Source organism: Beta vulgaris, chromosome 3 (assembly GCF_026745355.1).
Source record: "Beta vulgaris subsp. vulgaris cultivar EL10 chromosome 3, EL10.2, whole genome shotgun sequence".
Taxonomy (NCBI): domain Eukaryota; kingdom Viridiplantae; phylum Streptophyta; class Magnoliopsida; order Caryophyllales; family Amaranthaceae; genus Beta; species Beta vulgaris.
In genome coordinates, this window is record NC_079204.1 from 13,570,706 (window position 1) to 13,642,794 (window position 72,089).

General features: G+C 34.8%; 4 protein-coding genes and 1 non-coding gene across 9 annotated transcripts; 3 read left to right on the forward strand and 2 right to left on the reverse strand.

The window, feature by feature from the left end:
- The first annotated feature begins 13,702 nt into the window (after positions 1–13,702).
- On the forward strand, positions 13,703–17,411 carry LOC104888798 (FRIGIDA-like protein 5). Its single transcript, XM_010673880.4, has 3 exons — positions 13,703–14,739; positions 15,692–16,282; positions 16,503–17,411. Exons 1-3 carry the CDS (start codon positions 13,863–13,865, stop codon positions 17,279–17,281), a joined length of 2,247 nt encoding a protein of 748 aa, XP_010672182.2. The 5' UTR covers positions 13,703–13,862; the 3' UTR covers positions 17,282–17,411.
- A 4,007-nt stretch (positions 17,412–21,418) lies between these two features.
- On the forward strand, positions 21,419–21,490 carry TRNAT-UGU (transfer RNA threonine (anticodon UGU)). The gene has a single exon. It is a non-coding gene; the product is annotated as a tRNA-Thr (tRNA).
- Positions 21,491–25,680: 4,190 nt separating this feature from the next.
- LOC104888799 (uncharacterized) lies at positions 25,681–27,576 on the forward strand. The gene is made up of 2 exons (XM_010673881.4): positions 25,681–25,912; positions 26,004–27,576. The coding sequence occupies exon 2, from the start codon at positions 26,054–26,056 to the stop codon at positions 26,819–26,821; it is 768 nt and encodes a 255-aa protein (XP_010672183.2). The 5' UTR covers positions 25,681–25,912; positions 26,004–26,053; the 3' UTR covers positions 26,822–27,576.
- A 5,164-nt stretch (positions 27,577–32,740) lies between these two features.
- LOC104888800 (serine/threonine-protein kinase-like protein ACR4) lies at positions 32,741–36,408 on the reverse strand. The gene has a single exon (XM_010673883.4). It carries the CDS (start codon positions 35,503–35,505, stop codon positions 32,743–32,745), a length of 2,763 nt encoding a protein of 920 aa, XP_010672185.2. The 5' UTR covers positions 35,506–36,408; the 3' UTR covers positions 32,741–32,742.
- A 12,561-nt stretch (positions 36,409–48,969) lies between these two features.
- Positions 48,970–64,427, reverse strand: LOC104888801 (hypothetical protein). 5 transcript variants are annotated; one of them, XM_048641109.2, is made up of 10 exons: positions 64,066–64,424; positions 62,121–62,186; positions 61,906–62,028; positions 56,299–56,416; positions 55,829–55,941; positions 53,297–54,359; positions 52,997–53,208; positions 51,836–51,873; positions 51,554–51,761; positions 48,970–49,200 (listed from the first exon to the last, which is right to left on the reverse strand). In XM_048641109.2, exons 3-10 carry the CDS (start codon positions 61,933–61,935, stop codon positions 49,117–49,119), a joined length of 1,866 nt encoding a protein of 621 aa, XP_048497066.1. In that variant the 5' UTR covers positions 61,936–62,028; positions 62,121–62,186; positions 64,066–64,424; the 3' UTR covers positions 48,970–49,116. The 5 variants fall into 5 exon arrangements, with proteins under 5 accessions (XP_048497066.1, XP_010672188.3, XP_048497067.1 ...); XM_010673886.4 differs by adding an exon at positions 49,889–49,953 and having other exon boundaries at positions 61,906–62,186; positions 64,066–64,420; XM_048641110.2 differs by lacking the exon at positions 61,906–62,028 and having other exon boundaries at positions 64,066–64,427.
- Positions 64,428–72,089: the final 7,662 nt, after the last annotated feature.

Consider the following 72,089-nt stretch of genomic DNA (forward strand, 5'->3'; position numbering starts at 1 on the left):
GGCTTCTAAATGTATCATCCCTTAGCCATCTATCCATCTAACGTTTATAGAGTTGTTATTTTCAATTTTTTAGAACATACTCTCTTTATAACAACCTTATCCTTTCTTAACACTTTACGAATAAGGGAATCTTATATTTTAAGGAAGTTAACTAGTTCACCTCTTCTATTTACATATATATATATTTATAGAAATTTAGTCGCCCAATTTATATTATTATCAAGTTCTCAACATATCCTAATTTAGGTGATTATAACTGATTTAATTATTTTTCAGGTACTTAGACCTCCCATGTTTATGGGCTTGCAGATCTTCTTTCAAGACACCCAAATTTATCTTCTTCTGCCCCCTTCTCCCTCGTCTCCCCACCCCCCAAAAAAAAAATCCAGAAATTGAGTCAAGTTTGAAGGAAATTCCAAGTACAAAAAGGAGTCAAGATTATATATTGTCAAAATAGAGGATCAAAAATGGGTGTCATTGATCATTGGTTTTTATGCAAGCATGTCTATTAGGCAAACTGTATCAAATTAACTATGTTCATGCTCATCTTCAATAAGTGGAGAAGTCATAAGCACATAAAAATGATTTCCCCATTTATTTGTTAGTCACTTTGTCTTTCATGCTCATCATGCTTTTTTACCGTCTTTTTTGGCTTCGCTAAACATTTTGTTTTTACACACAAATTACAAAATTAACCAGAAATAAGAAGTAAAGATAATAAAACACAACTTAAAGTCATGAATAAGAAACACGCTCTTTTAAACATAATTTACCCCTTTTAAGTTGCACATATGGTTGATGAACCACATTTAGTTAACAATCAAGCCCTACATCAGATCATCTATAACAATATTTTGATCCTTGATATGTCTAGTATAATAGCCTTTATAGTGTCTATGATTACGCTGTAGACACTAAAAATTTATTAGTGTTTTACATGAAAATAAATTAATTATCATTGAGCTAAAATAAATATGATTAGCCCAATTTAATTAATTTAGCCCACTCAAATTACATATCCAAATTGATTAAACAAATACAATTTGGGTTATAAAGTATTGGGCTAGCCCAGATTATTAGTCCAAATAAGGTGGTCAAGTGGCAAAGGTAAAAAGACTTCCAAGTCATAAACGGGCCCAAACCCATAAATTACCAAGTCCATGAAGGGATCTCCATTCCCTATAAATAGACCTCACATCTCTCAGTTGAGGGGACGGAAAAATCATTATTCTCAAGAGCTCATAAAATTCTCTTAGAATTCTCTCTGCAATAGTCAACAAGCACATCAAAATTGTGCCGACTATTCAGATACACTCAAACATATTCGACTGAGATTCAAGCTTTGTCAGCCCTCATTCGAATATACCCAAACAAAACTCAAACTCAGGTTGACGTCGACAAAACGTCATCCCACACTCAAACTCAGGTTGACGTTGACAACAGGTCAGTCTACATTCAACTCCACGTCGACACCAACACGTGTCACTCTCAAGCTACGAAACAGAATCAGAGGACTTAGTTTATTTTTCATTATAAACTGTTTACAGAGATTGTACTCAATACATTTATTGAAATATAATTTCTTTGTTACTTTGTTTCTAGTCTTATTTATTTCGACTCGAAATTTTGTGTATACAGATTTTGGCACGCTCGGTGGGACCATCTCTGCCTCTCATCTCTGTTTCGTCATCAACAACAAATCTGAGAAATGGCCTCAAGCAAGAACATCTCTCAATCTTCTGAAAACTCTGCTGACACCCCACGAAAATCTGTAACGTTGGGTGATTATATGGATGATATGACTCTTGGTTTTCGTACCAGAGGAATGAAGAAGGCTGCTATTGCTGCCGCCGCTGCAAAGCTCCGAACTGCGAACGTTCCTACCAGGCCAAGAAAGCTCTCTAAGCCTATTGCTACTGAATCATCTGTCGTGCATGGCTCATACAAGGAGCGTGAAACCCCTGTGTTTGGCTCAATCGCTTTGGCTGAACGTGAGCCATCATTGATTGCTTCTCAAATATGGAAGCAACTCTCATCTGATAAGTCAGACAGACTGACTGTCCACACTAGCCCTCTCTTTGACCCACTCAATGTGGGGAGTGACGATGAGACAAGTGATGACATTGTTGACTCATCGCCTCTAAAGATTATCAACTTAGAGGAACCCTTACTCTCTCAGTCGAACACTGCTGCTGTTATGGTGACTTCGGCTAAGACAGTTGAGGAACAACTTGCTGAAATGAATAGCCTACTCCAAAAATTAATGAAAGATGGAGAAGAAAAAGATGCTCAAATCCGACTCCAAAATGAGCAAATCGCTGCCCTCAACAAGAAACTTGAGGGAGACGACGCAGCATCAAGACTGGATGGGGGTGAAAGCGAAGGCGATAGTGGTGAAGACGATCGCCGCCCACCCACAGCTCGACAACTTGAGTTATTAGTAGCTCACGCTATCAAAAATCAACTCGGGGAAAGTTCTCAAGGCAGTCATCGGTATGTAAAGCCTTATACCAAAAGAATTGACAAGCTGCAGATGCCACTTGGCTATCAGCCCCCAAGTTCCAGCATTTCGATGGGAAAGGAAATCCTAAGCAACACATTGCTCACTTTGTGGAAACATGCAATAATGCTGGTACCACAGATGATTTCCTGGTCAAACAATTCGTTCGTTCTCTTAAAGGCATGGCCTTTGACTGGTACACTGATTTACCCTCACAATCCATCGACAGTTGGGATCAAATGGAGGAGGAATTCCTGAACAGGTTCTATAGCACTCGACGTATTGTCAGTATGACTGAACTAACTAAGACTCACCAGTGGAAGGATGAGCCAGTCATCGATTACATCAATCGTTGGCGCGCATTGAGTCTAGAGTGTAAAGATCGCCTGACTGAAGTCTCTGCTGTTGAGATGTGCATTCAAGGGATGGATTGGGACTTGCTTTATATTTTGCAAGGTATAAAGCCTAGGACTTTTCAGGAGTTGGCTACGCGAGCTCATGACATGGAGCTTACCATTGCCAACAATAGAGGCAAAAGCAACACTTCTTCAGAGTACAAGAAAGAGAAGAAGGATTTTAAGAAAACTGACAAGACTGCCAAAAGTTCGACTAAGGAGTCAATGTCGATCACGACTACCTCCTCGCCTGTCAAGATCTCTAGCAAGGCTGGTACTGAAAACAATAAGGGTTCACCTTCCAAAGAACCTAGGAAAAATAGGCCAACCTTGAAAGAACTCCAAGCAAAGAAATATCCATTTCCAGACTCTGATTTATCAGGGATGTTAGATGATTTGCTTGAAAACAAAGTCATTGAATTGCCCGAAGCTAAGCGTCCTGCGGAGGTCGGTAGGACTTCTGATCCTAACTACTGTCGGTACCACAGGCTGATTAGTCATCCTATAGAAAAGTGTATAACACTCAAGGAGAGAATCATGCAACTTGCAAAGGATGGGAAGATTGTATTGGATTTTGATGAAGTTGTCGAAGCTAATCATGCCTCTGCAATGTTAGATTCTTATTGGGAGCTCAAACTTTGCAGTTTGGGAGTCTGGAGCCAGTAATTGTACATGTGTTGCGACCAGTTCTTCAAGTTGATGAGGTGCCATTTATTGAGCACAGATGCCCAACTAGCAACCAACAAGAAGAGGATGACGAAGGGTGGACGTTAGTCACTAGAAGGAGGCCTAACGACAGTCGAAGCCTCAACCAAAGGTTGCTTGTCGTAAGAAGAAGCACCAAAAAAGGAAAAGCTCAAGACGCTCGAAAGAAAAGAAAAAGTCAAAAAAGCATACTAAACAACAAGTATTGCCAATTGACTTACTTGAACAAGACCCACTTACTCCTGTAATCTTGGAAGAATTCTTTCCTGAAGATTACTTTACTACGGTTACTGTTAATGCTACCTCATTCGTTGAGAATAATGAAGAAAAAGAAGAAGAGGGAGATCAAGAGAAGGTTAAAGAAAATGAAGTCTCTGTTAAAGTGACTGTTCAACATTCAGGGTCAGAGATAGATCCAAAGATATTATCTATCTTAGAAGCTCTTCCTACACGCATGGGATGGAGGCAGATCTTTCATTTGCCTCGAGAAATGTGTCGACAGGTGGCTCTTGCACTTCAGCATCCAGAACTATACCTTGACAAAGTGAAAGATGCTGGAGAGCCAATAGAAAGTTCGGCTAAATGCACGTCATGTAATTTTGCCTTAGCCTTCACTGATGAAGACTTATTGTTGGGTTCAAAACCTCACAACCGACCCTTGTTTGTTGCTGGTTATATTTTTGGCCAGAGAGTGAATCGTATCTTAGTGGATGGAGGTTCAGCTGTCAACATCATGCCAAAGTCCACCATGATTGATTTGGGGATCACTATGGAAGATCTTTCTGATAGTCGTCTAATGATCCAGGGGTTCAATTTGAACAGTCAGCGTGCCATAGGCATAATACGTCTTAACCTTGTGATGGGAGAGTTAACATCATCTACTCTCTTCCATGTCATAGATACAAAGACGTCATATAAAATGTTGCTTGGACGACCATGGTTACACGAAAATGGGGTGGTCGCATCAACCCTTCATCAATGTCTGAAATTTTATCGAGGAGGAGAGAAGAAAATAAATGGAGATGTAAAACCCTTTAGCATGACAGATTCGTACTTTGCCATGCTAAGTTTTTTGAAGATGAAGAACCCTCGAGTGAAATGTTGCCATCTAAAATTCCTTCAACGGGGAAAAGGGGTACAAACAAAAATGGTGACATTCCATCGTCATCAAGCTCTAGGGAGTCAACCACCACTGAGATGCAACAACAAAAATACAGGGAGAAGGTAAAAGAAGAAGTTGTTGCTCAACCCCTTAAAGCAATGAAGAATTCAGTAACTACTCCAGTTTTGCGATATATTCCTAAATCACGTCGTAAGGAAGGGGAATCACCTTTTGCAGGGCATCAGGTCATGAAAGTAGATCCAAAGGAAGAAAAAGGAGTAGATGAGACTACTCTCCAATGTTTAAAGCAAGAAGTGGTTGTTCCTTTGCCTAGAGCCAACCACAATCAAATTGCTAAGCCTCCGACATCGGAATCTGTTGATCAATCTAGGAGAAAATGGCTTAACAAGGGTAAATTTGACCCAAACGCTTATAAGCTCTTGGCGAACTCTGGTTATGACTTCGAAAATCCAGCGTCCATGGGAAATGTTATTGAGGTTAAGCCTCATGGAATCAATGACACACAAAGAGATTACAAGAATATGGCGTTGAGGTACGTCCGACTAAAGTTGGTTTGGGATTTGAAGCTCCAACACCCATCAAAATTTCCGCACGGCGTAGAGGGACAACCTCTTCTTCACAATATATTACTGCGGAGGAAGTCGAAGAAAATGAGGGTGAAGAAGGTGCGACCCAGCAAAAAATATCGGTCTTTGATCGAATACAGTCGCCTGTCATAAAGAACCATACATCGGTTTTTGACAGACTTGGTGGACATGAGCTAAATGAAGGTGTGAAACCAAAAACACGAACACCCTTACAAGATTCTCGATTCTCTAAGAAGAAGCATCTGTCTTTAAACGTCTTGGCGCATCGACCTCAATTGATAAACAACCAAGACGGTCGGTACTAAGTCGCATCACAAGAAGCAAAGATGAAGTCAAAGGCGAGGACGCACCTCAAAGTGTTATTCCATCTCGCATGAGGCGTACACAGGTGGTAGACATCATTGAACATACACCTTTGAAAGCCAAAGGTCGTGTCATAGTGTTAACAAATCAAAGGAGTTCGCCTAGTCAAGAAAAAGAAAAGGATGTTGAATTTGTTTCTTCAAACCATATCACAGGGCATGAGGCTCCTGAAAGTGACGAGGAGATGGAAACAGATGAGGCTCCTAAAACTCTTGAAGATGGGGGGCAAGCCACCGTTGATGAGTTAAAAGAGTTAAACCTTGGAACTCAAGAAGAGCCACGCCCTGTCTACGTAACGCTTCTCTTACCCAACATGAAGAACAAAAATATTCCATGTTACTCTCTGATTATAAAGACGTATTTGCATGGAGCTATAAGGAGATGCCAGGACTCGACCCGAAAGTCGCTGTCCATCGTTTAGCCATCAAAAAGGGTGTCAGTCCAAAGAAGCAATCTCAAAGACGTTTCAGGCCAGAACTAATTCCTGAAATTGAGGCAGAAGTAAACAAGCTCATTGATGCAGGATTTATTCGTGAAGTCAAGTACCCTACTTGGATAGCAAACATTGTGCCAGTACGAAAGAAAAATGGACAGTTACGAGTTTGTGTGGACTTCCGCGATTTGAATGAGGCGTGTCCAAAGGATGATTTCCCACTCCCCGTAACGGAAATCATGATTGATGCTACCACTGGTCATGAGGCTTTGTCATTTATGGATTGTACAGCTGGATACAATCAAATCCACATGGCTCCTGAAGATCAAGAAGCAACTGCATTTCGAACCCCTAAAGGGATATTCTGTTACAAAGTTATGCCTTTCGGCTTGAAAAATGCCGGAGCTACGTATCAGCGTGCAATGCAGAAAATTTTCGAAGATATGATGCATCAAATTGTGGAATGCTACGTAGACGACTTGGTGGTAAAGTCTAAGAAAAGGAGAATCATTTACATGACCTTCGTCAAGTCTTCGAAAGATTGCGAAAATGGAAATTAAAGATGAACCCTCTCAAGTGCGCTTTCGGCGTCACCTCAGGAAAGTTTCTAGGCTTCATTGTCAGGCACAGGGGCATTGAAATTGATCAAGCAAAGATTAAGGCCATCCAAGAGATGCCTGAACCTAAGAACCTCAAGGAGTTGCGTGGCCTCCAAGGGCGTCTCGCTTACATTCGAAGGTTTATTTCCAATTTGGCAGGCAGATGTCATCCTTTTAGTCATCTCATGAAAAAGGATGCCCCATTCAAATGGGATGACTCATGTAAAAAGGCCTTCGAAAGTATCAAGAAGTATTTGTCTTCTCCCCCCGTCTTGGGGCACCAATAAAAGGGAAACCACTCATCCTTTATATCGCGGCGCAGGAGCGATCCCTGGGGGCAATGTGTGCTCAAGAGCAAGAAGATCGTAAGGAGACAGCTCTTTATTATTTAAGCCGAACTTTGGTGGGTGCTGAATTGAATTACTCCCCCATTGAAAAAATTTGCCTTGCTTTGATTTTTGCAATCCAAAAATTAAGACATTACATGCAAGCACATACAGTTCATGTCATCTCAAGGTCTGACCCAATAAAATACATTCTCTCAAGGCCCGTGTTGTCTGGCAGACTTGCAAAGTGGGCTATGCTTTGAAACAATATGACATTGTGTATGTTCCGCAAAAGGCTGTCAAGGGGCAAGCGATAGCAGATTTTTTCGCGGACCACCCAGTCCCTGCAGAATGGGAGATATCAGATGATTTGCCAGGTGAAGACGTGTTTTTCATTGAAATACTCCCACCTTGGAAAATGTACTTTGACGGTGCCGCTCGTCATGACGGTGCGGGAGCTGGAGTTGTCTTCATTTCTCCAGAAAAGTGTATACTGCCATACTCTTTTATGCTAACTCAACTGTGCTCCAATAATATGGCTGAGTACCAAGCACTCATAATAGGCCTCCAAATGGCAATCGAAATGGGACTTAGAGATTTAGACATTCACGGGGACTCCCAATTGGTCCTAAAACAACTATCAGGTGAATATGAAGTCAAAAAGAATGATTTAATCCCTTGTCAAAGGCAAGCATCACAATTGCTTGACAAACTCGATACCGTCAAGTTAGAACATGTTCCAAGGAGTGCCAACAAGATGGCTGACGCTAGCTGGGCTTGCAGCCACTTTGGCACTGGGGGCAGAAGAAAGAATGTATGTACCCGTTTGCAAACAATGGGTTGTTACTCCTGATGACGATGGTGTTGACGAATATGCTGAAGAAGTCGACATAATCTCTGTCTATCAAATCGACAAAGAAGATTGGCGTCAACCAATTATCGATTATTTGGAACATGAAAAATTGCCAAGTGATCCAAAACATAAGACAGAGATTCGTCGTCGAGCCTCACGATTTATATATTATAAGGGGACTCTCTATCGACGATCCTTTCATGGTCTTTGGTTAAGATGTCTTGGAGATGAAGAAGCAAAACAAACCATGGAGGAAGCTCACTCTGGAGTCTGTGGCGCTCATCAGTCTGGTCCAAAACTACATGACCGTATTAAAAGAATGGGTTACTATTGGCCAACCATGGTACAAGATAGCATGACTATGCAAAGAAATGTGAAGCCTGCCAATTTCACGCTAACTTCATTCATCAACCTCCAGAGCCATTGCACCCCACAGTCGCATCCTGGCCATTTGAAGCATGGGGACTCGATGTAGTTGGCCCAATTACACCAAAGTCATCTGCTGGACAAGCATATATTTTGGCAGCGACTGATTATTTTTCTAAGTGGGCAGAAGCCATCCCCCTACGTGAAGTGAAAAAAGAAAATGTTGTTGACTTCATTCGTACTCACATCATCTACAGATATGGTGTACCCCAACGAATTGTCACGGACAATGGAACACCATTTTACAATAAGTTGATGAAAAACTTATGTGAGAAGTTTAAATTCACACAACATAGATCATCAATGTACAATGCACCTGCAAATGGTTTAGCTGAAGCGTTCAACAAGACACTTTGTAGTTTATTGAGCAAAGTGGTCGCCAAGTCCAAACGTGATTGGCATGAAAGAATAGGGGAAGCTTTATGGGCATATAGAACGACATATAAATCAGCAACACAATCAACCCCATACTCGTTGGTGTATGGCGTTGAGGCAATTCTCCCCCTAGAACTTCAAATTCCATCATTGCGAATTGCCATACAGGAAGGCTTGACGTGTGATGAAAATGATAAACTCCGACTTGCTGAGTTGGAGGCGCTTGACGAAAAAAGACTCCAAGCACAACAAAAATCTGAGTGCTACCAAGCTCGCCTGTCACGCGCTTTCAATAAGAAAGTTCGACCTCGCTCCTTTCAAGTAGGAGACATGGTCCTAGCAATTAAGAGACCCATCATTATTTCTCGCAAGACGGGAAGTAAATTCAGTTCTAAATGGGATGGTCCATACGTTGTCAAAGAGGTGTACACTAATGGGGCCTATAAAATTGTTGACGCTGACGGATTACGGGTGGGGCCTATCAACGACAAGTTTCTGAAGCGCTACTACTCATGAAAAGTAAGAACATCGTTAACTCCTAAGCAAGAGGATAAACTGCATATGTTGAAAGAAATAAAGTGCATTTGAACTACGTTGGCTTGAGCTTGTAAAAGCAATTTGTTGGTATTTTACAAGTACGTAGGCAGCTAGGGTAACATAAAAATTACTCGAAATAAAAAAACAAAAAAATTGTAATACTCCTGTCCCGCAAGAGTATAAACTGTGAACGGCGAAATAAAAACAAAAAAATTGTAATACTCCTGGCCCGCAAGAGTATAAACTGTGAACAGCGAAACAAAAACAAAAATTGTAATACTCCTGGCCCGCAAGAGTATAAACTGTGAACGGCGAAACAAAAACAAAAATTGTAATACTCCTGGCCCGCAAGAGTCTAAACTGTGAACGGCGAAATAAAAAAAACAAAAATTGTAATACTCCTGGCCCGCAAGAGTCTAAACTGCACACCAACAAATTCTAACTCCCAAGCAAGAGTCTAAACTGCACACCAAGAAAAGAAAAAAAAAAAAAATTCTAACTCCCAAGCAAGAGTCTAAACGGCACACCAAAAAAAAAAAAAATTCTAACTCCCAAGCAAGAGTCTAAACTGCACACCAAAAAATTCTAACTCCCAAGCAAGAGTCTAAACTGCACACCAAAAAATCTAACTCCTAAGCAAGAGTGTAAACTGCATATCCAAGCAAAAGACAAAGAAAATTTGAACTCCCAAGTAAGAGTTTAAATTGCACACACACCAAAAAAAGTTCTAACTCCTAGCCCACAAGAATGCAAACAGTGAAGGACGACATCAAAACAAAAGCAATTTTTGGGTTAACGAACAATCATTTAACAAAACAAAAAATCATGGGTTAGACAACATACCTCGAGGGTGAGATTGACTGTCTTCAAGGGACTGTCTGGAGGTGTCAGTGTCGCAGTGCTAAAGACATATGAATAACACCCTGACAGGCTCACAGTGCTAAAGACATGTGGCCCATCACGACGGAATCCCTGCCTTCGTCTTTGTCTTCAAGGGACTGTCTGGAGGTGTCAGTGTCGCAGTGCTAAAGACATATGAATAACACCCCTGACAGGCTCACATGCTAAAGACATGTGGCCCATCACGACGGAATCCCTGCCTTCGTCTTTGTCTTCAAGGGACTGTCTGGAGGTGTCAGTGTCGCAGTGCTAAAGACATATGAATAACACCCCTGACAGGCTCACAGTGCTAAAGACATGTGGCCCATCACGACGGAATCCCTGCCTTCGTCTTCGTCTTCAAGGGACTGTCTGGAGGTGTCAGTGTCGCAGTGCTAAAGACATATGAATAACACCCCTGACAGGCTCACAGTGCTAAAGACATGTGGCCCATCACGACGGAATCCCTGCCTTCGTCTTCGTCTTCAAGGACTGTCTGGAGGTGCAGTGTCGCAGTGCTAAAGACATATGAATAACACCCCTGACAGGCTCACAGTGCTAAAGACATGTGGCCCATCACGACGGAATCCCTGCCTTCGTCTTCGTCTTCAAGGGACTGTCTGGAGGTGTCAGTGTCGCAGTGCTAAAGACATATGAATAACACCCCTGACAGGCTCACAGTGCTAAAGACATGTGGCCCATCACGACGGAATCCCTGCCTTCGTCTTCGTCTTCAAGGGACTGTCTGGAGGTGTCAGTGTCGCAGTGCTAAAGACATATGAATAACACCCCTGACAGGCTCACAGTGCTAAAGACATGTGGCCCATCACGACGGAATCCCCGCCTTCGTCTTCGTCTTCAAGTGAACCTGTCATACACAAAAAAAAAAAAAAAAAAAAAAAAAAAACACGGGTACACATGCACAAAAAAAAGTGATATTGTGCAAACAATGCAAACACAATATTTTAGACTAAAAGGGTTTTAAAAAAACTCATCACCTCACTAGTTTTGGGCGTCTGCAAAACTTCAAAGTAAATCTAGAAGTTCAGGATCTCACAAAATATGATGTACTGCAAGTCAAACAAAATATGTCAAAAATCCAAACTGTTGAAAAAAAAAAAAAACAAAAAAAAAGTTGAAAAAAAAAAACGTGAGCATGTCATCAAAACTCCATACATGGAGTTATAAAGCCTCACAAAATCTCAGAAAAAAAAAAACTCAATTTTCTCTCTCCTACCACCACCGCCACTTCATCACACTACACCTACACCTATAATTAATCATCACTCAAAATCCTCATTGACCCATCATCATAACTCATTCATCCCTGATGCTAAATCCAACTCCACTGCTATATATTACCATAAACTCAAAAAAAAAAAAAAACAAAAGGGCCAAAACTTTTATGAAACATAGCAGAATGTTGCCTTGCTCTCCTTCTACGAAAACGCCATAACCCAATAGCAATCTGTTTATAGTGGGGGCTAATTATACCTTAAAGACGTTTAAAAGGGGTAAACATGTCCTTAAGCATACTGTTTATAATTTTTCTAACAATCCTAAGGTATAATAATTAATTTCCGCAATGGAGAAAACTCTGAATTTTGTTGGTGACATTGGAAAACTCGACCGCTTGGATGGGACGAATTTCACTCGTTAGAAGGAGAAGATGAAATTTCTGTTAATTGCTTTAAAGATATTCTATGTTCTGGACAGTAATCTGAAACCATTTCTTGAACCAAGTGACAGACTCGGAACAAATCATGGCCGATCGTAAGAAGCGCGAAGAAGACGAAGTTCTATGCAAGGGCTACATACTGTACCATCTTTTTGATCACATGGTTGATTTATACACCCCAATTCATAAGGCTAAGGATATATGGGTGTCGCTCGGAAAAAAAATCATCACAAAAGAAACAAAAAGCAAAACTGTGGTGCGGCATGAATTACAAAAAAAAAAAAAAAAATCACAAAAGCAATTCCATGTATGATCATCAAGCGTGAGAATTCATAAGACAAACAAAAAGAAAGAAAAAAAAAAATCAAAGTTGCAGCATAATATATCAAGGAAGGCTATGTCCAACAGCCACGTATGGATATATGTTGAGATTACTTGGAAACAAAATTAAAAAAAAAAAATCAACTAACCTGTATGTAGTCTTGAATTCTTGATTTGCTTGACAACTTGATACTCATAACTCACTGGTATCCTCAATCAATGGAAGTTCCACGTTGGATTCGTGGAGTTAGCCGACGAGGTTTGGTTAATTTATATCAATATGTGATAAGATTTGTTTTACTTGATAACAAAAAATAAATCCTAACCGAGATGAGATCGGAACTCTCAAGTTCAAGACTTGATAGAGTTGTAAAAAATTCAACACTCTATTGGAAAAAAATTTATCAAACAGCACGGTGATTGTCAAACAATTATCATGTCAAACTCAACTTTGTCGAGACCCCGTCACAATTAAACACTTCAAATCGTGAACATGACATGGTCTCGAGGGGGCAATTTGTAGACACTAAAAATTTATTAGTGTTTTACATGAAAATAAATTAATTATCATTGAGCTAAAATAAATATGATTAGCCCAATTTAATTAATTTAGCCCACTCAAATTACATATCCAAATTGGATTAAACAAATACAATTTGGGTTATAAAGTATTGGGCTAGCCCAGATTATTAGTCCAAATAAGTGGTCAAGTGGCAAAGGTAAAAACTTCCAAGTCATAAACGGGCCCAAACCCATAAATTACCAAGTCCATGAAGGGATCTCCATTCCCTATAAATAGACCTCACATCTCTCAGTTGAGGGGACGGAAAAATCATTATTCTCAAGAGCTCATAAAATTCTCTTAGAATTCTCTCTGCAACTAGTCAACAAGCACATCAAAATTGTGCCGACTATTCAGATACACTCAAACATATTCGACTGAGATTCAAGCTTTGTCAGCCCTCATTCGAATATACCCAAACAAAACTCAAACTCAGGTTGACGTCGACAAAACGTCATCCCACACTCAAACTCAGGTTGACGTTGACAACAGGTCAGTCTACATTCAACTCCACGTCGACACCAACACGTGTCACTCTCAAGCTACGAAACAGAATCAGAGGACTTAGTTTATTTTTCATTATAAACTGTTTACAGAGATTGTACTCAATACATTTATTGAAATATAATTTCTTTGTTACTTTGTTTCTAGTCTTATTTATTTCGACTCGAAATTTTGTGTATACATACGCATTCATAGAATGCATAGATTTTTTTAATAAGATAAGAAAAATAACATTAGGAGACCCTCCACTCAAGAGTAACTCCTATTGCGTCAGTTATAAGGATAGCTAGAAGAGAGTAAATAAGTATGAGAAGGAGTGACAATAAAAGATAATATATCTAGATAACCAATGTTAACAATCCAATCAACGTGAGAGGTCAACTATCAAATTGGTTAAGCAGAAATTTGATATCGTTCGTGATATAAGCTATTTGTCCTGGAGAGTCCATATTCCCTTTAGTTGCATTGATGAGTGATGACTATATAAGATGCATAGATGTATTATTTTTTAAACTACTTCATATATGTTGAATGGTATCTAAGACCTTGGGTCAAATTAAGTCAATATCACTAAGCATAGGAGTAAAAAAAACAGAAAAAACAAATTTATTTATGGAAGTTATTTTTCATTTCTCATTATGGAGGCAGCCTAGGGTTTAAAAAATTCCATAATTTATTGTTGATTCTCAAATTACAATGAATTCATCCGAGCAACTCAATTCTGAAATAAAACTTGCTGAATCAATAACTCATCAAATTAGCGACATTTTTCGAGTTTTTCAACAAACTCAACTTCCTCAACAATGGAGAATTCTGCAGAATTCCATGAAGAAAATCCAATCTTCACTCCAAATTCGTTTCAAAGAACTCGAATTAAAAGAACAACACCTCAATTGGATTCAGAAATCTTGCGAACATCGTCAAAAGCTTCTCGAATTGAGAGAAAAGCAGTTCAAATCCACGGAAAAGTACGTCTGTGATCGATGTAAAACCCTAGGGTTGAAGGTGAGCGAAACTGGTAATGTAGTAGTTAAAATCGAAGCTTCAAATGAATTTAGAGATGATTACAGTAAACAAGATGCTTGTATTAAACTATTTGTGACAATGGATGGAAAAACCCTACAAATGTTCTTGAATGACAGGGTTGATGATCATGTTTTAATGGGTGAAGAGGTTAAGAGTGCGATTAAGTTATCGAGTGATCCTGCAAAACTGGTGTTAGATGCCATGGAAGGATTTTTCCCGCCACATTTGATGAAGAGTAAATTGGAGTATGAAGGAAATGTTGTTAGGAGCAGTTGTGTGCTTTTGCTGGAACAGTTGATGGAACTGAAGCCGGAAATCAAGAAGGCGGTTAGAGAGGAGGCGAGGGCATTGGCGGGCGTGTGGAGTGTTAAAATGAGAGTAGAAAGGCGTTACATGGTTGTATTGGGATTCTTGCTTTTGGTGGTTGTGTATAGCTTGTGGTCGGATTTCGACAAGGATGAACTCAGGAGTCTGTGTGAGATTGTTGAGCAGCATAAAGTGGTAGGTGAAGTACGCTCTAGACTCAGTTTTTTGCAAAAGTGCGAAGGTGAGTTCCTGTTCTTTGAAGCATTCGCCTTTCTTAGTTTTTGTTGATTAATTGCAATGTAGTTTCTGTACTAGTCTTGGTGAAGTGCATGATTTTCTTGCTGTGTTTTGTTAATATTCGTATTTTGCAGGTGGTTGGAAATTTGCTGAAATTCTGTGTGGTTTGAATGTTGTTTGGATTGAAGCTAGGAATTGGAGTTATGTTACTCCTGTCATGATTCTCGTTTATTAGTTTGCTGATTTTGCTCACCTCTATTGAACACTCCTTTCGACCCCTTTCCCGGTAGAGAGTGTTAGTACTTAGGAGCTTACACTTTTAAGACTTTTTGTATTAGTTAAACTTAATTAGATTTTACACGTTCTAGTAATAGATTTTTGCAAGTATTCCTTTTTCCCAACATGTTTTTCATTACAAAGAACCTAGGTTTTGTAATTCATGTACCCGATCCTTTTTCCTTGGAGCTCACTATTGTAATTGAATCAGGAGTTAGCCATTTTCATCTTACTTGATGGAGATTGAGCTGCTAATATCTCCCTTTTGAGTACTTCTGTTTTCCAAGAGTGACATCTGTAGTGTTTTTTCCTTTTCTGGGATCCATGACTTGTATCTGACTGTTAACTGTTTACTGGCTAATGTCAGTCAGAATGGTGGACTTTGATCTTTTAGTCCTTTTATTTTATCCGCTATATCCATTTTTCCAGCTTAAAGTAGATGGTTCTATTTGGGTTCTGTCCTTCAAGTTCGTCCACAAATTTACTTTAGACTAAAATTATTGATGCATATCCAATGTTGAAAACAAAATCTGCTATTGCCTCAAGTATGCTGGCCTCTGCATTATTTCTTCTTATCAATTGGCTGGTGAAATAATTGCTAGAATTTTCTCAAGTATATGTTAGTATTTTGATTATTAGGAGAATCATAAGCTGTCTAATAAATATGTTTCACTTGCTAGTGAGCAGCATGGCACCACAAGTTCAGAAAAAAGAGCCCTATACTCCACCAGTCAAGAATGTATTTGTTTCACCATCCACGGATTCTTCCATTGAGCTTCGCACTTTATGCAAGGAGATGGATGGAAATGGTTTGAAGTCATATCTAATCAAGCATGTAAAGGATCTGAAGTTATTTGAAGAAAAGGTTTTGGATTGTCTTCTATATGCTTCAGATCCAGCTAAGCTTGTTTTTAATGTAGTGCAAGAATTTTATTTGGAATTAGATGATATTCAGGGTGAAACCAACATCTCATGTTGCAAATTTTTACTAGATCATCTGATGAAACTCTCACCACAAATTAATTGTCTGCTTAAAGAAGAAGCTCTGAACTTTGCAGCTCGTTGGAAGGCTAGATTAGCAATGGAGAGTACCAAGCCTTTCCTTGTTTTTGGCTTTTTGAAGTTCATAGCTGCCTACAAGTTATCAAGCTCCTTTCAAGCAGACGAAATTCTTTCACTCTTCACAATATTGTATGATAGGGATGATATCTTTGAATCTCAACAAAATCGTAGCTTATGTCGTGCTCTGGGTTTGGAAGCAAAGATTCCAGGTATTTTGACCTTCACTAGTATATAGTTCAATATTGCTTATCGCCATAGCTACTTTCTTTCTCTCCCTTATATCGCCAACTTGTGGTTAGTATGCATATAAATTGATTAATGTTAGTGCATGTACCTAGTGGGACATTCATAGAAATGTTGTGATATTATCAACATTAAGTCTTCCAACTTGTCTATCTAATTTTGTGGGTTTTGTTTGACGGTGTGCAGATCTTATTCGGTCTCTTATCAAGGAGAATAAGCGGCTTGAGGCTGTTCGTTGTATATGTGCATTTAATCTGGCTGATAAGTTTCCACCAGCACCTTTACTGAAAGCATACTTGGAGTATACCAAGACAACTGCGTTGAAGACATGCGAAAACTTCAACTGTCCGATTAAGTCGCAGAACAAGTGTGCAAATAGACAAATACATGCTTTACAAAGCGTAATCAGATGCATTCTTGATTTTAAATTAGATTATGAATACTCACCTATTGAACTTCAGCAACAGATTCGGCAGCTAGAACAAGAAAAGGAAGCAAGAAACTCCTCAAAGCCCAAAAAAGAGAAGGGAAAGAAGAAAAAGTTTGCTCCTACAACTCCTGGCTGTCAGTCAGATCCCATAGGCATGAGGAAACGGGCATTTTACGCCACAACTAACAAAACTCAGTTGCTACAAGGATACAGTCAAGAAAAGCGTCCTCATACAGACACTGCTCAAAATGCTGTTTTCCCTAATGTTTCCGTTGCTATAGACTCCAACATAAACTCCTTGGATCCACCTTCCCCAGATTTTCCACCATATGGTTTCGATGACACCAGCTATAGGCTGGCTCATAACTTATCCTCTGATCAGTTTGGAGCTTTTAGAATGCCTTTCAGCAGTATTAGCCCTGCTGTAAATCCTACAAGCTTACACACTAATTTCCTTAGCAGTTTCCCTCATACGCCACGTTTCAGTACGCCGTCTTCTGCTGGGTACAGTTCAAAGTATAACCAACCTCCATAAAATTATCACCTCAATCTGTTTATTTTAGGAGAAGTAGCTGAATATATTGTCTTGTCAGAGTAGTTTGATAGTTTTTGCATAAGCCCTTCTTTTGGAATTTTTTCCTTGGATAATGCAAAATTGGGTTTTAATTCCCAAAATATGCCCAAAAAAACTAAAATTCCCTGCGTACCGTCCACGTAGGACGGCACGCGAGAATTTTTTTTTTTAGTAAAACCGCTACTTGCAGTAGCGGTTTACAAGTGCCAAGAATTTTTTTTTTTTTTTTTTTTTTTTTGGTAAACCGCTACTCCGAGTAACGGTTTATTATGAAAACTGCTATCTGCTTACCATATTTTGCCCAGGGTAAACCGCTACTCGGAATAGCGGTTTATATTTATAAACCGCTACTCCGAGTAGCGGTTTATATTTTATAAACCGCTACTCAGAGTAGCGATTTATATTTATAATTAAACCGCTACTTTGAGTAGCGGTTTCCGTGGGTTAAAACAAAAAAAAAAAAAAAAATTCTCGCGTGCCGTCCTACGTGGACGGTACGCAGGGAATTGTAATTTTTTTTGGGCATATTTTGGAAATTAAAACCCACTTTTGCATTATCTAAGGAAAAAATTCCCTTCTTTTGTAAATATCCCCGTGGTGTCTTTTTTGGTACAAGATTTTACATTATTGTTGTATGATGAATTTTTTGGCCTTAATTGCAATGTTGTAACCAATTTCATCATCTGCAAAGACTTGAGGCATGAGGGACGTCTCGCATCTATCTCTATTCTATATGTCAAGAGGGTCTATTCTATATGTCAAGAGGAGGTAGGACACATCTTATAATCCCTATTTTACCCCCAACTAATAAAGCAAATTACATCTAATAAAATAAAGAGAAATAGAAACAAAGGAGGAAGAAAAATTAAAAGATATACATTGATTTTTCAAATCAGTAACTTATTATCATAACCGTTTTTTATATATACAAACCCCTTATGGGAAAAATCTCATGATAACTATCAATATATCACAAAAAGTTTTTATCTCTATTATGCCATGAACTACTATATTGAAGTATTATTTAGAGTATCTTATAAACTATCATTTTATAGTGGTTGTGGCTCCTTTGTTAATTGACACTATTTTATACATTTATTTTTTAAAAATTAAAAAATCTCTAATTTATTAAATGTAAATAGTAATTAATATAATTTTCTACATGTTTTCGCACGCATTGCGTGTATATAAGATTAGTATTATACAAGGGAAGAGGAGGGGGACACCAAAAATGATAATTCCTTTTATACCCTTAAGTAATAAAATACAAATTCACCATCTTTTATCATATATCTTCAACTAATAAAATATTTACATCATCATTGATTTATTGGCTTTCAGAAAACAAAAGAAAAATATACAATGAACTTTATTAATAATTTTTCGTATATATTATTACGCAATTGACCTTTTGTTTGTTTTCGTACGCATATAGGACTATTAATATTATATGAGAAGAGTGCAAGGCTGAGCTCTGTGTTTCCCTTAGCCAAAAGTTACTGTAGAGTATGTCTTCCGTCTCACAAACTAAATTACAGTACTGCAAGAGCATGTAACTTTCAACTCTCAAACAAATCAGGCACACAACCTAAGAGATACATCCTTCCCACCAGGCTTCATCGAATCATCATAGCTAATATTGGGTGGTCTGTTTAGGCAACATTACCTTCTGGGGAGGTACGATTTGATATCCAAAAACTGCACAATCGGACAAGTAGGGAATGTTGGAGTGAACCTGAAAAGGTCGGGTAGAGCTAGATCTCAGCATTGGCTAGGTAAGCGTCCTGTAATAAGAAGATTAGTCGGAGATATATATCCAAATAGATGGCTCGTGGTACAAAATTGCTCATTTAAGGAGTCCCGCTTGAATTGCACTAGCTTCCCCAACCCAAATAGAAATAGGAGAGGGAGAATGCGTTTATGCCATATTGTGCACTCCTGATGGAAGCATAAGCCAACTTACATGCCTTGAAATGTGCTTAAGAGCAAAAATATATGTCTTGCGATCCAGATAGACTTAGAGATCTTCGTGCACTGCCTAAGCACAACTGCACAACCCATGTTCACAATTTTTCTATATGGTGGACCATCAAGGACATACTAGCAATAGCCAAAACGCTCCATTGGTGTTGCGTCACCAAAGTGGCACGGTTATAACTCACAAGTTTAGAAAGCCCATGAACTGGCTACCTATCTTCGCACTGCTCGAGTTCCATTCCTTAGTTTTTATTTGTAGTATGTTTTAATTTATTGCACGTTTTCTCAATTATAATTAAAAGGTATATTATAGTGAAACGGATGGAGGACAACCATTCTTTTCATAAGCTAATCAACCTATAATCACATATGTATACAATCAGATAGATTTGTCCAAAAATGATCCGACTCTAGTATCCAACCCAAATTTCTTGGGGTTTAAACAATATTTTTTAACCCAAAACCCAGAATGATTGAACCCGGCAAATTCACAATTTTGGGTATAGGTTAGGGGTAAACACGACCCAACCCGATTGACACGACATTCTTCTAAAATTTTAGAAATTAACCCATTTAGTGACTAGTTTAATCCATTTGTTAAGATTGACGAGTTATTTTTAAAAAATTATCTACTATAATTCGAAAATCAATAAAATAAAGGAAGGACAAGAAAATAGATAACTAGGTTAGTGTGAGATGTCTAGGGATAGTATTGGGTTAGAATGAAATAGAATTGAATTGTTAGGAAAATGCAGACTTAAGTTTGTCTAATTTTATGTTAAAATTAGACCGTTTATTCTAATTATTTGTATTGAATTTGTAACTATTGAACATCATTTATGGTATTATTGATATTGATCTAAATTATACCAATTTTATGCATTTAAATCACATAGATGTTACTAATATGATCATTATATTATACTAAAGATGAAATAATAGTTTTATAAACAAAAAGCAATCCTCTTATATGCAAAATAAAAATAAAATAAAAAGGTTGATAGAAAGACGCTATAAACCCATATGTTGACCTGATCCGACCAATAACTTGTATAACCCAATACAACTGACTCGTACTTATCGAAGCAGAACCTTCTCGTCTGACCATTGGATTAATAGAGGCAGATTCAGTATAGGAACCTGGGTGGCCTCAACCCCACCAAAAATTTTCAAAAAAATTTGCTTCTTCAAGCCATCCATATTGGGATAAAAACGATTTCGCGCGTGTCAAAATCACTAATGCGCATTGTTGTAGTGGCTAATATGTCTATGTAACTATAATCATGAAACTTTAAGTCCTGTGTTCGAATCTCCAAGCTAATAAGCGACTGTTATGAATTTTTTCTAACTATAGAAAATGCATTTATCTTTTTAATTTCTGATTATTTTTTTTTACTTCGTTATTCACAAAGTTTATCCAAGCTAGTAAGCCATTGGCCACTTATGAATTTTTTTTTCCTACTGTCCAATAAATACATTTATCTGCTCTTTAATTTTTGTTTATGTTTTTCCACTTCGTTATTTACAAAGTTTATATCTTTTGTAATTTTATGTCCGATAATTGTAAATCTATAACTACGAACCTTTTAAACCGTGTTTCTACTCTCTAACAAATAACAATGACCTCTTTTCATTTTCAAAAAGTTGCAATATTTGATTTTGTGTTCTATTCATCATACATTTATTTCCTTTAAATTTTTTAACTAATACTCTATATAAAAACAAATGCTATTGAGATGTGTCAAATTTGTCTCAATATATAACATTAAATATATATTGATATACATATCAACTTCACAAAATTTTTGGTATAAGGAATGAATATTAATGGTTGAAGTTGTAGATTAAAGGTTTCAAAGTCATGAAATTACATATATTAGATAAAAATGAAAATAACATTAAAAGAATAAATTTTTTATTTTTCCAAAAACAAACCCTTTCAAATTCGAAATTCTAGGTCCGCCTCTAATTGACTAGGTCTACAAATCTTAGGGATGGTGATCGAGTCTCCGAGATTTGAACTGTCACTCTATGCTACAAAAGCAAAACAGTAATGTCATAGGAGGACCTTGTGAAAGAGAGAAGATACAATATAATTTACAATGGCAATATATCATCAAAGCCCTTATAGCTCAGTGGTAGAGCGTCAGTCTTGTAAACTGAAGGTCCGTAGTTCGATCCTGCGTGAGGGCATTTTTAATCTTGCTTAAGTTTTTCATTCTCGTATTGCTGGTCGAAGAGTTGAAATTGACTAAAATTAATCAGATCTAAAAGCAATTTTCTACGTTGATGGCATCTGAAAGAAGATATCATACCTCAACTCTTGATGTTCCATTAAACTTCATAATGTCATTTCTTATTTTTTTGATAAGGGAAGCAATTAGATGGAACAACCGTGAATTAATCTAGGATGGGTTTAGTTGAACCTAATAATTTTAATCTTGCTCAAGAAAATAAAAAAAACAAGGAAACAAGTCACAAAAAATCGAAAAAGTACATACTTTAAATACATTTTCCTCATTGCAAAATCAATATATTTACTCCCCTAGTTACAGTATTTGATAGTATGTTTATACATTGTGGTTGTTTGACGTAAGTAGTAAAGCGTGTTTTGTCCATTACTCTATTCTCAAGTTGCGGGTTCATTTCTTCTCGGCATCAAACTTTTAAAATTTTGTGTCATAAAAAACTATAAAAGTTAAAACTCATATTGTCATTCTTGTTTTTGATAAGAGAAGCGGTTAAAAGGAATAGCAGCTGATAATCAATCTAGTACGGGTTCATCGAACCCAATAATCTTGAAGAAAATAAAAAAAAAAAACAAGCAAACAAGTCGAGAAAAATCGAAAAAGTACATTCTCTAAAAACATTTTTCGGATTTGAGGGTTTTGCTTTGTACTAAACCTCTAAATTGATATGTCTATATATAACCCAAATAAAACAAATGTCATGTTGCCATAGGTTCTCTCCTTCCCCCCCCCCCCCCCCCCCCCCCCCCAAGCAATTGAGACAAATCTATCTATACAAATATATTCAAAGGTGTGCGAAAAAAGCCTATGTGCCCCGTGGCACTCTCCTCAAATTTCTAATGCGAATGTTTTATGTCTTTGTGTACTCCACATTTTTTTTTAAATGTGTAAGTGCAAAGTATCAAACACGTGACCTTTGAAATGAAAAGTAAGAGCTTAACCATCAATACTCTATTACTTTGTTGTCTAATGTTTCGAATAAAACATGATGAAGTCTTGTAATAATTATAAATAACTAAAAGGACTTAAACAAGTAGATACATCTCTAACTCTTATTACGTAACTTACAAGAGAATATTGATATCATATTCTCTTACTACAATTCCTTTTAAGATATTGTTTCCAAACTCAAAAATTTCAAAAAAAAAATTTACTTATCATGTCGTGACGTGAATTTTTCAATTTCTTAATAGAAGAAAAAACGAAAAGTAGCAAAATAAATTATGAAATTAAAAATAATAACATATTTATTTATTGTAAATGACCCGAGGCATCACCCGGGCCAAAAAAACTAGTTAAATAATAAAAATGTGTGTGTGTTAAGATTCGAAACCACAACCTCTCCTTTGAGATATAAATATACTAGCCAGCTAATCTACAAGCTCATATTGATTTTTTTTATTGAAAGTACAAGTAATTAAGTTTGTTAAGTTGACACATAAATTGGTCTCCTACATTAATTGACCTATCAAGTTAATGAGAAATATATTAATATATCCTCGTGTTACAAGTTATATTACCTATTTAGTTTTTGTTTACCATAATAGTGATAATAAAATATCAGATCAACTTTGTTGCATTATAAAAATTTCTAATGGGCTCACAAATCTTAATTTATGCTTAGCCTTTTACAAAATAAAAAAAAATTGTATTACCTTCATGAAGGAGAAATATGAGAAAAAATATATTGTAGTTAATTTCAATCAATTATAGGTAGGAATGTAAATAGAACGTGTCTTTATGACTTGAAAATGATATTATAAACTTTGTCGTGTCGAATCAACTATTTGAAGGATCGATCCATTGAATGATACGAGTTTATATAGGGGATAACTATATGTCTTAAATATATAGACATTTATAAACTTATATAGGAGTGATTTATTTGATACAAAAATTACCCTTTATACCTGAGTAACCATTTGTCCTAAATATGTCACTTTTACTTATATACAAGTGACTCATTTAAGGTAAATAATTATTTTTTGTTTGAAAATGACTCATTTTGACTTAAAATAAAGAGTGGTGCATTTTGCTAAAAGTGAATTATATAACAATTAATTTATTATGAACCCGGTACTCAGAACTATTTGAAAGTTATAAGTTATTAGAGGTCGTCACGTGTAATCTAAATGTATACGCTGATATGTGGGCATGTAATTCAATTAATTTCATTATAAAATAATAAACGAATTATACGCGATGACCCGGGACTTTGCCGGGAGAACAACTAGTTATCTCTCCTAAAACAAAATAAGGGTTTTTCTATGTTATACCCTTGTGGCCTTGTGTTTCATTGATTTCTATGTTGTACCCTAATATTTTTGAAATTCACATGATACCCTTAAACTTACCATATTTTATACACTTTATCCTTACTAATAACTAGAAGGCAAAATTTTTTGTCTATAATTTGTAATCTAATGAACTAATCTTCCTTATAAGATGTGCCTTTTAATCGTAAAACTATTAACAAGTTAACATATTTCCTAAAGATCACAAAATGATAATAAAATCTATGACATACTTCCTTCATTTCATAATAAGTGAAACACTTTTCTTATTTGGCATAATTTTTTTGGTGTTTGCACCCGGTTCACCCTTCGGGCTACATCCGGATCGAGGCCAAGTTCGGGGTGGTTAGGTTCCATTCCTCTCCCAAGGGTGTTGTGGGGATTCGAACACGAGTCCGTCCTACCAAAGCCAGTCCCCATCACCACTGGGCCAACACTTACTTGGTTCCTTATTTGGCATATTCACAATAAGTGAAACCAAGCTTTGAATTGTTAAAAAAAATCACTTTTATTACAAATATGTGACCAAAAAGTAAAAAGAGACGACAACCTATTTGTTTAATCACTCTACTTTATTGTGGTCCCAACTTTCTCTCTCTATACTTCCTCCATTTCTAAATGAGTGCAACACTCCTTGTTTTCACATTTGTCAAGGCATTATTTTAACCATTAATATCTTCAATTATTAATAAGTAAAAATTATAAAAAGTCGATATTAAAAAAAATTCACGTTCAGACGAATCTAATAAGATCCCACATAACTATGTTTTTCCTAAACCCTAAATCACCAAAGCTAATTAAAGTTTAAACTGTGAATACTAAACACTATGCAAATATTGCACTTATTTAGAAATGGAGGAAGTATGTACTTTCTCTATGTTTTACTTATTGTGAAACGGAGGAAGTATAAAACAATAGAGCACTATATAGAGCTTGTCTTGGCAACCAACTGTTTGAGTCTCTTAGGGGACTCAAACGGGGGTAATTTGCTCATTTTATGCGTTGGAAGATTTCACGCGCGTGTGGCTGACATTTGCTTGGTACCAATGCTAGGTTATAATGGTACCATTATCCGAAAATATTGATACCTTGGTATCAGTCCTGATAATAATTTGATATCAATGTTAGGTTATAATGGTACCATTGTGTTTTATTTTGTGTGTTTGAGTCTTTTTTGGACTCAAACCGTTGGTTAACCAAGCCTTTCTCGCACTATATACTACCTCTATTTTTATTTAGTTGCAACACTTTCTACTTTTAGGTGTTTTTTATTAGTTGCAACATTTTTCTTTTAAGGAAATAAAGCTTTTGGGATAATTTGACTACATTACTCTTACTTCACCTACTCTTCACATCTACTTATAGTACTAGTAGCAAGGGCAAGTAGGTCAATTATGCTCTCTTTTCTCATTTCTTAAAGTTTGTGCAAAAAGGTGAACGTTGCAACTAAATAAAAACAGAGATAGTATTAGAAAAGCTAAATTTAAGGATACAATGTAGAACTTAATTGTGGTACAACATACTTCCTCCGTTTCTAAATAAGTGCAACACTTCTTGTTTTCACGTTTGCTAATGCATTATTTTAATCATTAATATCTTCAATTTCAATAAGTAAAAATTATAAAAAGCTGATATTAAAAAAATTCACATTCAGACAAATCTAACAAGATCCCACATGACTATGTTTTTTTCTAAAATATAAATCACCAAAGCTAATTAAAGTTATGTGAATAGTAAACACTATGCAAATGTTGCACTCATTTGGAAACGGAGGAAGTAGAAAACAAAGAATGAAGATAAAAAAAAAGTCCGACAAAATATAGAAGTAGAAAAGAAGCAGTCTTTAACCCTAACTCTTAATTACAATTACAACTCTCTCTCTCCTCTCTAAATTCATCCATTCCAGCTTTCTACCCAAAACTCATCCAATTAAACCACAATTACAGATTTCCAGCATCAAATCACCTTCTCCGATTTTCAGAAGCAGATAAAAGAGTCAAAGAAAACGATTGCGGCCAAATCAAACTCTTTTCGACACCACAAGAAACTTCGATCTTCCACAACATTCGAAGGTTTGTTTAAGATAAATTCTAACATCGATAATTCTAGCTTATATTTCTTTGATTAATACTTCAGAATTCATTCATTTATTAATTTTCTTAGGTAATCTCAAAAAAGTTTCAGAATTTAGGGGTTGGATGATATAAATTAGTATGATGCCCTCAAAAATCGCGGATATTCGACTTGTTGCTTCACACCCAGAAGTTTATGAACCATGTGATGATTCATTTGCTCTAGTAGATGCTCTTCTTTCTGATCGAGCCAATTTATTGCAACACCAACCCACATTATGCTTAGAAATTGGTTGTGGTAGTGGTTATGTGATCACCTCTTTAGCCCTAATGCTGGGCCAAGAATCTAACAATGGCATACATTATTTAGCAACTGATATTAACCCGGACGCGATACAAGTGACCTCCGAGACGTTAAAGGCTCATGGGGTTCATGCCGAGGTGATGTTAATGGACATTGCCTCGGCATTGGAGAATCGACTTGCTGGGGTGGTGGATGTGGTTGTTGTTAACCCGCCTTATGTACCGACCCCTGAGGATGAAGTGGGGTGTGGTGGGATTGTTGCTTCGTGGGCGGGAGGAGAGGATGGGAGGAGTGTGATTGATAGGATATTGCCTGTTGTTGATAAGCTTTTGTCTGATAAGGGTTGGTTGTATATGCTTACTCTTGCTGCTAATAAGCCTTTGGAGTTGTGTGGGTTGATGAGGGAAAAAGGTTATGCTTCGAAGATTGTAGTTCAACGGTCTACAGAGGAAGAGAGTCTTCATGTTATTAAATTCTGGCGTGATCCTGAGAGTGAAGTGTCAGTTAAGAAGGCAGCTGCAAAGAAAGGGAGTCCTACGTCAGTTTTCTCTAGGTTTTCACGCTTCTCGTTTTCAGGGAATGGGAATGCTAACTCTAATAAGTGATCAATTTTGCGGCTTATATCTGCAGCCAAAGGAATCTGCAGTATGAGATGAATTGTCTCTTGAGCTGCAAAGATCCCTTTTGTCAGAGGGCGGATTAGGGGTGATTGGAAATTGTTGCAGCGAGTTATGATAAGTCGTTTATATCTGGTTTAATTGTAACTGATAAGTGATTATCTTGCAAAGATCATGTTCTTTGTGTAGGAGATAAGGAATGCAGGGGAGTAGAGTTGCTTGCATTGCCTTTGAGTAGCTGAAACTTAAAGCATCTACAATGGATTCCCACATCAATACGGTTGGTGACCATGTTTGTGATTCGAACTCTGAATCAATTTTGTATACAACAGAAGAATGAGCGTAGGGAAGATAGTAGTGGCTCTTATTACGAGAGAAGGTTGGTGATGTTGGAGATTCGTCGGACCAAATGTTTTCCTCTGTTCTTCCCTTTTTGTGCAAACTTGTCAAGGGCGTGTATTATGGATCTGGAGTATTAGTTTAGGTTAGTCTCGCTTCAGCTATCTTCCTTCCCCCCTTAAAATTTTAAAGTAGTACATGAAGACTAGTTTCACTACTTATTTGAGATAAATATTACACCATTTCTGATGTACTAGTTAGTATGAATTTTTTTTGAAAGGTAGCTGGTATGAATTTACTCTGTCCAATTAAAACCCGTTGATCTATCTTCTCCATTTTGTTTCCTGTAATTAAACCAGTCATAGTAAACGTTTAATAATATGGTGCTTGGAGAAAATTTCAGATTTGTCTGCTTCGAAATGTATGAATGGTTAGGACAAATGTTTGTTCCAAGCATATTAGGTTGTAGGTTATATATCAATCTTCACCTATCAGCTATATGAAGATGGTTTTATACTGGTAATATATTTGACTTAATATGCAAGGTTATGAGGAACCGAATTTTGTTTATAACCATTAGAAACTGGTCGGATTTCATTCTGTTTGTTGATTGTGAAAAAAAAATCCTCATGGATCGTTCTTGTAAGCTAACATAGACAAACCTAGAAGTATTACTAAGAAATCTGCACAAATTGTTGGTCATATCGATGTATTAACTATTCAGAATCAACCTAGATTTCTGCTCAAATTGTAGGCCATATTGATGGATTTAGCATCAAACAATGACAACAACAATATAGGCTATGTTTAGTTCACCTGAAATTTTCTGATCTGAACTTATCTTATCTGATCTGAACTTATTTTTTCTGATCTGATCTGAACTTATTTTTTCTGATTACAAGATCTTATCTTTTAGATTTTTAATATATAAGAAAAAATATAGTCATGTGGGGTCTTGTTTGATTCGTCTCAATGAGTACTTTATTAATATTCAATTATTATAATTTTTACTAATATGTAATAAAAGATATAATGATTTTTAAATATAAGCATAATCTGAACTGATCTGATCTGAACTTATTTTTTTTGATCTGATCTGATTAGATCTGAAATAAGCAAAAATAAGGTGAACTGAACATAGCCATAGTCTGAACATAGCCATAGTCTAAATGAATACACCAGGCACGTAGCTTTTCTTTCATTTTTCTCAATCTGTTCGGCCAGTCAGATCAATAGTACTGGCCACAGCAGCCCGTATCGCCTACTCGGCTGCCCTATCTCTTATATGCTGTTGTGCTGCTCTACTGTTTCTTGTTGGTGGCTGACCATGTTCCTCTGGCCTCTGGGTCTAAAAACATGGACGTCCAGATGGATTGTATAGATACCAAGTTCACAAAAAAGAGGTCATAAGAGACTTTGGATTGTTCTTGTAAGATGTAAGTTCCTTTTAAAGCTATATACGCGTAATTGGACTTTATTTTCTGTACTTGGCACATGTCTTGTAGTTTTATGGGGTAAAATTTCATGAAGTATATCACAGTTTTGAGCATAATAAAGAGAAAGGATATAGGTATAATTGTATAAATATATACTGCAAATAATATATGTACATTACCGATGAAGAATACAACTGATTGCACATTTTGCTTAAATTCTAGTGAGCAACAACTATTCTATAAGTAATTCTTTGCGACAACTATTGCATAAGTAATAACTTAGATTTAAAAACTCTATAAAAAAATGTAGAAAGAAAATAGCTAAGATTGATAAACAGCTCCTAGTATTAGGGTAAAAGTATTATATTCCATCATAAATAAATAGGGGTCTGATGTTTGAGAATTGGAAGGATATTATTGAAAAAAAAATTTTGACGGGAATGTCTTTGAATGAGGCCTTTGCATAAAGATGAGCTTCATGTGGAAAATAACTAGATCTTACAATAACATGCTTTTTAGTAATAATAATAATAGAAGAATACTTGAGTATTGTCTTAGGCTCCTCTTAGCCAAAGTGTGGAATATGCATTAGGGTGCACAATGCTTATTGTGCACTAAAAAAAAAAAACATATCATTTGTATAAAAGAACACAAACTTTTTTCAACAACTTTTCAACTTTAAAAAAGAACACACGACTTAAAATTAAAGAACTTGTAAATTTATATTTATAAAAGAACATAAGTTATAATGAAAAGAACATATAGTAAATGAACTTATAGGCTTAAGATAAAAGAGCATATATGTAACACCCCGATAATTCTCTCTTTCTAGAAAATACTTTTATAACAAATCTAGAGAATTACCCAGGCATTATCGCCCGTGTGATAACGTTTCGGCTTACTCAGAATTTTGCAGCGGAAAACTTACTAAAACAAAACCAACTTTATTAAATTATGAAATAAGAGTCAAACAATGTTTGAACTGAAACACACCAACTTAAAGCTAAAGTCTGAAAATAAATTCCTAGAAACAACTTAAATACACTAAGTCACAAAAGCCTCTCCATTCCAGATTCCCAATGGTATGCATCTTCGAACCTGTAATGTCAATGCTTTCTTGACTCTGCTCCCCCGAAGGATCACCACAGGATCAATAGGCAAAGCCATGATCACAAACACAGACAAGCACGTAATCAGCAAAGCTGAGTACTACATATCAGACAACAATAATCCTAAACATGATGCTACAATACAACTTATAGATTAAAAATAATAATAACATAATAACTGCAGATGACTCTTACTGAACTAGACTCTAACTTTTATTTCTTCTTTAAATGGAATAGTTATTGGGACGAGTTGACTTTACTGAAATAGGAAATACGGTCATGACTCCGTAAACCAAATTACCTACGATATCGAGGAACCTTTGAACTAAAGAGGAATGGTGATCAATCCAACCTCGAAGATACATATCACGGCGGACTATGTACCCAACCCTTAGTGTCCAACTCTAGACGTGCACCAGTCTAAAGTCTATAACCTATTCTCGTTTCACTTTACGTTGCATTCATTTTATACTTGTGTTGACACCAACCAAGCACATAACTCACAACTACTAATCACATAACATCACAAAACTCCTTTTTAATCTTAGAATTAATAAGTGTTCACAACTTAGCATCAAGACTCTTTTAACTTCTTTTATTCTTTACTAACTTGCCTGTTGAACCTAGCCAACAGTAAACTGTACCTTTATAGGTATAACTCAAAATTACCAAATAAGATCCTCGGTTCTTATAAGATAAATAGATAAACTCAAAGAATCCATGATTCCAATTTACTTACATTAATTCACTCACGAATTAATACCAAACTAAACTTATTGCTTGCATCAAACTTCCATACAAACAATCATACTTATACATATTCTTAGTTTACATGTAGCATACAAGCAAATAACATGTAAAGCCATCTCAGTAAATCATATATATGAACTACAAGGTCCTATACATGATACTACAAATTAAAAACATCCCTAGAGCATGTTTCTAACCATTTAGCACGTAGACTATGTACGTACCTCGTATAAACGTAACGGTAGGCCACTTTTAAGCACTAAAAGTCCCCTACAGTGAATTCTCCGCCTAAAACAACCAAGAAATCGAGTAAATACTTGTACTAAAAAAATACAGCAACTTTAAAACGTCCCAAACCCTTTTAAACTTCTTTAAAAATCGTTTTTATAATTTAAACTCTCATTATTTTTAATCCCTAGTATAGATAAACTATTCTAGTGATTAAAAACCATTAAAAACCTTAAAATATTAACTTTCTGAATTTCCAGCAACTATAAAATTTTCTAAACCTTCTGAAAATATTTTAAATGAATATAAAAATCGTATTCCAATCAAAATTCATATTCATACTTAAATATAGATTTCTAGTGATTTAAAACCCTAAAAATCACATCTTTCATGATTAAAACTAAAAATAATAAATCTGAAATTTTTCTTTTATACATATGATCCGAAAAATACATATTTCATAATAAAAATAATAACTCAAATCATCATGCAAATAATAATAAAATAACAATAAAAATTAGAACTTTAATGGAATCTTAAAGGAGAAGTAAAGAAAACAACCAAAATAGAGGAGGAGAAGAGGGCGCCGGACTGAGGACAGCAGCAAGGACCGGCGGAAATCATTTTTCGGCTTCAAGAAAAGGTTTGTGACGTTTCTTGTTCAAAAGAAACGTTACTTAGCGAAGAAGAAACGATTTTTGAGAGAAAAATGAAAGTCACGCTCAAGAGGAAGAGGAGAGAGAAAATGTCGAGTGGGAGAGAGGAGGCTCGAAATCACGTGCAAGTGAGGAGAGAGAAAATAAAGTGTAGGGCAAAATATTTGGGTTTTAGGATATTTAAATAGGCTAATCCTATTGGGCTTAGGAAAAGGAATTAATAATTAAAACAATAGGCTAATCCTATTGGGCTTAGGAAAAGGAATTCAATAATTAAAACTTTGATGACTAACAAGATGGGCTTGTTAGGACTTTAGTCATCAAATTATCCTTTCCCTTTTTATTTCTTTTGGGCTTTCGATTCCATTAAGTTTCTTTTCAAAAATGCTTTTAATAATTAAACTCTTATTTAAAACACGCTTAATTAAAATATTACAAACTTTATTAAGCTAGAAAAATATTTTTAGTTGACTTTTAAAATAGTCAACCCTTTTTAAAAGTCAAATCATTTTCCAAACTCATTTGGATTTAATATAATTACATAAATAACTTAATATATTTATGAAAATCCTTTAAAAATGTGGGGGATTACAATATATCTTTTTAATTTAAATTTGAAAAAAGATTCTTTAGTTGCAAAATTTAAGGAAACAAATAACAATAATTTTTTTAAAATTATAAACTCTAAAAATAATAAAATGACGTATTATAGAAGAGGGTGCACAATCCTCTACATGCACCTCAATGTTCTTATTTACACATCCTAGGCTCCTAGCAATAAGTTAGTTAAGATGAAAACCAGGATAAAATAGGAGTATTAAAATGATGCCTCCTACTCTGTTTGGGATTTAAATATACTCCCTCCGTCTTTTTTTATTTGCTACATTTTGCCATTTAGGGGTGTCTCAATTTATTTGCTACATTTGCAAATATTTCCATATATAGTACTGGTCCCACACTTTATTTACAAATTTGTCATCACTCCCTTCTTGATTTTGTAAATGTTTTCATATATAATACATAGGTCCCACAATTTACCTATTTGCTTTTTTGTTAATTCCATTTATGTCAATGGTCCCCACTCCCTCCTTGGTCTTTGTGAAAAAGTGCTTATAGCAAATAAAAAAAGACGGAGGGAGTAATACTCTACAGGTGAAGGCTAATTGTGTCAGGTCAATACTGCAGTCTTAGTCCACAGTTGAATATGCTACTAGCGCAGACCAAGCTTCTATGGAATCTAATAATAATTTTCTAAAAATTACATAGAACTCCCCCATTCATTTTTTACATCATTTTAAAAAAAATTGGATTAAATCATGATTGCTATGCAAGAACAATTAACCAAATTATGGGCTAAATTCAGCTGTTTTGCATTTATATAGTCATCAATGCTAGAAATTATGCTTTAAGAACAAACTTTCTTGTGGAGAAGCAGGCCCAATCTCTTCTTCCAAACTATTCAAACCCTCAACACCATTTCTTCCACTGCCTAAATTTTTACTCTCAGGAGTCTTTGCATTTTCAACATCAGCTTCAGAAACAGATGATTTTCTTCTCTGAGAGGAAGTAACACTGGGAAATGTAATCCATGACGGTGCTCTAAACTCGATCCTTTGATCCTCAGCTGATCCTATATCAGTTTCTGAAGGGTTTGAAGATCTTTGGGACGATTTCTTGTGCATTCTGCTGCTTCCTAAAACTACCTCTGTTGGTAGAATAGGCTGCTCGCTACATGGGGTACCCATTAGAAGAGCAAGAGCGCGTTCCAAAGCTGTCGTTACTTTGTCCATTGACGGTCTATCTTTGCCTCTCATTCTCACACATTTACAGGCCACATTCGCGATTCTTCTGAGAGCTTCAATTTCTGGAGGTGGTTTCAGAAGAGGATCCAAAACAGTTGTTATATCTCCTGTTTTAAGAAGAGGAACTGCCCATTCAACTATATTCCCTTCTTCAAACTGCATATCTATGGCCTTTCTACCAGTAAGTATTTCCAAGAGCAAAACACCAAAGCTATACACATCAGATTTAGTTGTTAGGTAGTGAAGTCTGTAGTATTCAGGGTCAAGGTACCCAAGAGTTCCGGCTGGGAGCTCAGCTAATGGGGAACTACTGTCTGCAGGGCCGAGGAGAGAAAGTCCAAAATCAGCCACTCGCGCATTGTGCTCTTCATCGATGAGAATGTTTGATGATTTTATATCTCGATGTATCACAGGAGGACAAGCATAACCATGCAAGTACTCGATCCCTCGTGATGCTTGTACAGCAATGGTGACCCTCCGAACCCAATCTAGTTGCTCTTTTAGTGACTTGTCTTTCCCATGGAGATGCTGGTGTAATGAGCCATGAGCCATGAACTCATAAACCAACAATCTTTCTTCCCCTTCTTCGCAGTACCCAAGCAGATTGAGGAGATGTGCATGGTTCAATCTTGAAAGCAAATCAAGTTCTGTATGGAACTCTTTTGAGTTCTTCTTCTGATCAGAAGTCATTATAGCCCTTTTAACTGCTACTATGGTTCCATCCTTCAAGACTCCTTTGAACACACATGAAAAACTTCCCCTGCCCACTATGGTTTCCTCTTTAAAACCATTGGTGGCTCTTTCAAGCTCTTCATAGGTGAAAAGTTTAGCTTTTCTAATCTTCAGCTCCTCCAAGTCAGGCCTTACCTTTGTGTTATCTCTTGAAGACCCGTTGTTCCCTCGATTTTTCTTTGTTTTCCAGATCCTGCTTGCTGAGCATTGACAGTTTCGCAGCTTGTATCGGATATATAAAAATGCAAATAAAAACACTACTATCACCAAGAAAACAGCAAAAACAACCTCTGCCACAATGATTGGAAGCTGAATTGCCCAAAACTTTACAAACTTCTTTCCACCATCACTTAAACTAGCATTGGAGGAACAAAATGAGAAACATTCAGATGACACGCAACTTGAACAGTTATATGCACACTGTATGTCAGATTGCTGAGTGCATCCGCCTTTGAGATACATATCCTTGGCGCAAGGATTCAAACAAGGCAAGCATATATGAGAATTTGGGGTTTTGCAGGTTGCTTGGCCTTGCTTGAATTCATAATAACCAGGAGTGCACGGTGCTGTCTTGCATAGTCCAGGAGAGACCGCAACTGGAAGAGAGGTAGGAAACCCGTATCCCCAACACATTGGTGAAAGAGATTTTTCAATGAGTATTCCACAAGTGAAATAGTCTCCTGCAGCAATGGTGTAAACTCTGCCATCTCCTGGAGGTAGAGTACTTTTCTCCATGATAAAACCCCAACAAACCACCCCATGATCAGAACCCCTAATTCCACAAGCATGGAACCGTCCCCCAACAACAGACAGCATTGAATCTTTAGGGGGTTTATCAACATTGGCGTTCCCTGAATAACCAGCTGAGATCTCTTCATTAATGTTCAGGCTTTGCCCCCAACAGTAAGGCGTAGAATCAACCCCTTCCACAATCCCACATACATGATATCCACCAGCTGCAATCATTTGAAACCTCAAATTCTTGGGAATCAGGCTAATTACCCGGCTGCTAGTTTCGTCACCCCAGCAAAACGCAGTTCGATTTTCGGCGAATAACCCACAGTTGAATTCAGCACCAGAAGAAATGGACTTGATTTGCCCATCGAAAACATAATTTGAAGTCATATTATAACCCCAACAATCAACCAAAGAAGTGTTCCTAAGCTTTCCTGTTAAGGGTTTTCTTAAACCACACAAATGATTGTCACCAGCACTAATATCAACATATTGAGTGCCCTGGTTCATGGGTTGAGGAACACCCATTTGAATAAAACCACTACTTCCCCAACAATAAGGTTGAAATGAGTTCATTAAAAGCCCACAAATAAACCCATCTCCCCCAGCTAAACCCAGAAAACTGAGATGTGTTGGAGTTCCATAAATGATTGCTGCATTTGCACCATAACAGGCTGCAAGATGAGACCCATCTGATTTTAAGCCACAAAAAACAGGACCACTTTCACCATATGAAACAGCTATAGAAGACATAGAACCAATACCAGAAACCAACCACCAGAAATCTGAAACTACTGCAAATATCAAAAATTTTGCTACAAATAATTTAGCTTCCCAAGCATAAATCTTGAAAACCCATGTAAACAAATTGGTGGGTCCCATCATACAAACTAACTCACAAAAGTGGGCATTGAAAGGGAAAAAGAAACTCAGTTACAACAAGCTGGTGTATCAAAAACTAACCAAAACTCCAAAATTGATGTCATCATTTTACCTCTAAAAAAGAAGAGAGATAGAGCAGCTTAATCACTTCAAATGGCAAACTCAGTAAAAATGCTTCCTTTCTTGCCCATTGTTGAAAACCCAGATTCAAAATTTACCCTTTTCTGCTTCCAAAGACTTCCATTCCAGAAATCAACTTATTACGCAAAAACATCCATCTGCATTCTTCTCTTCATCCCCAAAAACAGGACAAAAAACAGGAAAGCGAGGGGAAAAAAAGGTTCTTCTATCACACTTTTTTCCCTTCTAAGTTCTAATGGCTAAAAATTGATAGTGCAAGTCTGCAAAACTGCAAAAGAAAGAATTTTGCAAAGTGGGTTGTATGAAAAATTTCACCTTTTTTTTATCAAAAGTGTGAACAAAATAAAAGACTGACAAGATTAAAACTAAAGCTTTAATGGAGTCATAAGTTCTGGTTCATGATTAATACACCCATTACTTAGATAGTACAGATAGAGAAAAAGAAAGAGAAAAATTCACAAGAATGAAAGGTGGGTTGATGATGATGATGATGAGCACTGTAAATGCAAGACAGGAATGAATTTGCTGCCACAGATGAAGTGAGAGAGAAAAAGAGGAGAGAGAAAGAGCATTAAATGAGATAGCAATGCAGCTTCTCAAAACGGGCAGGGTGTAGGTGAAGACATTAAATGAGAAAGTTAATGCAAAAGGAAAGTTTTATTTATTTCGAAAGAAAATTGATTAATTCTTGCCTGGATTCCTGCACACATGGCTAATTTTATAAAATAATTGTTATTGGTAAGTTTTTATTTTATTAATGGCAGAAAGAAAAACCTTCTGATATTATCTTCTGTGTGTTTTTCTGTAGATTTATGAGTGAGGACCAAGTCATCCATTACTAAGCAAGAAATTTGAAGAAAGGTTTATAACATAGTAAATAAGATAATGTTTCATAAAATAGTGTGATGTGGTATGATTCTTCCTGTTGGGATTCTCCATTCTTTACGCTGGAAGGTTTTCGTTTATGTGTGCTAATTTGAATTTCTTGTTTTTGCATATGCACCAGAAAATTTACTATTTTGAAAATTAGGTATGATGGAACTCCCATACACTTAATGCGCAAGGTAGCTAGCATTCCTGCTAAATAGAAGGGCACACAAGAGGCTGATTTTATTTATAATTTCTTTTCTTTATAATGTAGTTAGGAAAAATTGAAATTATAAATAGTATTTGCGATTTATAATACTCCCTCCATCCTATAATATAGTACTTGTTTTATTTTTGTTATGTAAAACTTTAAATCTTTGACCAAATATTCTCATTAATATATATATATATAAACATATATATGTGGGATTTTGTTAGATTCGTCTCATTGTATAGTTTATAATATTAAATCTTTATATTTTTTTTATTACTCCCTCTGCCCCATAATATAGTGCTTGTTTCTTTTTTACACGGTCTCTCAAATGTAACTTTGACGTTTAATATCTTCAATTCTGTATTAATAATAAAAAATATAAAAAGTTCCCCTCAAAAAAAAAAAAAAAAAAAAGTTGATAGTATGAAACTAGACATTGAGACGAATCTAATAAGATCCTACATGAATATGTTATTTTATATATATATATGAGAATATGCGGTTAAAGATTTTAAAGTTAGACCCACCAAAAATGAAGTAGGCACTATATTATGGGACGGAGGGAGTAATAAGGAATTTAAGATATCGAAGGTCAAAGGTATATCTTGAAAATCGTGTAAAAAATAAATAAGCACTATATTATGGGATGAAGTTCGTAATTTGTTGTGCATTCAAACTGATTTTATAACGCAAAAACTAACTATATTAGAAAAAAAAAAACAGACTATGTCATACGAAAATTTACTATATCAGAAAATGAGTTAAGGACAACAAATGGGGACTGAACTTCATATTTTTTCACCTTTTGGGGACTCATCTTTTTTTCTTCACTCTTTGGGGACTGTGGTTAAATATCAAGTCATTTAACCCACCAAAGAAGTGATTTAACTCACTTGAGCATTATTTGATGAATTAAAAAAAATCTTAATTGTGAATATATGACTGAATTGTGAAAATCGAATTTTGAATTAGGAAAAGTGACTTTAAATCACAACATTAATTGATAATTTTTTCACAAACGATTCACATTGAGATCAACCGTTTCTATAAGACAGATTATATTTTCCAGCAAATAATTAAAAGAGACCCACTTTAACAACGGCGGTCCGGCGAAATCGAAGGACGGTGGCTTGCTTTAGGGGTGATAATGATCTTGACAAGCTCGCGAGCAGCTCGGGCTCGACTCGGTCAAAGCTCGGCTCGTTAAAGCTCGGCTCGAGACTTAAACGAGCCGAGCCGTGCTAGGCAAAGCTCGGCTCGTAAAGCTCGTGAACAGCTCGATTATTATTTTATACTAAAAAAAAATTATATTAAAAAAATATTTTACATTAAAAAAATTTAATACAAATTTATATTTTAATTTAGATTACAAATTATATATTTTAATTTGTGATCCAACTTCACCTCTACTCCACTTGGCACTAAAGTCCCACATTGGTTAAGAAAACAAGGATCAACCTTATTTTCTTTATAAATAGCTACTAAACCTTACTTTAACTTAAAGTTTAATTTTGTATCTCCTTGGTTGGGAAACATAAATTATACTTTTTTTCTTCATAGAGGGAATGAAGTATATTTTTAAATATATAATTATTTAATACTTAAAATATTTGATAATTGTTTATTTAAATGCACTTAAAAGTGTTATTGATACAAATATGATTTTTTTTTTCATATAACATGAAGTCCCACATTGAAATTTTAGTGAAGTTAGGAGGAAAACCAAGTTATAAAACCATATGTAAGGTGAATTTTTTTTTTTAACAAAACATGGAGTCCCACATTGAAATTTTAACAATACTAGGAGGGATTCCAAGTTATAAAAGCATATGTAAGATGAGTTTGTTTATCTTAAACAAAACATGGAGTCCCACATTGAAATCTTAGCAATACTAAGAGGGAAACCAAGTTATAAACATGGGGATGGTTAGTTTGTTTTTCTTTAACAAACCATGGAGTCCCACATTAAAATCTTAGCAATGCTAAGAGCGAAATCAAGTTATATAAACATATGATGGGTGAGTGAACAAGCTCACCTACTTTGTACTTAACCTATAGGATTGGGTCTACTGCCTAAGTATTGCTTTAGTATTGATGTGGACCTACAAGGTTGGGCTTCGAGCCGAGCCGAGCTCACTAGTCGAGCCTAAACGAGCTCACGAGCCGAGCCTAAATGAGCTCATGAGCCGAGCCTAAACGAGTTTACGAGCCGAGCTCGAGCCGCAAATTTTAATCACGAGCTCGGCTCCCCCAATCTCGGTGAGCTCACGAGCCGAGCCGAGCCAAGCCCATGAAAAGTTAATCGAGCTCGAGTCAGACTCAGTACTATTCGGGCTCGACTCGCTCGATAAGCACCCCTAGCTTGCTTGACCGGCGGCACAGGAGAAGATGTAAACGCAAAATGACGTATTGGGACAAGCCCTTGCCGCAAATTATATTAGACAAACTGACGAAAGGTTTACAAAATAGTAAATAAGATAATGGTTCATAAAATATTGTAATTTGGTATGATTCTTTCTGTTGGGATTTCCAGTCTTTACGATGGAAGGTTTTCGTTTATTTGTGCTAATTTCTTGTTTTTGCATATGCACATAAAATTTACTATTTTGAAAATTAGGTATGATGGAACTCTCAAAAACTTAATGCCCAAGATATGTGTGTGTTTGTTGCGCATCCGAAATTTAAGGCTATTCGGAAGTAGATAGTATTTGATAATGGGTCTACTACTCTACTGATCTTTGCTGAATTCAATTCATTTACATAATTCTAAACTTATTTTGATTTAATAATATTATATTGAGGCGACTAAACAATAGTCTTAACCAGGATACATGTCGGCAATATCTTTGAAGATTAAATACTTAAGAATTCTTGCTGAATATATGCAGATTTAAAAACTGTAATGAACCACATAATATCAAACATGCACCTCAAAATAAATACTACTAAAATTTCTTATAATTAGCATTAGTTTGATTTAACCAAGTAAATAGGCTTTTTACTTCTTAGGTGCAAAATGCTAATTTAGTTGGAGTAGCATTTTAGTTTGACATACCCAATTTAAAACAGCTAATAAGCTAATTATTTAAAAAAATGGAAAAAATTATTGTCGAAATAATATGACAAAGTCTTAATAATTGGAAGACAGATTTTCAAAAAACTAACCTTTTATAATCAATTTTTTTCAAAAAACTAGCTTTTAGTTTTAGTTTTTTTTTAAAAAAAACTGCCATTTTACATTCATAATTAATATTAATCACCAAATAACAGTCGACTTAGGAGTTGCTACCTGTGGGGTAGTGAGGAAATGTAATCCCCCATAATTTTAAAGGATTTTATAAATATACTCCATACATTTCCTAAAGATCTTCCCTCTTTCCGTTTAAGGGTGTTTCCAAAAGATCTTCCCTCTTTTGCTTTATTCCTTATTTGGCAAAACAAATTTCCCTATTTACCCTCTCATGTCACTATCATATGGTCCACCATTACATTATTAATTCAATTTTACTCCCTTTCTCTCTCCTACTTTAACCCCTTTTTATTTGTTTATTTATCTTAACCCCTTTATCTCTCCTACTTTACTCACACCATGCCCCACACAACTTGATTTTTCTTGGTATGTGTAGGAACAGTAAGTGGGAAGATCTTTAGGAAACGGAGGGAGTATTTTAGTATTTATATATTTATATTTAAACACAAGTTAGTTTTAAAATGATTTGATATTGTAAAAAGGTTTACTATTTTAAAAGTCAAATGAAATTATTTTAATGATTTAATAAAGTTAAAAATATTTTAATTAAGCATGCTTTATTTGATAAAAGTTTCAAATACTAATTTATATTAGAATAGAAGTCTAATGGAATTGAGGAACCTGAAAATCCTAAAAGGATAAAGGAAAAAGAGGCATATTGATGATTAAAGTTCCAAATTATTTATCTTGTCCATCATCAATTTTCATTAAATCTTCTCTTTTTTCCTAAGCCCAAAAAGGAAGCCCTTTTATAAATTTCCTAATACCCAATTATTTTACCCCACACAAGATTATTTTTCTTTCTCTCCTTCACGCCATTCACCTCACTCGGCTTTTCTCTCTCCTCTTCGCGCGTCCTCTTTGTTCTTCCTCTCAAACCCTTTTCTTCTTGTTCAAGTAGCGTTTCTTGCTCAACAACAAACGTCACCAAATGTTCGAAACCACCAACACCACCGCCAGCTGCTGCTGCTGCGTCCTTCTTGTTCGACGCCTTCCTATTCTCCTCTTTGTTGGTTGTTTTCTTTTCTTCTTCCTCAAGCTTCCATTAAAGACTATATTTTTATGCTTTCTTTTAATGTTAATTATGATTATTGGTTTTAATTTACTGTTTTAATAAGTAATCTTGATTCATATATATTTTATATTATAAGAATAAAAATTCAAATTTGTTTATTTTGGTTGGATTGTAGTTTTAATCATTAAAGCATGGTTTTTTAGGGTTTTAATTACTAGAAACCCATAGTAGCATATTAGATACTATGAGATTGATTTAGAATATGATTTTTAACATGTTTATATATGTTTAAAGAAGGTTTATTGATATTTAAAGTTGTAGGAATTTTAAAAAGGTTTTAATTAATGGAGTTTTAAGAGATTTAATTACTAGTATGGTAGTACTATGCTAGGAATTAAAAGTAATTGAAGTTTTGATATTGAAATCAGCTTTTGAACATATTTAAAAGGGATTTTAAGTATTTTAGAGTTGCTGTAATTTTTATTTAAGAGTATTGATTTTGGTTATATTGATTTCTAGGCGGAGAATATTTTAATTCGTAGGAGACTTTTAAGGAGTTAAAAGTGGCATGCAAACTAGTTTACACGATACGTACATACATGTGTGCTATGTGATTAGTATCATGATTTAAGGAAAAAGAAATTTTAGTATCATGTATAGGAACTTATTATGTTCAAATATATATGATTTCTAGCATTTGATTGTTACATGTTTTATGCCTGTGTGCAAGCATGTGATTTGAGATTTATTATGAGTACTATATTGTATGTTTGTATGGAATATTTGATACAAGCATGAAAATGAAGTTTTATTTTTTAATTCGCATGAGGAATTAATATATGTATTCCCTGGCAAGTTTTATTTTCACTATCTTATGGGGACCGTGGGCCTTATTTGGTAAGGTGATAAGTTATGCCTTTGTAAAGGTAAGATTATTGTTGGCTAGGTTCAACAAATAAGAAAGTTCAAATTAAAAAGGAAAGTAAGTCTTGAATTGTAAGTTGTGATCACTTATTAAATACTAAAATAAAAGAAGTTTAGTTGTGACTGTTAGATCATTATTTTTGTGTTGCTTGTATGTGAGTCATAACAAGTGATAATTGGAAATTAACGTAAAGTGTAACGAGAATAGTTACAGACTTTAGACTGGTGCACATCTAGAGTTGGACATTAAGGGTTGGAGTACATGGTGAGCGTGCCATGGGCTCTCCAAGGAATAATGGATTGATCACCATCCCTCTTGTAGTTCAAAGGTTCCTCGATATCGTAGGTCATTCTGGGATACAGAGTCGCGCCCGTATTTCGTTTTCTTATGAAGGCATTAGTAGATAAGTCAACTCATTCCAATAACTATTCCATTAAAGTAATAAAAAGATGTTTAGAGTTTAGTTCAGTAAAAGTTGTCTGTAGAATGTTATATGATTATACTATTATTTATCCATGCACGATATTATTTAGTATCATGTTAGGAATGCTTATGTTTCGTATGTAGTACTCAGCTTTGCTGATTACGTGCTTTGTTTGTGTGTGTGATCATGGCTTTGCCTTATTGATCCTGTGATGATCCTTTATGGTGAGCAGATTCAGTATAGCATTGACATTACAGGTTCGCAGATGTGCATCATTGGGAATCTGGAATGGAGAGATTGTGTAATAACTAGTATAGTATACTTTCTGCATTATTAAGAACATATTTTATTAAGTTTGTTTGAGTTGGTTAAATTAAATTATTTAAGTTCTAAACACTTGTTTATTTATTTATCGAAGTTTTAATAAAGTTAAAGTTTAGTTAATTGTTTTCCGCTGCAAAATTCTGAATAAGCCGATATGTTATCACACGGGCGATAATGCTTTGATAATTCTCTAAGTTTTATATTATGATGGTATTTCTGAAAAGAGAGAATTATCGGGGTGTTACAGGAAACAAGAGGACTTGAGAGTAAAATAATTTGCAATCACGTCATTATTGATGGATATACCACATAAACAGTCAAATGTTAGTATATCTATACAAATATATTAAAAATCGTACATAAACAAGAGACTGTGCCACGTGGCGCTGTCTCTAGGGAGTTTTACTTCATGTAATCCATGTACAATAAACAAATAAAATTAGAAATTGCATAGTATAAGGTTTGATCCCAAGACCTCAAGTACATATACTAAAGTCTTAACAGTAGGCTAAGTTGTATTTAGTGTTATTATCATAAAGTATTATATTACTAAATGAATTTTTATTTCTTACCCGGGGCATAGTCTGGGCCTAATAACTAGTTGAAAGTAATTTGTTGTATAAGGTAGTTTTTCTAAAAAAAACCTTTTTTAAAAGATGGTTTTTTGAAAAAAAAAAAATTGATTATAGAAAGTGGTTATTTGAAATTTTTCCTAATTGGAATAAGATGGTATTCCCTCCTTTCCGTAATATAGTGCTTGCATTTGTTTTTGGGTATTTCAAAATATTGTGCCTATTTCTTTTTTATTAATTTGTCTGGACTAAATTATACATAAAACTTTTCAAAATACCCTAGCCTTTCTTTTAAAATATGTGTCCCTATTTATTGTTTTATAGTATTCCAAGGAATATTTATTGCTCTTCCATTTTGTTTTAAAGGAAAAAAAGAAAAAAACTAGTTCCAAGACAAAAATACTCAATAAATATTTACTTAAATATATGTTTTTTTGAAATTCTAAAACTCCTTCCATTTTTGTTTAATCCTTATGAAAAATGAGAAGTGAGCATCATATTATAACAGGGAGGAAATATAAGAATAAGAACCCCATACATTTAGAATCTATTACATAAAGATCTGAGTATGAATTTAATATTTGGAGGTGGTCTTAAATTTAAAATAAACACATGGGGTACTGGTATGCTACTATGCTGGTATGTATACCAGTATATGCATGTCTAAAGTCTAAACTTAGGGGCATCCACGAAAAGGTGAAGCCAAGCTCAGTTCTCGTAGATTTTCTGTGGCTTATGCCCTCGCAATGGGCACATCAGACATAAATTGGGTGCGATAGGGACCCAGCGAGATCTATGACTAATTGACTACTTTGTGTATGTGACATTAATATCATTTAAAAAAAAAGCATTGTATGATGAATTTCACAAAAAGTATCACAGAATTAATGATAGTAATTTAAGGGTTTTTTAGGAGAGTTTGTTAAGGAGAAAATTTATACTCCATCCGTCTTATAATATAGTTACCATTTTCATTTTAGGTATTCTAAAATATAGTTCCCATTTTCATATTTAGTTCCACATTTTTCCGTAATTTGTTTAGAAAAATCGTGTCCTATCAATTATTTTCTTCTTGAAATTTGTTTTTTCCTTTGTTTATTCAACCAAAATGTTACAATTAATGCTCTTTCACCAATTATTCTCCACTCTCTCTCTTAAAATCATCTTTTTCCATACAACATTTATTTAAATAAACAAAAAATCTTTACTATCCCTCTTAGGCTATGTTCAGTTCACCTTATTTTTGCTTATTTCAGATCTAATCAGATCAGATCAGATCAGATCAGAAAAAATAAGTTCAGATCAGATCAGTTCAGATTTTGCTTATATTTAAAAATCATTATATCTTTCATAACATATTAGTAAAAATTATAATAATTGAATTAATAAAATATTCATTGAGACGAATCAAACAAGACCCCACATGACTATATTTTTTCTTATATATTGAGAAAAATCTAAAAGAGAAGATCTTGTAATCAGATCAGTTCAGATCAGATAAGTTCAGATCAGAAAATTTCAGGTGAACTAAACATAGCCTTAGATTCTACTTGCATAAATTACCGTGAAAAAAGGGAAATGAAAACTATATTTTGGGACGGAGGGAGTAGTAAATTTGGATGTAGTATGCTCATGCTATATTTAAGACTACTTTTTGTTAAATACTCATTTGAAAATCTCTAAATGAGTAGAGTTCTACTAATTTCAAATCACTCATGCTCATTTATAGTAAAGCTCATTTAGAGTGATTTTAGATAATAATAAAGGCACATAGTTTTAGATGATAAGTTGTTGTTTAATTATCAATTGTTATTTTATTGAAAAGTAGATGTGATAGTAGTTATTAATGAGTAAAAATAGTATTATTTTATTTTAAGCGGAGAGAATGTAGGCCATGGTTAAAGTTGGTAGGTAATAAGAGTGGTATTATCTTATTTGGAGGAGATATAGTGTGGGCTAATAGTTAAAAGGTAAAATGATTAAAATAATAGTTCATATATCAAAATAGAAGTGTAAAGAGTATTCTGAGACAGAGAGAGTAATATAAATAATATTATAATAATAGAGAATTTTGGGACAGAGAGAGTAATATAAATAATATTATAATAATAATAATGTAAATAATATGATGCGATAATAATAGCATAATTTGTTTTTTTTTATTTTGAAAAAAAAACACATTAGTATCTGAACATACAATTAAAAAAGGAAAGTGTAAAGAGAATTTTGGGACAGAGAGAGTAATATAAATAATATTATAATAATAATGTAAATAATATGATAATAGTAGCATAATTAATTTTTTTTTTGTTTTGAAAAAAAACACATTAGTACCTGAACATACAATTAAAAAAAAGAACACATATTTTAGGTAAAAATCATATTATTCATGTCCAAGGTCCGTTTATAATAAGAATTTAGGTAGTAATGAAAATAACATATGATGATGATAATAATACTAATAATAATACTACTAATAATAATAACAATAATAATAATAATAATAATAATAATAATAATAATAATAATAATAATTATTATTATTATTATTATTATTATTATTATTATTATTATTATTATTATTATTATTATTATTATTATTATTACAACAACAACAATAATAGCATTAGTAATACTAATAATCATAATAATCATCCTAATAATCATGATAATAATAACAATAATAATAAGTTGTTAAATATGAGTCTGATCTAATATGATCTGAACTTATTTTTCCTGATCCGAAATTATTTTTTCTGATCTGGTCTGATATGATATGATCATAAAAAAGTAAAATAAGGTGAATTAAACACAACCTAATTAGAGCATATCTAATGGGTGATCCAAAATTTTGGATCATCAATTATTTTAATACTTCCCCTCTCTTCCAGTATGATCTACCATTACTTTTTATGTTTTTTCTAACTCCAAAAGGATGATCTACTTTTTAATTATTTATATTTTTCTTGAGACCATTATATGGCTGCCGACTCACAATAATATATAGGGATTGTAATTTATTCTCTTTTATGACTTTTGGCTTTGATCATTGGAATGATTTGATCATCCCTCTCTCTCCTCTTTTTTTTCTCTCTCCTAATTCTTTATTATATTCTTCTCCATCTATTCTCATGATTTAGCTTATAAATCATCCAATGGGTAGTGTTGTTCAAAAGTATCCAATTCGCGCGAACCGATATTTAGGATATCCAATCCGATTTTTTAGTTTTCGGATTTTTCTGGTCGTATATTTGAGAATTTTCGAATCGGAAAAATTTCATTTCGGATATCCGAAAATATCCTAAACATGGGAAGTTTATTTGGATATTTTCGGATCACCATTCGAAATAGCCACAAATATCCATAACATCTGAAAATATTCGATCCCAAACTTATTTTATGTATTTTCCATTTGAAAAATTCATTTTTTTTTAGTTTTCGTATATCCGATTCGAAAATCCGGACCAGGTCGGTTTATCCTAAATGAATACCCCCAAATAAATTATTTTTTTATATGTCACTTTTTTTCCGTGAGAAGCAATTTTTTTTTTTGACAACTTAAAACCATAAGACAAATTTCTTTTGCGAAAAACAACCTTAAGCAATTTTTAGGCATTATTGCAATGATGTAATTCTATGAAGAACCACTTAAAATAGTAAGCATTCATTATTTTTCATTAATTAATATAATTAAAATTTTCTCTTTTGTGCATTCATTGTCTTAAAAAAGCTTGGCGAAGGCCTAAAAGTGGTCTAAGGTTATTTCTTGAAATAAAACTTTTTCCTAAAGTTTTAAATTGCTAGAAAAAATATAAAAGAATTTTTCTTGCAAAAAGTGAATATAGAAGGTTTATTATTCTTAATTTTATGTTATGGAAGAGTAACACATTTTCCCTAAAAAGGAAGAAATATATATAGCACGTAATTGAATAGTTGTAATTCAAATATATAGAGTAGGTTAGGAAAAGTTGATGTATTGTTCATTTCATGGAACTCGAGTGTAGCAGGTATCATCTACCCTAATATATTTTGGCTAAAAAATTTTGAGCTTTCTATATGTGGGTTTTTAATATTTTCCAACAATTTTTTTTCCTGTTTAATATATGGATTTCTTCATTGTTATATTTAAAATAATTCGAAATTTTGCCTGAATTAATTTTCAAATATTTGAAATGGTTTTATTTATAAACCATCGTAAATTCGTAATAGAATTGTGCGAACACAACTTTGGGAAAAAAAATGCAATGTTATTGGAAACTTTGCATAGGAGCATTAATAACATGATGTGAATCATGCTTGATTTTCTTTTTATTTTCACATCTGGGATATACATATACAATATATGCCGCTGTCAGGGGTAAATTTCTAATTTTTTTTGGTAATGTAGGTTTTAAATAGGGAGAAAACCCAAAATCATTACAATGCCAATGCGAGAGAATGAGCAGCATCATAATGAAGAAATAACAAAAGCAAAACTACATACATTCACGAATGATATCAAGCGTCTAAAGGGGAGTTTTAATACCAAGCCAAAAATTCATCACACCTTCTCAACCCTTGCTTATCCAATGAATCCGCTATTTATGGATGATTGAAATATACAACCATGATCTCCTTGCATTCCTTATGAAATCGAGGTTGAAACCAAGTTTCAAGGCAAATTAAAGATATTAATTTTTAAAGTTATACGTTGACAAGTGTGCTTGGAAAAGCGTGTTAAGTATTTCTGAAAAATAGAAAGTATTTATTAATATATATTGAAGTTAGTCCTACATCATATACTAAAAATTTGCTTCATCTATTAGTCAAAAATTTCCGCACAAAGTTTGTAATATGCAAAGTGACAAAGTTAATATTTCATGATCAACGAAAAAAAAATGATCTCTTGTATTTCTTGAATCAAACAAAACGAAACGAAAATTAACAATTTTAAATGCAAAAGTTGCTGGAACAAAGGAGCACATAGTTGACGGATTATTAGAAAAATGGAACACCTATCCAGAGACACTACAGATACTACTATCTCGATTTACGACACTAAAAACACATTTTTTAAGAAACATCGATAGAATACTTTCTAGAACACATAGAAGTTGGAAATCTAACGGTTTGGAACTACGTGATTGAAGGGACCAAAAGGCTAAGTTGTTTGTTTATTCGGATAGGACGGCTATTTATGTCAGATGAGCTAAAACGCTACCTTCATCATCACCCCCAATCTTCTATGCCCTGTTAATGAGTTGCCAGCCTACAAACTGGTTCGCATGTTTTCTTCCTAACTCTATAAAAGTACAGAGACATTTTTTGCTTAAACAAAACCACCACCACCACCAACCCCAAAACCAACCCCCCAACCCCAAAAAAAATACTATATAAAAAGCGTAAATTGATACATACAAGTGTTATACTTTTGGACTAAGGGCTTGTTCTCTTCAGCCTAAAACAGCTGAACTGAGCTGAATTGAACTGAACTGAAATGAATAGTAATTATGTGAGAGTAAAAGTATTGTCCAAAGTTGAACTGAATTAAACTGAAAATAAGCTAGAGAGAACAGACCCTAATTTACCAAGACTGACTAGCGAATTGTGTTTTTCGTATCCATTTTCATATTGGAAATAGGCACCATTTTTATTTTGGACACGAATGAAATAAGCAGCTTTGATCCACAAGATAAAATCTCTGATGGATTGGCCTTTATGTATCAATTTATGCCTCATATGCCCCAAAAGCCAAATGAACAAATATAAGTAGAATAGACATGATATTAAGAATCTTTAATAATACAACCTAATATACAAACCTTAAAACAGAGACCAAAATCATTAAAAAGAACAATGGCCTCATATGGATGAAAGGACAAGAATAATGACAACAAATTACATCATAAGTAATTAAAAATGTGTAGTATATAGGCACCATTATTCTTTCTTTGTATGTGTGTATCTCTGCAACAAATAAAGGAAACCTGCATAACACCAGAACATTTGCAAATCATTAATATAAGACCACTAGAAAATATATATCATTCAAACCAAAGCAGCAATGTGCACCTCCATCACAAATTAATCTTTCTACTAGGCTTGGCCAAGGAGATTAAAATAAGATGAGCTATTTGAAGACATCGACTGATTAAAAAGTGGAAAAAGTAATAGTAAGAGAAAGTGTTGAAATTGAAAGAAAAAAAAAAGGGACGATGTGGTGGAGAGAAAACAAATAAGAAAGGGAAGTAGGGTCTAAATGCACAACAGAGGGTGGACTTCTTTTTCCATTCAAGTAGCAGGAAATATTATTTTGCAGAGGTGAAAAATTGTTTTTAGAGGGAAATATACACACCTGGGTGTACCTAAAAAGCATGGTACACACCCTCACATTCTCCTCCATCAGGTGTACATGGGTGGAGAATGCGAGAGGGGGTACGCATACACCCAGGTGCATGATGCAAATTTCAGATAATATAGATGAACACATTTTGTCTTCAGCAATCTCCAACATCTAAAATCATAAATTTATAGAGGAACCAAGAATTGAACAATAAGGTAGCACAAAAAGTTCACGAGTCTTAGAAATATACTTGGCTTCAGGAGGAAAATATGGTAATAATGGACTTTCAGGCATTTGTTAACTTTATAGGTATGGTTACATTCACTACTAACCTTAAATTGCATCTCAGCTCTCACCTAGTACTATGAGCAACTCCAACTGTGTCCTCCACAACTCACTGTCACAGAAAATAAATGTATCTGTCATTGAATACTCATATACAACTAAACATATCAGCACACGGAACATAGCCTATACACTGAGCTCTAATGTGACTATTCACAGGTCATCCAGATATTTAAGCTCGCACCTATCCTACGAAGACTCGAAGGCATGATTTACACTAAAACAACATGCATCATTCCTCAATGTTTGAGGGGGGTTTCACATGTAACAACCCTCCCTCAATAAGAAGAGGTCCTTGATGAACCTTAAGTGATGCATGCACCCACAAACCTACACCCACTGGCAAATTTAGACATGCGCAAATTCATCAAATAAAGCACTGACAATCAAGCATGACAATTCCCATATCTATACTCGTGAACTGTGCTCAAGAGTCAGGCTGATCAATGTTTGACATTGCTGAACGATTTCAGAATCAACCCGCTATAACTCGCAAATCTTCTACTTCACATTTGATAATCTTCTCAAATGTTATTCGTTATAATATTTGGGAAATCAAACTGAATACTCTTGAGTACCCATCTGCAACAGCTGACAATGTACATCTTTCTTGTTACAAAAACACATTCAGTCCTCATATTGGTCCCTATTCTCATCAGTTAATACATTAAACGTAGACCATATAGAGAGTTCATATCATTTTGCCCTCTACATGCCATGGTACACTCTCAACCACTAAATGACCAAACTTAATCGCATAGAAGATAATTTCAATATAAAGGTTTTTCCTCATATACTATGCCATTCCTTTTTTCGTCGACCAACAATTTTTAAGGTGACCAATCAGCTACAGTTTGGTAAAACTTCAAACATCAATAGTACTCTTCAAAACTTTATTATATTTGCAATATGTCCTAGTTGAACATACTCCTATATGTAGTACTAGAAATATTTTGGTGGACTGAAAATGAAACATTAAATACCATTTTAACTTTCTGTAGACTTAAATATGCTTCACACTAGGTGAAATATACTTTCGAGTTGCAATGACTTATACAACTAGTAAAGCACAGAGTGAATTCAGCTACAGGCAGCATGCGTGATTGTCCAGGATTACACAGAAGGCACACTAGATACACAATGGTACTTGCATGCTCAGACAGCATCTGAAATCTATAACATCACCATATTGAACTTCAAATTATCATGTTCCAGAAGTACATGGGTTCCTCTTAGGCTTGTTCGTTATCATTTTTTTTCCAGTTTTCAATTATTTTGGAAACTAAAAAACAGAAATATGGAAATCAGGAGAAAAAAAAAAGTAGATTCAGTTTGTCATTATTAGAATGAGTATGACTACTTTTGATTTCTATATATAATTTATCTCATGATGTAAAATCTTAAAACAAAAAACTAGAAGCCGACAGTGATAGTGAATAGCCAGCTCACTTTATAGCTTATGGCATAGCAACTCCTGTTAAACAAGTAAAATGACATTCAACTGATACGTAATCTAACTTAGCAATAAAATGCAGCATTTAGCTGTCAGCTTCTTGGTGTGAATACTGTGTGTGCAAAGGGGGTGGGTTAGTGAAATAGATAAACTAATAGGAGTTACAGGCAGAAAAAAGAAAGACGGGTTGAAAACAAACCTTAGAAAAAAGCCGTGATGATCTTCTACGTTTTGAATGAAGATCTCCAGCAAACTGCTTTGAAGACCTTAAAATCTTTGCCTCAGTGTTAAAGAACTTACTCTGATCAACGCTATTAAGATGTCTCTTTCTCTTGTGCTCCCCATTAGATTCTGAATCTACAGGTTTTTTCCAGGGCTTCTCTTTTAGGTTTTTAATATTCAAGCATCTGGATAAGAGAAGAACATATTAGGCAAACAATAAACTAAAATAGCATAAGAACCTTCTTTTTGCTGAACTTACTCTGATTCTTCACTTCCATTTTTGATGTTGCTCTTTCCCTGCAATGAAGGTGTCGCTTAGAAGCTAATACAGTGAGTCGGGGAATTGAAGCCAGGAGGAAATAAAAATGTACTAAGTACTGACCCATATGAGTATCATGATGGTCCTCGTCAGGAAAATGTTTGTGATATACTCCCTCCTTTTCACAAAAATTTACTCACTCTCTTTTTTGGTATGTTTCACAAATATCACGCACTTCACTTTCTCTACTTTGAGACATGAGGCCACCACAACTTCTCACTTCAATAATCATGTCTCCTTACTTTATAATTGTTTCTCCTCATTTCCCCACCTTTTACATTTTCCTCACAAACTTTACCCCCATTTCCTTGGTTTTGATGAAAACTAACGTGGGTTTATTATAGTGGAAACAAAGAGCACCAACGTAGCTAAAAAGCCAAAGATATTTTAAGAACCCCTATTATTTTAAGAATCACCTATAAAGCGACAGGATCATGCCAAAAGACCTTGTGCACTATTACTAGAGTCGAGGACATAGATAGGTAAAAGCAAATTAGTAGACCAGGTTACAACTCAAAAATGGTGCCATGGCAAATCAGAAGATTATAATGGTTTGCTAGCATCAGATATTATTCAAGAGTTTATCTTTAAACATAAGTGAACTAAGATTTTAGAACGATAGGGAGGTCTTGCATTAAAACAAATACCGACTTTATTTGAATTAAACATTTAAGACTTACATTATATATTTCAGTTCTTCCAACTCAACTTCTAATCATATCATTAACAAATCAACCAGCCAACGAAAGATACTTTAGAGAAGACAGGAGAAAACTCATGATGTAAGTTTGTTATAAGAGATAATAGAAGAACATTGAGGACTAAGTTATGGACTTATCACTTCTAGGGAATTTTTGCAGTTCCCATTAGTTCAGGGAGGCCACAAGGCAGCTGATTTTCCGGCAAACTTCAGGCATAGCTGCCCTACTAGTCATTATTGGTTTTATATTGATTATCTTCAGTTTGCTTCAATCATCTGTAAGGATGAGGTCGGTTGGAACTTGGAAATATTCTTATGGTTAATCTAGGTTTTCCTTTCCTTCTTCAGAAAGAGAAAGAGAGAGACAGAAGGGAAAAGTGCTAAAGCAGATTGAAATATACCAGATTTCCCACATTCGCTGTTGACAGGCTTATGCTATCGTCCTCTTTGAGATCATTTGTTTTACTTGAAATACAATAATCTGCCCCATTTTGCTTAGGAACAACCAAATCAACGGACCTATTACTGCAGCAAGTATATAGTGCTGCATCTTCTTCCATCAGCTCATCAGTTTCATTTCCAGCCTCCTGTGCGCTAAGAAATCCAGCATTTTCTGTTTCAATATTATTAGTGAGATCAATGATATCCTGGACTCATATCTGCGACAAGGAGAAAAATATAATCTGCTTATTGAGGACTACCTGCTGAATATTTTTTAGCCTCTCTTACTTGACCATCAGACAAGGGTGCTCTGCTTTGCTCAGTGTCCACTTGACACCTATTATCAGCAACACCTGGTGAAAGACTGTTGAACACAGAAGACGGACATTTGTTCTGATCAAATGCTTGAGCAGATCTCATCTGAAGCTCATCCATGCTGGGAGCAGATTCAACTAATCCATGCTGCACGACTTCAGAATTCTTTACCTTCTCAGCCATGTCCACACATTTACCAGTAGATGCTTGCATCTCCGTGTATACAGTTGTTGATGAATCACTGCATTTAAGAACAGGATCCACAGAGCCATAATTTTGCCGCGTTGATGGCATTATACAGATTTCATTGCCAGCACTATCATTCTGTTGTGCTGGCATCGCTGAACATTTATGTTCAGATGGCAAGAAATTCCCTGCAGAATTATCATACGCTCTAATCTCGACAGCTGCATTCACATCTGCAACAGCAACCATTGTTTCCTCTCTTCCGCTAGATTTTGATCCAGGAAGTTGCCCCTCAATACCAGATTCAAGTCTGGACAATAAATTTGTTTGGTCTTCTCTTAAATTTTCCAAGTCATGAACATCATTGCCTAAGGATTTCAGTTCAGGTGAAGACAAAGATCCTTCTCCTCCATCAGGTTTATCCATTTGAGCCTGATTATCAGTCAACATCGTGGTTGGGTAATACTCAAGTTCAAGTTGGCCAGTCTCTGTTTCCTTAGATGGATCCATAGTAAAAGAACCATTTTTTTTCTTAGAGCAACATAAAAGGCCTATGTCTTGATGAAAACTTTGCGAATTTGGCTTGTGCACATCATGACTTATATGAACTCCAGCTTTTAAACTCTCAATCCAGTCTGATGGGCTTGAATTCAGATCAACATAGAGTTGAATCCCATCCTCACAACAGACATCAAAAGTAAATGTAGGGGAAGGAGTTACTAAAGGAGAACTAACAACAGAGGAGAAGGTATTCTCTAGAATACCTGCACCACTATTACTTTCTCTGTGGAGTTGAGTTATAATGTCCACATCTTCAGATGCCTGCAAAGCACAGCAAAATATATGAGCATCTCTCTTAATGTGAAGCAGAACCCAGAGCAATGAAAATTTTAAGGGGTGTTTGATTCACAAAGGGGAAAGGGTTTAAAAAAAAGGGAAAAAAGGAGAATTGAAAGTCAAACTCTTGGATTTACTGGGGTTGTTTGTTTCAAAATATCTAAGAGAAACCCCATAATATCACCACCCCTCTTCCACCACCACCATCACCACACTTTCTCTTCCAAACTAAACCACCTTGCTGCCGCGGCCTTCCCCTCTTCCACGCCATCCCCTCTTTTGATGCCGCCGTCCCTGCTCCTCTTCCCCTCTTATGCCGCCGACACTTCTTCTTCTTCTTCTTCTTCTCTCTCTCTCTCTCTCCTTCTCACTTCTGTAGATCTAGTGATATGGTGGTGTTTTGTAGGTCCTTCTCACTTTTGTAGATCTAGTGATGTGGTGGTGTTTGTAGGTCCTTCTCACTTTTGTAGATCTTGTGATATAGTGGTGTTTGTAGGTGGTTGCGCTGCCTTTGGGTGGCGGTGGCTAGCTGGCGTTTGGTGGGGTGGGTTCTCGACTTTTCGTGGTGGGTGGTGTGAGTTTTACGGGGTGGGGTGGTTTCTCAGTGGGTCATGGTTGACTTTCAGGGGTGGTTGGGTGATTCACGGGTTTGGGGGTGGGTGTGGGGGGCAGGCTGGGCTGCCCTTTGGGGGGCAGTGGCTAGGTTGGCCTTTGGTTAGGTTCTCGAGTGTGGTGGAGGATTCCAGGGGGTGGTTGACAGATGGTCTGGGGGTGGTCATGGTGGAGGGGGCAACAGTGGTCAATATTGGTGGTTGGGTCAAGCAGTGGTGGGTTGGTCAAAGAGGTAATGGTGCTTCAACAAAAGGTAAGTGAAACCTTGAGCCAGGGTGGGGCATGGAGGCATGGATGATGAGGAGCTTGGAGGTAAGGGTAGGGTAGAAGGAATCATTGAGTTGACCAAACAAACAAGAAGTAAGGGAACTTAAGTCCGTAACTACATGTATAACATTTAACAAATTTCACATCCCTTTTTCGATGAAAAACATAAGATATCCAAGATAACGTAATGTTTCAACTTTTAGATGTACTACACACCGGTTCCCCTTTCTCCATCTTTTTTATATGCTACATAGGGATATAGCACATATATAATAGACGAAGAGGAAGAAAGAAGGGACCCAGAATAAATGAAGTAAATATCGTGACAGTCCCAATTTAAGAAAGCGTTGCATATATTTAGAAACAGATGAAGTAAAGGAATGAAGGAACTATGAAGTGTTTTTAATGATGAATATACAAGTATATGTTAGCACCCAGTTGCAATTCCTTATGCATTGCGATCTTGCTTGCTAAGAACATACTCCCTTAGCCCCATATAAACGTCGCACGATTAAACTTCATTGATGTCCAAGAACAAACATTATCCAAGATAGCCTAGCCAATAAAAGATGGACCTTATTAAAAGAAGCGGAACCCTTGCAGTTTAGCAAATCATTTTGTCGTGAATCTCGGTGATTATGGCGTTGGTTGATGCCAGACCCAGCATGGGATCCCATGCGTCCACGATCTGGAGAAAAAGGAAGACAAATAAATTAAGAATATAAGATAACTAGAAAACAAAGTTATACCTGACGATCTAGACAAACTATTTTGTTCTTAACTAAAAGAGGATAGAGGTAGAAATTAGAATCATAGGAAATGGATAATAAATTCAATGCCAACAATGTAACCTCTTTCTTGAAATTCTTAACTTAGTTAAAGATTTCGTAGAGCTAATCAGTGATAAAACAGGATGCACAATGGAGCAGTATCATAACCAAATAATTTTAGTTTTGGATAAATTGGTGGTCTTTGCGTATGACAAACTCTGAAAATAAGGACATATGTCTTTTGTAGGAAAGGGCATTGGAAGATAACTAAAGACCTTTTATTTGGTCATCAGTTGATTTCATCCTCACTACAGTCTGCAATTCTGTCGCTCCTGAAGCAAAGAGATCACTTCTAGTCCCCACGCGTTTTGCTCTGGAGTTCAGGTTCTTCTTCTGCATTTAGATAAAAAGGAATTATCAATCTTCAAGCTATAAAGTAGAACCTCCAGATGCATGTGTACTTAGGTTGACATTGTACATGTTTAACATAAAAATCAATACTCCTCCATCCACAAAGAAGTGCCTTGTTAGGCTTGGGCATGAATATTAAGAGTAAATAGTAGGGAAGTGTATGCCTTTTTGGTACATAGTGAAAAAATAAGAATAAGAAAATTGAGTAAAAAGGAGAGAGAACTAGTGGAGGGCCCCCACATCACATAGGTTGGGTCAGTTGAAATGTCCATTTAAGCTAACCAGACATATATTTGTGGGCGGAGGGAGTAGTGATTTTAAATGTATGAAGTTATGAACATCATTCTTCACAATAGACTTCTTCGAGATCCAAAATCAGCTGCATACATCCAATTAATGATTACAAATGAGAAAGATAAACCAAACAAAAGAAAAATCTGAAAACAAAGGGATATTAAGAATAAAAGGTTCACTCAGAAAACTTATTGTGGTCACAGTCGTTGTAATCATGCAACATTCTCGTTATATTCATTTCAGTTGTTTCAGCAAAATTAGTTCTAGTCAGCCTTTACATAACAGCCATTTACAGCCTAGGAAATAGTAATTTGCAACACTTGTGATATTCAGGTGTCCCTGAATAAATGCAAGACATCTCTCTCCTTTGGTGGTCCGCACTATCTCTTTTCCAATCTACTTTTTTAATGATTACACAATAAATGGCCGACTTAGTAATTCCCGCTTCATTTCGAAACAATAATACTAAATATATCCTCGACTCCTATAAGATCTACTTTCACAATGAAATAACAATATAAATGGCCCAAAAGCAAGCCTAGCTAAAACTTTGTGTAAAGCCTAATGTCATGATTATTCTAGAACGGAGGAAGTACATATCAGCTCAAAATACTAACTATGCGGTTCCCTGCTACAAAGATTCAATCTCTCGAGTGCACTTCACTAGGTATCATTTTGATCTTTTTTCTAACTGAAACTCACCTGGACGACTATTCATCAGAGAATTCATCTCCTTAATCGAAAAAGTTGGCCAACAATTTATCGTACTGTCACAAGAAGTTTGCACAATGCTCTCATCCAACTACAGTAATTGTGTCCTTCATTGCAACTGTTCATATATATTCTCAGAATAGATGATTTTTCCAACCAAAATAGTGTCAGATCAATTACTCTTTTCATGAGACTCCATCCAAAAAAATTAATCTCTTTTGCTTTTCTGGACATCCCATATTGTTGCTACTGTTCATATAAAGGTTAATTTCTATTCCCACTGTAGATGAATTTTCCAACCAAAATATTATAGACTCAAGATACATATGGTAGCCTGACAAGGGCATGAATAAAAAAAAGTAAAATAACCCTTTCAATGCATGAATAAGTCAAAAAGTAAATCAAAACAAAAGATAGTGAAATGAATAACATAAAAACAATAACAACAAAGAAAATGGAAAAGAAAGAGATAGAGAAGGTAAGGTAACAGCATATGGAAGTCACATGCTTGCACTTGCACCTCCCGGTGACAGGTTTCATGGATATAAGAAAGCACAAAATGGCGTAGGAGACCCTCTCTAGTCTCTAGTGTCCACTACAACTCCCCTGGAGAACAACAGTTCTATTGGGGAACATAGCTAAAACCCATATCACTCTTAGTTCTTAGTGTTAAAATATATGTAGAATATTCTTTGTGTAAATATATCAAGGATTTGTAATCCTTGATTACCTCCAGTAATTAGGCTATGTTATTATTTGTTTCTTAGTTTAGCTTAGGCTTATATATGTTTGGCAACTAAAGTGATCAACCCATCTAGATCTTGCCTCTTGCATCTTACCTTTAGTGGAGGTCATTCCCACTTCCACCTTGTGAGCCGGATTGTTTTTATATACTATTTCTGTCCCAAAAGGTTGGTTAAAATTTGCAATTGGATAAACAAGGGAACATCATATATAACCCTCGTATGTATCACTCACATTGATCATCATACACGTATAAATCGAAGACAACTCTAACTGTTTGTTAGAAAGGCTAAATTTAAGAATTCTCCTTCTTCATTATGGACAAAGTAGCCTTCAATCCAATTCCCAAGAAAGCATCATTATATCAATTAGCATTATCGACTTGGATCACTTTTGAGAAGCTAGCAATTTATACCATTATGCTACAAATATTAAAAAGCTTTGCCCTCAATTCTATGCAAAAGGTGATAGAGAAAAGAGACGCCACACTAGAAAAGAGTGTATGAAGCAGAGAGATGGATCTTAGCAGCAAAACAGAGAAAAAAGTATCAGAGTGGAGCATATTGATACGAGGCTATTACTTTCGCCAAACAAAGGCAATCATCAAATGAGATCAATAAAAGCTTTGCAATTTAACTTTCTACATTTCCACACAACTTCCAAAGAATATATCTCGTATGAACCCGGTGCACACTAATTCCCAACAAATGTTATGTAGGTTGTAATGATTACAACTTCTACTATTTTGTCTTTCACTCTCCTCAGATTTCCTTGCCTTTTCATTTTCTCTCTCATAACTGCTTCATTTTTTCTCTCTTCAAGTTCTTACTGTTTTGCAGTTTTTGTGATATAGTTGATTGTACAATTGAACCTGTTATAGAAGATTAGGATTATATTGTCAGCTTCAATATAGTGCATTTGTCAGTGGTAAAATGTGTTTCTCTGTGTTATAATATGTTTATTTGTGACAATGTTTCTTTGTGCTATAGTGTGTTTGTGATGTAGTGTATTTCTTTTTGATATAGTGTATATTTGTTTGTGATACAATATATTTATGTGTAATATAGTTGATTATACAATTGAACCTGTTATAAAAGATTAGGATAATATTGTTAGTTTCGATATAGTTTATCTGTATGTGGTATAGTGTATTTCTCAGTGCTATAGTGTTTTTTTTTTTGCAAGAGGTATATTGTTTATTTATAAGTGTTTCTTTGTGTTATAGTGTATTTATTTGTGATATAGTGTATTTCTCTCTTATATAGTATAAATGTTTGTGATACACTAGGTTTATATGTATTATAGTAGTCTGTTCTCTAGTGCACACTAATTTTACTATGAACCAGGTCCACACAAGCTGGATTAACTTCCAAAAGCCAGTGTGTTTCTTTTCACCGGACATTTAGTGTCCCTCCTCAGGAAACAAGAAACTACATAGGATTGGTTACTTATAATCTATAGGTTTACGAACTTTTATGAATCTAGATCAGGAATATAGTGCTTATATTATTCAAAATCATAATTGTGGCCCTACATCATTCAGAATACGGAAACTAGCAATTACTCCCGCTATTCCTTTAAGTTCTTCCCTCTACCCGTTTTAGTCAGTTCCATAAAATTTTTCCCTCTTATGCTTAATTCCTTATTTGGTAAGTAATATTCCTACTTGTTGGACTCACTTAATTCCACACTCTGTCAAAATAAAAATCTCTCTCCTATATAATAAACTGAGGACCTACTTTCACACTCTCTCCTCCTTTCCTTGGTATGTAGAGCTACAACTATGTGAAATGAATGAAAAAGTAACAATTCTTCTTTGTACTTGCTCAAAACCTGAAAACTGTAAGAAAGATCATACAATAGAGTTGGAATAATTCATAATGGGAAAAATGCCTTATATAGTATACATATTACAAGTTTGTGGCTGAAAAAATCCCTATGTTGTGTTAGTTAAGGATAGTTCATAGCTCGGGTGGTTAATGAAAATGGCTTGAACCATAAAGGTGTCAACTCTCCATATTCAAAATTACAATATACTCCCTCCTTTCCTAAATAGAGTGCCCGTTTTTCCATTTATGTATGTCCCAAATAGATTTCTCATTTCCTTATTTGATATGGGTCAACCAATTAAAATATTATTTTGCTTTCAATTTTTATAATATCACTCAGTTCCCCATATGGCCCACATTCTCTCTCCTTAATATACAATTCATAAAAGTGTACCAACTTCTATATTTAATTATGATTTGATACAACTAAGATCCTACACATGATTTCTTCTTAATACTTGTGCCCAAAAAAAATGGGCGGCACTCTATTTAGGGACGGAGGGAGTAATACTGTAATATTATTTTATTTACAATAAAAAATTGAGAAAGTATAAGAAATCAAATTCCTCCCCTCCTCCACATACAAGGCCCGCGATCTAACCATCCACATCTGTCTTAAAAAATCATGCTAGCTAGAAACTATTTTCGCAAAAAGTTCAAAACATGAAAAAGTAGAGAGAGAAAAGTGGATAGGTAGGTGTAGGGCCCTACTGTAGAGAAGAAGTAAAGAGAATAACTGCAAAAAAGGATAGTAGCAAGTCCATTTGCACAACCGAAAAAGGAAACTATGGCAAATAATGGAACGGTGGGAGTATATCTTTAAGTTTTTCACCTTATTTAAAACACGATTTGACATTATAAAGAAAGAAAATGAACAAAGAGTTGGCTCCATTGAGGTGGGACCTTATTTTTGAGAAACACGGCAAAACTTTTGATATTGTTATAATAAACCAAATTCAGGATCCTCATTGGTAACCTAGTAAAATAATGGATTTTTCAGACTAAGTTTTGCTTTACAGTAAATCAAAGAAAGATCTTATAATTTTCAATTATTTTACAAGGAAACTTCAAGGAATATTAGTCCATTCAATGTCTTCAATTAAGAATTTATTCACTCACAGTAAATTTTTTTTTTTTTCCAAACCCCACTTCATCTTCAAAAATACTATCAGAGGGCTACAATAACCTCTATTTACAGTCATATTTACTATGTTTATGACTACCACTTCCTCAAAAATCAATATTAACCTAAGTAGGATGCAAAATATATGTTCCCAAGGATACAACAAAGGTAAAAGGTAACTAGCTCTATCAGTTCTCTTAAATCCAACATATTAGCCTCATATTCGCTTCAGTTCACAGTGAGTGTAACATAATTCGCTTTTTCAGTTAGTAGTTCGCCCAAAATGGTAAAAAGACGAACACCGACCATAATTCGCTTTTTTCGGATCGCAATTCGCGGGGAGATTAGGAATTAATGAATTATGTTACACGGGACTTCACACCAGGCATACACAACTAATGGAATCTGGCTACGACTCACGAAACTAAGAGATCCACTCAACTCTATCATGTCACAAAATAACATAAAAATACACCATTGCAATCATAGGAAAAATCCACAAGAACACCCAAGGTAAGGAGGTCATAAAAACCGGTGCTGCAATTTCACAGAAGTCCAGTTAAACTGAATGATATGGTGGCATATATAATTCACAGAACCAGCCGAAATGAACAGGCACCATGGCAACAGATCAATTAAAGAGATGAAAATTGAAAGAATCTGAAGCCTAGAGCCAAAATGGAAAATTTGACTATGGGACAGCTCTCTTCCAGAATGTATACTGGCTTCTTCCTCATAGCTAACAGATGATAGTAACATCAACAAAATACCTCGAGATATAAAATCAAGGATGTTGCCATTTCAGAGTTTGACTTTTTAGCAGGTAGACCATTTTCTTGCACAAGCCTTGGAGATCCTTTCTTGAGAAGTTACAATACAAATCCTCCTCTTTCCTTTCTCCCATATGTTTCAAAGGAAGGCATCAAATTGTAAACCTGAGGCCAACCAGCAGTAATGTTCAAGTAAAACAATGGATACAACTCACCAAATAGGTAATCATTCTTAATCATAGAACGAGATTCCAATATCCAAGCAATGAAAAACTTTCCAGCTGCATCAGAGGAAGGTGAGTTCTTAGAAAGAGCAAACTAAGTTTTGCCTTGATTTCAATAATATTTAGTCTATGCCACCAAAACAATTGAACGTAACAAGTCAAAGCATAAAAAATTAAACTATTTTTTGTCATACACATCGAAGAATGGTGTGGTAAAAGAAAGAACTAGCTCCTATCTGATAGGCGTCAATAAATGGTTGTAATTGTAATGACCTTGTATGTACTTTTGCCTAGAAAATCACATGCCAATGTCCATGGGGATGCAACTTTACCAATCATTAACATTGTAGGGTTTGCATTGAGTATTAATGAAAGTCTATGAAAAAGAAGCACATACTAATAAGTAATAGGTGGAGAAATAACAAGAAATTTCTCTTACACATTATCATTACCACCACTTATTTCTGCCTATCAATAGGTTCTAAATTACCAAAGGAGCATTTCAGCTAGCTTAATTCTAGTTGCAGACCTAATAATGCATTAATCTATTATGCAACTAATGTCCTTTTTACCTAGAAGCAAGAAAACACAAATACATTCCCTCAAAAAAAAACACAAATACAAAATTGTTGCTAGAACATCACCCGAGGTGATCCTTTTACTTTGAAAAAATTCTGTAGAGTTCTTTGCACCAACTTCATAATTCTTTCAGTTCCAGTCAGAAAATAGTTCAATTACACAAGCAACATCTGCTTGTGTGCTTGAAACAAGAAAATCCCGAGAGATTAACCAGATATATTAAAAAATTTTATGAACTTTCAATGCAAACTTCATGATAGTTTTAACTTTTAACACAACCAGAAATAGGTACATAGAAATGGTTGACCAAGAAAAAACTAGCTGATACAGGAGCCCATGTCCTACAATAAATATCGAGACAGAGGAGGCAATGCAAATTGTGCCTCAGTGCAGCCACCAATAGCAAACAAGAAATATAGAGTGTGAACATACACAACTATACGCCAAATCCTCACAGCTCAAATATCGATCGCTATAGATACCTAAGAAAACAACATATCGGAGTGGCACCTCCCATCATAAGTTCTTTCCCCTTTCTACTGCATTTCCCTAATGATTACCATTTCTACTGACATGAACTAATTTCGATAACATACAAGCTCTTATTCTACCTTATGTGTTTCCTAAATTATAGGTGAGTTTAGAGATAATGCTATAATGTTCAATCTCTAATATGTCCATCATCTGAAATAGTAAAAAGAGATACTACCTTAGCATATTCCATTAAAAGCATAAAATAAATTCACCTTACTATTCCTATCTTGCTTCCTCAAGAAGCATTTACATTACTTGATTCTTTTTCGCTTCTTTGCATCTTTATTCCAAAAAATAAAAATAAATATCTTGGTTCAAAGATAAGGCAGCAATGAACTCAAAAGTTAAACCCACAACTAAGCGACATTTTGTTAAGCATCATCATAATTCCCAACTAATTTACAACACAGCTCAGAAAATACAAAAATGCAGAATAAAAACCGCAAAATAACAAGTTAAAAATTCGCTAACAGACAACAATATAACAACCCTAATTAATAAACTAAGATTAGGGTATAATTCTTTAGGGATTTCACCAAAATAACAACCGATTTTCTGTCAAAAACATTGATTGATGCTTTAATTCTCCCCTCTTTAGCCTCATAACAATAAGAACAGATTCAAAAAAGCCAAAAATATTGAAACTCTCGAAATTAATATCATCTCAAAATGAAACTGAAATTAATTTCTTGAAAAACATTTAAACTTTTTCCGCATTTCTCCACTTATTTCCTGGAAAAATCTAATCACAATCTAAGCTAAAAATTGATGAAATGAAACGGAAAAACAAGGAGAAGAAAGATTAAAAGAAGAGAAAAATTACCTGATCGAACAATATTAGTGGAAATTTGCGACAAATTTTGGAGTAAAAGTGGAATTGAGAGGAGAGAGAAAGAGAGTGTCAAAGGGATTTCAAGAGGAGCTGAGGTGAGGTTTGAGAAGTGAGTAGTGAAGAGGGTGATTTTTTTGAAAAAAGAGGAAGTAATAAAAATGGAGAAAAACAAATAACCGTATGAAACGGCTTTTAATTCTATTTATAGAATGTTTATAGCTGTATTCTGTACATTACTAAAAATACTGTGGACTGTGGATGTAAGCATTTAGGGAGGATTTTGAGAGAAAAAGAGAGAAGTGATGATGATGAATTGATGATGATACAATTGTGGACTTGGTGAATTGTGAGTTAATTGAATTTGTTGTAATGTAATTTGCTAAGAGCAAAATGCTAAAAGTGTGGTGGGAAATGGGAATAAAATCTGAATATTTATGGTAATTTGTGATTTACATTTTTTTTTGATATTGAGTAACAGTTTTTTTATATATATATTAATTTATATAGAGTTTCATATAGATTTGGTTCATAAGGAGTATTTTTTGGTGTAAAAGAGGGTTACTATCCAAATTACACGCAAAAACAAATAACGTGTTATGTAGAATTCAGATGAGGCAAATCATGCCCTTCACATATATGCTAAGATAGCGTGTAATTCTAACAGAGGGTCAATGTAATTTTTTCTAGTGTGGTTTACGCCATGATTAGAAAGTCAATATTCGACCATATTTTTAATTTGATACATGTCTCAAAGAAAATTTCTTAATGCAGTCGAACAATAACGTTGCAATCATACTTATCAATTGCACACATTATGATAAATGTTTTTTTACAATACGAGCACAAGTTACACAACTCTCATAGCTCTTCATCTACTTCTTGTTCCAAATAGTATCAATTCAGATTACAATTTTTTAGATGCCTAAATCTCGCATTAAGCCGAAACCTCGACAAAGAACCATTACCTCATCTTTAAAAGAACAATTGATTCTTAATTAAGTGAGTTAAGAAGCCAACTACAAAACGAGCACCGTGGTCGTCAACAAACCTACTTACATTAGATGTATTGTTTCTTCATTCTTCCTTAAGTTATCTTTTCTATTGTCAAATTCAGTAGGAAATTTTATCAATAAATACCATACTTTTTGCACTTTTTCAAAATAAATACATAGGTTGTCTGAAATTTTAATATTAAGATTGACTAAATGTTTTTGGAATTACTACCACTTAACAGAATCTTCAAAAAGTGTTAGTTTTGCTTTGTTAGTGGCACGTAAAATTATGATCTTGCCCTTTCCCCACCACCCCCGCCCCTACCACATGCAACAACCATGCTTGCCACCGTTACCGCTGCTGCCCGCCACACCTAAAAATCGACCCACCAACAACCACAACCAACTATACAAAACCACCACCACCTCCACCCACTTAAAAATCATCCTACCCCACCACCCTAACCAACTACGAAACCAACACCACCTCCGTCCACCAAAAACTTGACCCAACCCCCAATACCAACCAACTACGAAACCACCACCACCTCACATGCCACTAACGAAGCAAAACTAGCATTTTTGCGAAAATCTATTAAGTGGTAGTGATTTTAAAAAAATGGCAGAAAGTTGGAATTCATATAAAATTCAGACAACCTAAGTATTTATTTCAAAAAAGTGTACAAATTGTGTATTTATTAACAAAATTTCCAATTCAATATGGTAATAATCATAGTTAGCCATTTGAAAAAGGTGGATTTTTAACACACACAACATAATTTTGATATGATTTCTTAGAAAACAAATACCGTAGCATATAAAAGGATAATTGAATCACAAGTCCCCAATAATTTTTTTAAGGACACGATCCATAGAAGAGTAATTTTTTTTTTATTTGGGTTAATTGGCTACAACAACACGAATTATCAAGTGCACTACCCAGCACAACCTTTGATGGGTACAATGTGTAGCATGAACTTTAACACGAGGTGCAATGAATAGCATAAATGTGACCGGACGAGTATGTAGAATCCAACCGAGCTATGTAATCTTCATTATTTTATTTTCTTTTTCCTTTAATTTTTTTCCTTGAATCTTCTTCTTTTTTCCTTTTCTTTTTGCTATCTATTCTTCTTCTCTCTCAACTAACTGTTTATTCCTTCTCCCCCCACCCACCGAAAAACCTCCCCTCCCCCCTACCCAACAAAAAACTACCACTTTTCCCTCCCCTACCCTCGACACTAATCCCCTCCCCTTTCCCAACTCTTGAGACCACCCCCACCGACAAACTCTACTCGAATTTCAGGTGGGATTCGCGCCCTCTAAAGATCAGCTTAGAAGCAGTCATGGAAGAAGAGGCGGAGGACAGAGCCAATGACGATAGTGTAGGAAATTTGTTTTGAGGTGCTTTTTTTTGCATTATTTTGTCGAAATTGGGTCAGAATTTGGTGTAATAGGTAGTCGAGATGTGAGATTTTGATATGGGCAGTGTGGTGATAGATGATGATGATGGGAAGAGTGAATGGAGAGGTGTAAGAAGGATAGGAGTTTTCAGTGGGGAGACAGGTTTTTCTGGTGGAGGAGGGTTGTGGAGGAAGGAGAAAGAGAAATTTTATAAAAGGTTTGTCGGGTGGTGGTGGTTTCAGCCTTTCGGTGTTGAGAAAGGGGATGGGGTTGGTGGGGGGGGGGAAGTGGTAGTTTTCGGTGGATAGGGTGGGGGACGGGGAGGTTTTCCGATGGGTGGGGGAGAAGGGATAAAGAGGAAGTTGAGGGAGAAGAAGAAGAAAGAGGCGAAAAAAAGAAAAAAAAACTAATAAAGTAATGAAGATTCCTTTATTCTAGTGGAATCTCCACACTCTAGTCACACTTATGCTATTGGTTGCACCTCGTGTTAAAGTTTGTGCTACACACTACATCAGTCAAAAGTTGTGCTTCTAAGTGTACTAGAGCGTAGATCGTGTTGTTCTAACCCATTGACCCTTTTTATTTTAGTCAATGGAACTCATGATAACTCAACTACTCAAGTACCCAGCTTAGTTTAGGTTAAGTTTGGGAGTCTTACGTTTTAGAAAAAGACATATAATTGCAGTTACCGTTTAGGACCTCTTGTCTCCTGAATTTTAATATAAATGTAACTAAAATTGAAACAAATATATTTTGTTATGTATATAAACCAAATGACATTTTTTAATTAGTAGAGTAACTTTCACTTTTCAAAATTACTCTTAAGTACCTTTTTGTTATATATATATAAACAAAATTTTGTTATGTATATAAACCAAATGATATTTTTTGTTTGTTAAGAGGTCATTTTTTATAATGTTATTCCCTAATTTAATTTTGAAAATTTCGTAGAATTTTGATAGATGATTTCAGATAAAGAGAAGAATGATTGAGAAAATCAGAAAATGTTTATGATCAATGCACGTTTAATTAAGTCACTACTCTTATCAAGAGATTTTGTAATTTAAAATTATGGTTGACATCATTATTAAGTTGAGCTCAAATTTTACACATTACAGATACACTAAGATGTGTCCAAATAAAAAAAAAAACCAAATGAATGTAGCTCTCCATATTTTCCAAATTTTAAAAAAAACCAAATGAATGTAGCTCTCCAATCTCCATATTTTACCAAGTCACAAGTTTACTGCATAATACACACATAATAACTAGTTATTAGGCCCGGGTTATGCCCCGGGTAAGAAAAATTCCATTTATTAATATTGTACTTTGACATGATAGCACTAAATACAACTTGGTTTAGTGGTTAAAACTTTAGTTTATAAACTTGAGGTAACGGGATCAAAACCTATACTATGCAATTTATAATTTTTTTTATTGTACATGGATTACATGAACTAAAACTCCTTAGGAAGAGCGCCACGTGACACCGTTTCTGATTTACGCACGCCTTTTAATATATTAGTATAGATATTAATTAATAACAAAAACACAAGATATATACACCCATGCATACTGATAAAGTGAGAATATTTCTATTATAAGTAGATGGGCTCGACCATAAGTTTTCATAATCTTTCGGGTGATGGGCCTCGATATCTTAGGTAACTTGAATGCACGTATCCATAAATTTGGTTGGGTAGTGGCCTACTGGCCTTCATCATGTATCGTCTTTGATTCAGCAATCCATTTCACCAATCACCAATTCACCACAGACCACAGTCATATCATCTTTAGACATCACTTGGAGAACCGAAGTGATGCTCTTGAACTCCGTTAGAAGATCTCCCTCTATGACTTTAATGACCCGTTTAGTAATTGGTTAAATAATGGTAATAAAAATGAATTTGTGTGTAAATTTGTGAAGAATATCATTGCACATTTCCATGATAATGCTAATTTATCCTAAAGTGTCCACTTTCTTTCTTGAATTTTCATTCTCATCCAATATCATCGTGTAGGTGGTAATGAAAATTGCTTTCTCTTGGAGACAAAAACACAAGTTTATGGGTGAGAGTGCTTGTCCATAGAAAAAAATGTCTCCCCATAAAGATTATAAGGATACTTTCCTAATAAAATCACACTTAAGATTCATTCCCATTACCACAATTTATTAACAACTATCAAATCTCAATATATTGTTGTTCTCATCTATCAATTCAACTAGCTCCTTTGCTACACGTTTTTTTTCCATATGCAATTCAAGAGCCATCGTTGTTAGCTTAGATTTATGACATGTTATCTTGATTTCAGTTCTGAATATAATGAGCTATGTCTCTCATTAACATACTATATTTCCTCTGGTGTTTTTTTTTTCTTCTTACTTGAAATCTTAACATTATTTACAACTAGAAATAATGTTCTATATTCTTTTTAATACATAAGGAAAAGTATAGTCATGTCATGTGTGATCTTGTTTGATTTGGCTCAATAAGTACTCTAGTAATACTTAATTGTTATATTTTCACTAATATTTAATGAAAGATATTTGAGATGGTATTGTGTCAGACTCGTCTGACAAACCATTCTCGTCGGACGAAACCACGCGCGTCTTAGTTAAAAGCAGCAATTTCATAACGACCCAAAAAAAAAGCAAAAGAAATTTCCTCTTTAACTTGTGCATGTTCTTCGCATATTCATTCGATTAACAGAGCAAAAGAAAGAAACAAACAAATGAATATCATAATGACACAAAACCAACTGAAAGCCAAACAAAAACAACAGAAACAAAAAAATGGACCAAGTGAAACAATCCAGCAATCAAATGAAAACTTGAATGAAATAAAAACAAATAGAAATAGTTTCATTTGGTATTTATATAATTTTCAGCTGGTATTTGTATTATTTCAGTTAGCGTTTCACAGTTTTCTGTTGGTCTTTTTATTCTTTCAGTTACCTCTTTAACTTTTTCATTTAAACAAATGTATTCCACTCAAACTTATTAATTTCAGTTAGCGTTGTTCAGCTTTCAGTTATTCCGCCAGTTTTACTCAAACTTATTAACTTAGCATCCTTTAAATACTGAAAAAAGTACAAATAAAATTTCAAAAATAATAAAAACAGCTGAAAAAAAGAAAGTTTAATCAAATAAACAATATCAAGACCAAATGAAAGAAAAACAACACAAGTTGAAAGAATAATAAGACTAACTGAAACAAAGTAAAATGAAACCTGGATGAAAAAAGAAGCACTAACTGAAAGGAAAAAAGAACCAAATGAAATAAACAAGCAACAAACTGAAACATAAACAAACCAAACACCCAAATAAACACATCAACTGAAAACAAATACACCATTACCAAAAGAAAGGTAGTATATAACCTAACTGTTAAATGATTTTTTAAAGAAGAAACAAATTTTTTTTTAAAAAAAGCCCGCGCGCGTTAAGTTGGGCCCAGCTCGTCCGACGGAACGTATTGGGTCAGACGGTCTGACCCAATAGTTTCACAAGATATTTAAGGACAAATAAGTGCATTGACAAACATACATTGTAAAGTAGGAAAAAAAATTACAGAGGGAGTAGTGTCGTTTGAGTTAAGCATACAACAAGGACCAAACTTTTGGGTTTTTCACTGTTGAGGCCAAGACCTGCAAGTTTATTATTCATTGAGAGCTCAATTTATTTTCTAGTAAAATTTGACTATTTTGAGGTAAAAGGGTGGGTCCTTATGTTAAGAAATTTTATTATAAATAAAAATTAAACAAATTATTCTTAAAAAATATGCATATTCTTCATCCATTCAATCATCCTCATAAACATCCACCATAAAATCTACGACAACCACCCCAAAAACCATTGTATAAACCACTAACCATTCCGAAAATTACCCAAAAACAACCCTAGACACCCCTTAAACCACCCCACCACCTCGAAAACAATCCCAACCACCAAAATGATCATCCCAATTAAAGAAAACCATCACACAATCCCAAAATAGCCCTTACCACTAGAAAAATCATCTTATTCAAGTTGAAACCTTACCCACTTAAGTCGAAAACAACCGTAAATAGCCCATTAAAATCACCCCAACACAATTAGATCTAGGGAGAGATGAAAGAGAGAAGTAAAGAACGTCAAAGACGGTGATGTAAAGTGACTGCGGTGGTGTTAATTAATAGAATGGTAATTTGTATCACTATAAACTTAAATGAAGTGAAGAGGTGGTGTTGATTGTTTAAGGGAAGATTAGTGATGGTGGATATTATTGGTGATGGAACCCCCAAAAGGGTGTTGAGTATCCTGACTACAATATGTAGAATGAAGAGGATTTTTTTATTATATTTTCTTTTCTTTTCTTGAAAACCATAATTAACTAATGTTGTTGAAAAAAAATATTTTTATTACATGTGTGGTTAATGGCAGGTTTACATTGGGTTAGTTGACAGGATAATAGAAAAAAGATCCTAAAAGGTGAAAAAAAAGTTACACGTCTTTACTGGTGAAAAAAGTTTGAAAGTTTTGGTTATGATTGCAGACTTAATGTGAAAAGTAAGTTTATCAATATTACTTTCATTTTACATATTTATTTAACTATTAACATCTTTTAATGTGTTCATTAAAATTGATATTGTAAAAATACATATTGAAACAAATCTAATCATTTTATACGAGAATCTGTTCTATAACAGTATTATTCTCATATAATCACTCGAATATATTGTGTAACAAGCCAACAGATCCTATAAAGGTTCTAGATGGCATGTGGCCCACCATTAATTATTTTCTAATTTAAGGTGAATTGCATTTTTTATCTCTATTATATAAGTGAAGGGAGGAGGCATGGTGTCCTCCTTTGGAAATACAAAAATATCCTTAAGAAAAACAAAATATTAGGAAAGAAAGAAAAATAGAAGCTATTTTCATATTAAACAAGCTAAGATTAAAATAAATAATTTTCTAATTAAGACACAAGTAAAAAAAATGAATTTGATTGAAAAGCTTTACAAAAAAAAATTTCAAGATCATTGATAAAATGAGAATCTTCAATTAAAAAATGGTTTCCAAATATTGATAATAATAACATCACATTTTCACCGCATATTATTTTACAGAATATCAAACTTATACACTCCTAAAATATTGCTTATTGCCTACTATTTACAATTTCTATCATATAAGGAATTGTAAGGGAGTGATAATAGTTATAAAACATTAGCACTCTACCCTTTAAACATATTAAGTTTACTATAATTTTGTTTTAAAGAACACAGTAGTTCAAAATCTACAGTTTTACATGTAAAAACATGTCAATTTGAAAATGATAATTTTTATTCCACATTATGTTGCGCATAAAATTGTGGTTAAGCATAAGTTAATGATATCATCTTTTTAATTACCTACGTGTATGTGCTCAAAATAAATGCTAGAACCTACGCACGCATGCATCACGTGCCAAAAATGCTAGTATTAATATAACACATGTCTTTGCATAAGTCTTACACTATGACATGTGTGGTTTAGTGGCAAGGGTAGAAGTCCCAGCTAACTTTGATATGTCAATCTTGTTGGATACTATTTAAAATAGGAAAAAAGAAAGACAATTAGGGTCTGAACTTTGG

Excerpts from the sequence above, each read along its gene's own strand:
- LOC104888798 (XM_010673880.4), top strand. The coding sequence starts at position 13,863 with ATGAATTCATCCGAGCAACTCAATTCTGAAATAAAACTTGCTGAATCA. Across the intron at positions 14,740-15,691 it reads TTTTTTGCAAAAGTGCGAAG|TGAGCAGCATGGCACCACAA; the intron begins GTGAGTTCCTGT and ends TTCACTTGCTAG. Across the intron at positions 16,283-16,502 it reads TTTGGAAGCAAAGATTCCAG|ATCTTATTCGGTCTCTTATC; the intron begins GTATTTTGACCT and ends GACGGTGTGCAG.
- LOC104888800 (XM_010673883.4), bottom strand. The coding sequence starts at position 35,505 with ATGATGGGACCCACCAATTTGTTTACATGGGTTTTCAAGATTTATGCT.
- LOC104888799 (XM_010673881.4), top strand. The coding sequence starts at position 26,054 with ATGATGCCCTCAAAAATCGCGGATATTCGACTTGTTGCTTCACACCCA.
- LOC104888801 (XM_010673885.4), bottom strand. The coding sequence starts at position 61,935 with ATGGCAACATCCTTGATTTTATATCTCGAG. Across the intron at positions 53,209-53,296 it reads GGCTAAAAAATATTCAGCAG|AAAATGCTGGATTTCTTAGC; the intron begins GTAGTCCTCAAT and ends ATATTGAAACAG. Across the intron at positions 51,874-52,996 it reads CAGCGAATGTGGGAAATCTG|GGAAAGAGCAACATCAAAAA; the intron begins GTATATTTCAAT and ends CCTTCATTGCAG.